Source organism: Dreissena polymorpha, chromosome 16, assembly GCF_020536995.1.
Source record: "Dreissena polymorpha isolate Duluth1 chromosome 16, UMN_Dpol_1.0, whole genome shotgun sequence".
In the NCBI taxonomy this organism is placed as follows: Eukaryota; Metazoa; Mollusca; class Bivalvia; order Myida; family Dreissenidae; genus Dreissena; species Dreissena polymorpha.
Window position 1 is genome coordinate 47,568,771 of NC_068370.1, and position 60,948 is coordinate 47,629,718.

The following is a 60,948-nucleotide window of genomic DNA, read 5'->3' on the forward strand; positions in this document are numbered from 1 at the left end:
TGTTTGATCTTTAAGAACTTTATCGTTATTCTGAAGAACTTTTTACATGGGATCCATGTATGGTCCTAATTAAGTTTTTGGAGACAGTTGTACCGCAGTTTGGTCTATTTTGTTTATTTTATTATTAAGTAAATATTTATTCTGCACAAATAAAATTTTAAAGGTTATACAATTTTCAAAACGTTGTCCGCGTGTTAACATTTACAAGTTTTATCAGTCCATCGGTTTTATGTTGCGTTCTTCAAAAGACTCTACTCAATCGAAATAAAATCTTTGAACGCGTAATAACATAACAGCGAGTCCGCAGACAAACTTAAACGTGAATTCTGTTACGTTCCTGTATTACTCAATTATCTGAAAGTTGTTTCCTCATTTTACGCTTGCTATTTTCATTTTTATAAGGTATCTTAATTTTTGTAAAGCATCTTGTATGTTATCCTGACAAATCGAATCTGTTTCACACATGCCAGCTGTTTCGGACGAAATCAAGTTTGAAAATATGAGAAAGAAACCGAGATTGCTTGCATGAAAAACGTGTTTCAAGTAACTAAAAAAAACGAGCGTTCAAAATGTCGCCATCTGGTGATATGCTCATGATTGATACCGCAATATAAGGCGTCAGCTGTTAATTGCCCGGTGCTAATATTGTCAACTCATTTAAACTTGTAAATAGTTTGAAAAATCTAGCAAAAAGCTATAAACGTCAGGAAAACATCCCTATAATTTTTAACAGGCACATATGCTAACCGTACAACACCAGTTTCCCATCTGACAAGCACGTGTTATCGATTAAGTGTCATCACCACTCATCAAGTGCGCATGTGCGGCTGTCAAAATGAAGCTTCCGTATTTGATTCACAAACAAATCGACCCATAATCCTCCAATGCAAATACGATTAGGAAAGCGTTGACATTGAACACAATTGATTTTAAGATAATAAGACAATACTCGATCCTGAGTGAGCGTTCTTTGTTTACAATACGGAACACCGTGGAAAAAAGATAAAGACAAAGACTTTCGTTACAAGCGATTTGATTAGTTAACTTTGGCGAGTTAAATGGCGAGTTATGGGTTCAAACTTTGATCACAGAAATCAAATCAACGTATATAGCTACGGATGTTTTTGTTTGGTTCCCGGAAAGCGAACGAAAATAAGACATAATTTATAAGGTCGATAAGTCGAAACTCGGGGTGCGAAGTTTCGACGAAAATATAATTGTTCAAACTTTTATATCATTCTTGCGATGTAAGAATCTGTCAGAGAGTCTATTTATGTTGTCGATTGCGATTCTAAAGATCGTACGGCATGTTATATTTTCAAATGTAACAACTTACTAATCATTCTACGAACTGTTCAGACTGATCATGACGATAAACTTCAAGAACGCGAGTCTTTTAACTACTACGACGGAGTACTATTTACATGGTCTCCGCTTGATCCTTTCAAATTTATCCGCTCGATACCGCACGTGATTATAAAACATCACAGGTTCTGTTAGATATAAGCGCACACGTTATTATATCAAAAGTTACCGCAAATGATTATATCAAATGTTTCACATGTTATCCAATGTCAATACACGCGGCTCTTTCAAATTCTACCAGCTTAATTACAAATTATTAAAAGTACCACACATGATCTCATAATTGTGCCTACATATCAAACCGAACGGAATTCTATCAAATATAACCAAATGATATCATATTATGCTGCACGTGACAAATGCTGAAGAACATGATTATCTAAACGTTACCAGTTTGACCATCCATAACCATATACATGTATACACAATTGCAAATAACCCTCAATAACCAAATAAAAACCACACATTTCCCACCGTCATGATACACAAGCGACGGCACATTTTCACCAATTACCTCACACACGTGACAACACATTTCCATTCATTACCATAAATACGTGACCACACATTTCCACCCATTACCATAAATACGTGACCACACATTTCCACCCATTACCATAAATACGTGACCACACATTTCCACCAATTACCTTACACACGTGACAACACATTTCCATTCATTACCATAAATACGTGACCACACATTTCCACCGATTACCATAAATACGTGACCACACATTTCCACCCATTACCTTACACACGTGACCCTACATTTCCACCCATTACCATACACACGTGACCACACATTTCCACCCATTACCATACACACGTGACCACACATTTCCACCCATAACCATAAATAAGTGACCACAAATTTCCACCCAGTACCATACACACGTGACCCTACATTTCCACCCATTACCATACACACGTGACCACACATTTCTACCCATTACCATACACACGTGACAACACATTTCCATTTATTACCATACACACGTGACCACACATTTCCACCCATTACCATAAATACGTGACCACACATTTCCATCCATTTCCATAAATACGTGACCACACATTTCCATCCATTTCCTTACACACGTGACCCTACATTTCCATCCATTACCATACACACGTGCCCACACATTTCCACCTATTACCATACACACGTGACCACACATTTCCACCCATTACCATACACACGTGACCGCACATTTTTCCCATTACCATACACACGTGACCACACATTTTTACCCATTACCATACACACATGATCACACATTTCCACCTATTATCTTACACATGACCACACATTTCCACCCATAACCTTACACATGTGACCACACATTTCCACCCATTGCCTTACACATTTCCACCTATAACCTTACACACGTGACCACACATTTCCACCCATTACCATACACACGTGACCACACATTTCCACCCATTACCTTACACATGACCACACATTTCCACCCATAACCTTACACATGTGACCACACATTTCCACCCATTGTCTTACACATTTCCACCCATAACCTTACACACGTGACCCTACATTTCCACCCATTACCATACACACGTGACCACACATTTCCACCCATTACCTTACACATGACCACACATTTCCAACCATAACCTTCCACACATGACCACACATTTCCACCCATTACCTTAAACACGTGCCCACACATTTCCACCTATTACCATACACACGTGACCACACATTTCCACCCATTACCATACACACGTGACCGCACATTTTTCCCATTACCATAAACACGTGACAACACATTTTTACCCATTACCATACACACATGATCACACATTTCCACCTATTATCTTACACATGACCACACATTTCCACCCATAACCTTACACATGTGACCACACATTTCCACCCATTGCCTTACACATTTCCACCCATAACCTTACACACGTGACCACACATTTCCACCCATTACCATACACACGTGACCACACATTTCCACCCATTACCTTACACATGACCACACATTTCCACCCATAACCTTACACATGTGACCACACATTTCCACCCATTGCCTTACACATTTCCACCCATAACCTTACACACGTGACCCTACATTTCCACCCATTACCATACACACGTGACCACACATTTCCACCCATTACCTTACACATGACTACACATTTCCAACCATAACCTTCCACACATGACCACACATTTCCACCCATTACCTTACACACGTGACCACACATTTCCACCAATTACCTTACACACATGACCACACATTTCCAACCATTACCATACACACGTGACCACATTATTTCCCCTATTACCTTACACACATTACCTAACATTTTCACCCAATACCTTACACATGACCAAACATTTCCATCCATAAACATACACACGTGACCACCCATTTCCACCCATTACCGTTCACACATGACCACACATTTCCATCCATTACCATACACTTGTGACCACACATTTCCACATATAACCTTACACACATGACCACACATTTATCCCATTACCTTACACATGGTACCTGCTTACCACACATTTCCACAAATAACAATATAAATATTACAACCCATAACCATATAGGTTACGGCACATAGTAGCACATATTCATATCCCTTTACCATAAATATCCACCCATTACCATACACAAGTAACAGCACATGACAACACATTACCATGTAAGTTTTATCAAACATTACAACCCGTTACAAAAAACCCCAACATACACAAGCTAAAAACCCATTACCATATACGTAATCTCATATTACAACCCATTAAAACATACACGTTACCACACATTTATAACCCATTACCATACACACATTTTACTGCATATTACAACCCATTACAATACACACATTACTGTATATTACAACCCATTACCATACACACGTTACTGCATATTACAACCCATTACTATACACACATTATAGCATATACAACCCATTACCATAAACAGATGTTACTGTATATTACAACCCATTACCATTACACACCTTATCACATATTACAACCCATTACCATACACACATTTTACTGCATATTACAACCCATTACCATACACACATTACTGTATATTACAACCCATCATCATACACACATTAAGGCATACTACATCCCATTACCATACACATGTAACACAAATTACAAACCATTACCATACACACATTATAGCATATACAACCCATTACCATACACACATGTTACTGTATATTACAATCCATTACCGCACACACATTCTCACATTTTATACCAAATACCGTAAACACATTTTACTGCATATTACAACCTATTACCATAGGCACATTAAAGCATATGCAACCCATTACCATAAACAGATGTTACTGAATCTTACAACCCATTACTATACACACATGTTACTGCATATAACAACCCATTACAATACACAAATGCTACTGCATATTACAACCCATTAACAAACACACATGTTACTGCATATTACAACGCATTACCATACACACATATTACTGTATATTACAAACCTTAACCATAAACACATTAACGCATACTACATCCCATTACCATAAACACATTAACGCATACTACATCCCATTACCATACACACATGTTACTGCATATTACAACCCATTACCATACAAACATTATCACATATTACCACCCATTACCATACACACATGTTACTGCATATTACAGCCCATTACCATACACACATGTTACTGCATATTACAGCCAATTACCATACACACATGCTACTGCATATTACAGCCCATTACCATACACACATGCTACTGCATATCACAACCCATAAGCAGACACACATGTTACAGCATATTACAACCCATTACCATACACACATATTACTGCATATTACAACCCATTACCATACACACATATTACTGTATATTACAACCCATTACCATACACACATTATCACATATTACAACCCATTATCATACACAGATATTACTGTATATTACAACCCATTACCATACACACATTAACGCATACTACAACCCATTACCATACACATATTATCACATATTACAACCCATTATCATACACACATATTACTGTATATTACAACCCATTACCATACACACATTAACCCATACTACAATCCATTACCATACACACATGTTACTGCATATTACAACCCATTACCATACAAACATGCTACTGCGTATTACAATTTACAACCCATTACCATACACACATATTACTGTATAATCAACCCATTACCATACACACATTATCACATATTGCAACCAATTATCATACACACATTATAGCATATAACAACCCATTCCATACACACATGTTACTACACATTACAACCCATTACCATACACACATTACTGCATATTACAACCCATTTCTTCACGCACATTATACCCATTACAACCCTTTACCATACCTATGTCAGCACACATTACCGACTATTACCATCAACATTACTGCACTTTACCATACACACATTACCTCAAATTACCGGTACTATCAATTTCCATATACAAGAAAACACGTATTACCACCTGTTACCATCTTAATAAGCGGACATCAATTCATGTACATATCACCAAATATCATCATACACATATTACCAAGGACTTGTAACTGCACACATGATATACACATTATCACTAATGATACCAGTAATATGTACACACATAAGCATTCCAAATGTATTCTTATTAATTATACCATACGAATATGACGAAACACCAAACACACGTTAATGAACATGATAATATAAATTTTACAATATATGATCATATGTACGATCATATATACATTACCATATGCATCTAAGTGCATATGATTAAATACATGTTACCGCTCATGATAATTATGATTATAGTATAATATCAAAACATAATGTTATCTGCAGTAGGAAATGAATGAAGAAGGTTTAACTTACTGTATCCCTCAACATCTTATGAAACTGAGCAATATGACAAATTGAAGCAAGATGTGCCAGAAATCTATAACAATACCTCTGAAGCATTCAATCTAAGAGCTATCATAGCTTACCAGTCAATAAACTCAACATGACAAAAATGGTCTCAGAAAATTTATTTTTAAAATGTTTCAAGAAATAAGTTGTTGACATAATTTTCCAAAAGCGTCTTCTAGCACTGAGATAATCCAGTTTGTGTTCACACTGTAACAAGGGTGCTAAGTGAGGGTGGTTTATCAAGAGGCCGGTTCCACCTTGGTCTCCTGTAACGTCTCTGCAACAAACAGCTTGCCAAAGCTCTGGGCTGCAAACTCCCCGATCTGCTGACAGTAGTTGTCGATCTGTCCTGTGACCAGCAGGCTGTCCAGCCTCGGAGGGACAGGGATGGGCTGCAAGTACCACAAGCATGGGGTAAGTTATGCAGTTACCCTTTATCACTCAGATGCAGGGTCAGTTATGTAGTAACACTTTACCACTCAGATACAGGGTCAGTTATGTAGTAACCTTTACCACTCAAATACAGGGTCAGTTATGTATTAACACTTTACCACTCAGATACAGGGTCAGTTATGTAGTAGCACTTTACCACTCAGATACAGGGTCAGTTATGTATTAACAATTTACCACTCAGATACAGGGTCAGTTATGTAGTAATCCTTTACCTCTCAGATACAGGGTCCGTTATGTAGTAACACTTTACCACTCAGATACAGGGTCAGTTATGTAGTAACACTTTACCACTCAGATACAGGGTCAGTTATGTATTAACAATTTACCACTCAGATACAGGGTCAGTTATGTAGTAACCCTTTACCACTCAGATACAGGGTCAGTTATGTAGTAACCCTTTACCACTCAGATACAGGGTCAGTTATGTATTAACCCTTTACCACTCAGATACAGGGTCAGTTATGTAGTAATCCTTTACCACTCAGATACAGGGTCAGTTATGTAGTAATCCTTTACCACGCAGATACAGGGTCAGTTATGTAGTAACACTTTACCACTCAGATACAGGGTCAGTTATGTAGTAACCCTTTAACACTCAGATACAGGGTCAGTAATGTAGTAATCCTTTACCACTCAGATACAGGGTCCGTTATGTAGTAATCCTTTACCACTCAGATACAGGGGCCGTTATGTAGTAACAATTTACCACTCAGATACAGGGTCAGTTATGTAGTAATCCTTTACCACTCAGATACAGGGTCAGTTATATAGTAACACTTTGCCACTCAGATACAGGGTCAGTTATGTAGTAATCCTTTACCACTCAGATACAGGGTCAGTTATGTAGTTACCCTTTACCACTCAGATGCAGGGTCAGTTATGTAGTAACACTTTACCACTCAGATACAGGGTCCGTTATGTATTAACAATTTACCACGCAGATACAGGGTCAGTTATGTATTATACAGGGTCAGTTATGTAGTAACACTTTACCACTCAGATACAGGGTCATTTATGTAGTAACACTTTACCACTCAGATACAGGGTCAGTTATGTAGTAACACTTTACCACTCAGATACAGGGATGGGTTGCAAGTAGCACAAGCATGTGTTCAGTTATGTAGTAACCCTTTACCACTCAGACACCCACTTTGACGAGTTTGTAGTCCCTTTTGAATCTCAAATTTAATTAAAGACCTTTCTTAAAATAATAAAAAAATTCAAGGCCTCATTTCGAACCCTAAGGTACTTATAAGCAGAAAACAGAATAAAACCTGAAAAGAGTGAGTTTCTTGCACGCTGTTCTGGTTTTATGCTGATTGCTTATGACCATGTGTCTAGTATATCTATACTTCATGTTAAAGACACATTTGAAGTGCCAATACAATTGTTTGACTAATGTGGAAGTAATAAGAAACACAAACTTTTTACATTTTATGCAGATTGACCAACTGACCTACATATGCCTGTCTTAAACTTTGTTCGTGGGGGCCATAAAAAGTCCATTGTGACAATGTAAGAGGAACTTTGTCCTTAAACCTTTCCATAACGTTTACGAAACATTAGTATTACTATCTTCTACATACATATGTGTCAACAGGGACTAGCAATAATGACTACATTCAATATGTCAAATTATAAAAGGTCAGCCACCATTTATAAGGGAAGGTACAAACAAAATTCTGATGTAAATTGAATTAATCAGAGAGTCTTTCATCAACATTAATTATGGATTGAAAACAAAAAGTATATTTAAACTATAAACAAATGCATATTTAGTTTTAACATTTCTCAAAGTACAAGCAAGGACACAAAGTATTAACCCTTTGCATGCTGGGAAATTTGTCGTCTGCTGAATTTCTAAAATAAGCATTTTGTTCGATTTTTTTCAAAGAATACTATCAGATTGCAAACAGTTTGGATCCTGATGAGACACCATGTTCTGTGGTGTCTCATCTGGATCCAAACTGTTTGCAAAAGCCTTCAAAATTCGGTTCCAGCACTGAAAGCATTAACACAAATCTGTAATTTCAATCAAACCTCACTAACCTTAAACAGCTTGTTGATGTCCTCTTCTGGCAGTGGCTTCTCCCCTCGTGCAACACGCTGGGTGTTTTCTTGTTGCTAAAAAACACACTTGTGAAGCCATAATAAGTGACGTTGATTATAATTCATCATCAAATAAAAACATACCATCATAATTTACGTGACAGTATGACTATGGCAGCCTAGTTATCAAGTCTTATCAGTGATACCAACATCCCTTTAGGCCAGCCAATGGTAACTCTTGTTACATTCTTTAAAGGGACTAAGAGTTTTATTGTACTCTTGCAAAATAAAACACATTGTTATTGTAAAAGTATTTACAAATAGAGCTATAATCTTTGTAATAAAATATAACAAGACTATTGCCGAGCAATAAAAGTCCCCTACCGGTGAAACCATTTTCAGCAATATTTATATTCTATTTGTTGCCATAGCAACCAGAATTCTTGCCGTAGGAACAACATAAAATGATGTGCATAATCTCCATATTGCCATCTGTCCATATTTCAAGTTTCATGAATAAATATGAAGAACTTCTAAAGTAATCGCAGGATCATTTTCAGCAATATTTCTAGTCTTATTTGTTGCCATAGCAACCAGAATTCTTGACGTAGGAACAAAGTGAAATGACATGCATAATCTCCATATATCCATCTGTCCATGTTTCAAGTGTCATGAAAAAATATAAAGAACTAAAGAAATTATCGCAGGATCCAGAAAAGTGTGACAGACTGACTGACAGACAGACAGAGCGCAAACCATAAGTCCCCTCTGGTTTCAACTGTAGGGGACTAATAAATACTACATGAATATCTTAATCGAAAGAAACAAGAGATGTGTTTGTCACAAACACAATGCCCTCTATTGGGCCGATTGAAATGTTCAGAAATTATCTCCCTTTTAAAGCTTATTACTTCCCTCTGATTTTTTTTTTATACCTTTGACATTGAACGATGACCTTGACCTTCACCACTCAAAATGTGCAGCTCCATGAGATACACATGCATGCCAAATATCAAGTTGCTATCTTCAATATTGCAAAAGTTATGGCCAATGTTAAAGTTTTTGGATGGACAGACGGATGGACAGACAGTTCAAATGCTATATGACACCCTAACGGGACATAAAAACATTATTGCCTTGCCCATGATTTGTAACGTGGGACCTTTTGGAGCATAATCTGACTCTCCATCTATAAGCCATTAAGGACTTTTACTGAGCATATTATCAACACTACATAAGTGATACTTTACAAACAATGCATACATTCTTTTTCATCTTGACAATACGTGATCAAGTCCCTATAAGTGAACAAATGGGCTGATGAATACAGCCCCAGGGGTGACAAACTATTGACATCTCAGGCATGTACTTTGAAGCATTTGTTGTCCCTTAGAAAACAAGAACACCTCATAACAGGTGCAACGCTTGGCTGCGGGTGCAGTTTTGAACAAGGGCTGTTTGTAAAACATGCATGCCCCCCATATGGGCTTTCCGTTCTAGTGGCAGCCATTGTGTGAATACGATTTTTATCACTGTGACCTTGACCTTTGACCTAGTGACCTGAAAATCAATAGGGGTCATCTGCGAGTCACGATCAATGTACCTATGAAGTGTCATGATCCTAGGAAAAAGTGTTCTTGAGTTATCATCCGAAAATCATTTTACTATTTCCGGTCACCTCGACCTTGAGCTTTGACCTTGTGACCTCAAAATCAATAGGGGTCATCTGCAAGTCATGATCTATCTACCTATGAAGTTTCATGATCCTAGGCGTATGCGTTCTTGAGTTATCATCCGAAAACCATTTTACTATTTCGGGTCACCGTGACATTGACCTTTGACCTAGTGACCTCAAAATCAATAGGGGTCATCTGCGAGTCATGATCAATCTACCCATGTAGTTTCATGATCCTAGGCCCAAGCATTCTTGAGTTATCATCCGGAAACCACTTTACTATTTCGGTTCACCATGACCTTGACCTTTGACCTAGTGACCTCAAAATCAATAGGGGTCATCTGCAAGTCATGATCAATCTACCCATGAAGTTTCATGATCCTAGGCGTATGCGTTCTTGAGTCATCATTCAAAAACCATTTTACTATTTCTGGTCACCGTGACCTAGTGACCTCAAAATCAATAGGGGTCATCTGCGAGTCATGATCAATGTACCTATGAAGTTTCATGATCCTAGGCCCAAGCATTCTTGAGTTATCGTCTGACAACCACCTGGTGGACGGACCGACCGACAGACCGACATGAGCAAAGCAATATACCCCCTCTTCTTCGAAGGGGGGCATAATAAATGAAAGCTTGTCAGATGATTTTTTTTTAGAGGTCACAGTGACCTTGACCTTTTACCTAGTGACCAAAAAATGGGAGTGGCATGTAGAACTAATCAAGGTGCTGCTACATTTGAAGTTTCAAAGTTGTACATGTAGGTTGAAGCACTTTGATTTTAGAACCAATGTTCCAAACCTTAACAAAATATTAAGGTTTTAGCACAACGCCGAAGGCGAGCTGGCTATAAAAATAACTTGGGTTTTCTCCAAAAACAGCCGAGGTAATAAAATGAAATTAAAGACTGTTCTTACTATATTCAAGCTTAGAAGGTTTCATTTCAAACCTTTAGATACTGATGAGCAGCAAACAGCATAAAACCTGAACAGACTGCGAGTAACTCACAGGCTATTCTGGTTTTATGCTGGTTGCCAGGTTTGCTATGGCCATTTTCACTTTGATTCCGAGTTGGAAAGACATAACGTCCCAGATCCCAGTGTTGCTTACCCTCTTTTGTATGTGCTGCTGTTTGAGCATGTTTTGTTTCTGGAGCTGGCGCTGGAAGTTGACAAACTTGTTGGCGTCCATGGCAACCTCATCCACACTCTCCATAAGCAGACGCAGGTTCTTCTCCAGCATCGAGCTAAAATTGGGGCGTGTCAGTCAGGGCAGAATACACCATACATTCATTATGTTTTATCTTTTTTGGTTATTTTGGGTGGATATTTTGATAGCAGGGAAATGAATCAAGAGCACTGCATAATGGGTGCCAACGCTCGGCTGCGGGTGCAGTTTTGAATAAATGATAGCTTGTCAGATTATTTTTTTCGAGGTCACAGTGACCTTGACCTCGTGACCTAAAAATGGATGTGGCATGTAGAACTCATCAAGGTGCATCTACATATGAAGTTTCAAAGTTGTAGGTGGAAGTACTTTGATTTTAGATATAATTTTAAGATTTTAGCACAACGCATACCGCAGACGACACGACATGAGGAGCTGGCTAAGAAAATACCTCGGGTTTTCTCCGAAAACAGCCGAGCTAAAAACTAAAGTATTGTTGCCTTATAATTGGCTTTATAATGAAGAGCGAGACATTATTTAATTTATTTTCAATATAAATAATCATGGGTAAGGACACCAGACATATTGAAGACAGAAAGTGATGTTTTTTTGTAAACTTCTCAACGTCTTTTAGATATACATGTAGATTGATTTTAAACACCTTCAATATTAATGGTGCTTTGCTCCGTGCAAAAAAATTAACAAAATGGCAAGAGTTCCATAAATGTTGAAGAATAAACAAGGGCCACATTGGCCCTGAATCGCTCACCTGCACAAATTTAATAGCCTTAGGCCCAATGGTAATTGACAAGAAACAAATTTTCTTGAACAAATTTTTAGGGGAGCCTTTAAGGATCATCCTTGTAAAAAAAATTGAAAATCCGACGAGCCCTTTCTGACGAGAAGATTTTTTAAGGTATTGACCATATATGGGCATGGCGGCCAGCTTGGTTATGTGACAAAATTTTTTTTTTTTAATATTTTTTTTTCGTGACGTAGGAATGCTCCACATGAAATTTGGTTGAAATTGGCTCAATGGTTTAGGAGAATATGATCTGCTCAGGTACGCTAAAAACTTAAACATTGAGATAAAAGGAATTTTTGCTTGTTTTGAAGAGATTCCTCCTTTTTCTCAAAATTGACAAGATATCATCGACTAAACAGGCAACCCATGTTTACATAAGGATAAATCCTTTTACCAATCAACATATTTTGGACTGAACAATTTCTCAATTTGCCACGATGATACAACCCTACCAGAGCAATTTCCTAAGCAATAATCACCTCCCATTTTAAAGGAAAAATAATTTCTCATCAACAAAACTACAGCATTAATTGATTTCTGGTAGTTAACCCTTTTCAAATTGAAAGAGGTTGCAGACGACAAATTAAGTTATTATGGAATAAGAATAAACAGATTTAATAGGGTAGGAAGCATTGTGATGAAAGGATAAAATGCTAATTTCAGCAATTTCTCCTTTTATTTCAATGATTTCCACAGTCACAAACATTTGCAGAAAGAATTAACTGTTCTGGGTTAAGGGTTTATGTGGTCTGCAGCAAAGCCATCAGAAGAGAATCGTGTCAGAGAAACCTGGCCTGTAGCCAGCAAATCCTTTACTCTAATAGCACTATTAATTGGAAAAAAGAGTACACTATAATTATTTCTAAATCTGCCATCTCAAGGAGATAATTCTGGACTTAATGGTCCGATGTTACTCATTTTCGACAGGGCTCGAGTTTTCATTGATATGAAGACACTGCGCAAGTTTGGAAAGAATTGGATGAAAAATTTGGACTTTATTGCATAAACACCATTTTCTCAATTCAAGGGGAGGTAATTCTGTACTTCATGGACCAATAATGCTCATTTTATGTAGGGTTCGTAACCTCATTGATATAAAGACACTGTGCAAATTTGGAAAGGATCGGACAAAAAATGTGGAAGATTTTTGAAAGTTTTCACAAAATAGGCAAAAACTAATAAACATGCAAAGTTCAACGAGCTCCTGCGGCCATGTTTTTTGACGAATCAAATTTCTTTGAACAACTTTTTTAGGGGAGCCTTCAAAGGTCATTCCTGTGAAATTTTTTGAAAATCTGATGAGCAGTTTCTGACAAGAAGATTTTTTAAGGTTTTTACCATATATGGTCATGGTGGCCATCTTGGTTATGTGATCAAATTTTTTTTAACAATTCTTTTGTCCCATGACCTAGGGATGCTCCACACGAAATTTAGTTGAAATTGGCTCAATGGTTTAGTAGAAGAAGATGTTTACAAATTGTTTACAGACAGACGGACGGACGGACGGACGCAGGACGGTGAGTGATCACAATAGCTCACCCCGAGCTATCGCTCAGGTGAGCTAAAAATCATCCATGTACTTTGCACTGCCTTTAAAGAGGTCTATCATTATATAAAGGACCATTTAGCATTCAATATGTTTCTAATCATTCCCTGCAGAAGCACGGCAGACTGAAGGATTGATGATATGTATCGTGTTCTGAGAAAACTGGGCTTAATGCATGTGCGGACTGCACAGGCTAATCTGGGACGACACTTTACGCACATGCATTAAGGCCAGTTTTCTCAGAACGCGACTCATATGATCAGTATTGGCCCTCAAGTGCTCACTTAGGGGACATATGAAGCCCCACTACTCACCTTGTACCGAGATCTAGGTAGTCAAAGGACTCCTGTTCCTCTACGGGCTCCTCTATCTCACACAGGAGGCTGTTCACGAGGTGAGAGTTTTTGATGTGAACGGGGATTTCCTTGAAGATGTTCTCAAAACTGATTCCTGCAGCCTAAACAGGAGATAAGAAATATGAATTAAAAGTTGTTTTTTTTTAAGGTTAGGGGCTCAAGACTTTAAATGTGGAAAAAATAGCGTGTGTAAACCATTTTTGAGAAGGATTTTACATAATGTTAATGAAAGGGGAAATGACTATATGCCTCCTGCATTAATAGTTACAAAGGGCATAAAATGCCCAGATAAAAGACAATGGAACTCTGAAGCTTGAAAACTAATGCGCAGGGTTCGACACTAAGGCACGTCCGACAGACATTGTCTAGTAAGATCGGTGGTCGGGCTAGTAAAACTGCGGGCTAGCTTGTCCCACTGGTCGTACATAAAAAATCTATACTGATTCATATAACTATAACTAACTTGCGTGAAAACCTTTATATTTAACGTGTAAAATTGCTCTCGTATCCGTTATTTACATTAAAACAAAACTAGTGTATTTAAATAAACGCGGAGCATCCACATGATTCATCGCTATTTATAGACGCAAAGGAGAGCTTCCTGCAGAAATTGCTTGTTTCCATTGGTAAAGTAGTCATGAATATATATGATTTTCTGAAGTGTCGTAAAATTGTAGAGCATGATTTTACGACTTCTATCGAAAATCGGTATTGTCAATGTAAACATTTGTTCGTAGCAGACAAGAGAATGTAATTTAAAGAATGGCTTTGTTCAAGTTTGGATTTTCGTCCGACAAATCAGTTAATAAAAAAGAATCCAAAGCTTAAACTGACACGAAACGTAAATATGAAGAAACACGAAAACGTCAATTTTATCCTAGATGGAAAATCGATTCAGTTCCCATGGATTGAATTTGACGGAGAAAAGCAAAAAAAAGTTTTATTTTATTGTTTTACTCTAGGCATCAAAAAAAATCTGGTGTTCACTGATTATTTACTGATAAATCCTGATTAAACAGTTACATGACACAATTGTGTTCATTTGCTATGTCATTTGTGGTCTAGTAGACATCAGGTTCGGGCTAGTACATTTTAAGAGGAGCTGGTCCGACGGTCTTGCTGTAAAAAAAGTTAATGTCGGACCCTGATGCGTATTATCAGTTATAAATATGTATTAAAACTATAAGAAAACTATTGATAAGAAATGATTGACTAAAAATAAAAATTAAACTAGGCATCTTAAGTACAAGTATATGGGAATATTCTGTGCATCAAATGTTCAATAGTGCTTACCTAAGAAAAAGGACTCGAGTTCAAATCTGGTAAAGGAAACCAAATCATACAATTCTTTGTTAACTTAAAAACACAAGGGAGTAGATAGCAAACTCATTGCCTACCTTGAGTCCTTCAGGTGAAAAATCTGGATCCCTGCCCCCGTAGTACTTCATCATATCAGGAGTGAGACGGTAAGCTTTCAGTGACAGGAACCCTTGTGTGGTCTTCAGTGGATCTAAATAACAGACACTTCAAATGTTGGTTAAGATAGAAAAAAGGGCTTCATAAACCTGATACTTAATTAATCACATAACATGATACAAAACATAGGAAATATATTGAGTGTGAATAAATGTTGACATAGTACAGTACAGTAACAGTACATTACAGTAACACAAAATGGCTGACAAATAAGTTGCATGATGCTGCAAGTATCTGTGTATAAAATGTAATAAACAACAACAAAATTTGGACCTCAAAAAGTGAATATTTTGTTATAATCGCTGAGGAATATATGTGGTTACATACTAGTTTTATTCAGGTTATAGAGGAGCTTTCTCTAAAATTCTACCCGTCGCCAAGCACACATTTAAAGGGCCAAAGGCATGAGGGCGAATGACCATGTACATCCCTGAGATACAGCATTATGAACTAAATCACAGACAAAAGGTCACCTACTTATTCATTCCTATCATACAATACTGACATAACAAAGAGAATACATTTGATAAAACCATATAAAAATAAAAGGCGCATCATGGAATTTACCATAGATGAGGACAACCGATTCATCTATAGAGTGCTGGTAGTTGAACTGTGAGTCTAAAAGACTTCTATTGATGGAGCCCCCAAAGTACGTGCTCTGATACCACCCTACATGCAGGTGGTCAATGTTCACCTTGCGAAGGTTACGCATCATCTCCATCTGGTACTGGACTGCAATGGGCAGGTACAAAAATGTAGAAACTTCCAAAAATTGCAGTGTTTTGTTTGGTGAGCAATTACTAGTGGTTACCACAACAAGTATATATCAGGAAATCAAATATGAATGAAAACTGGTTTAAACACAATTGGTTAATTCAGTAAGTTCAATTCCACAAAATGCATTCCATTTGTTTAAGAAGTTAAACATCAGGCTGCAAAAAAAGGCAAAATTTATTGTAATTTTTTTCTATATAAAAACCTACATAACATCAACTGGGGCGGGCTATAATAAAAAACTGTTTACATCAGTTATTTTCGCACACCCAGTAAACCAAATCGGAAGAAATAAAATGCCCAAGTATACATGTATGAGAATCCCAACATTACATCATTTCTCAGAGTAAATACATAAGAATCCTCACCTTCATCAAAATCCTCCTCCTCACTGTGTCGTGGAAAGGGGAAACAATTAGTGATCTCTAGCCTGTTGTCTACCTCCAGCCCCAGCAGTACACCCTGCACCAGCTCCTGTCCCGCTGTGCCCTCCTCCTGGCAGTGCTTGATGATCTTCAGGACCACCTGCACAACAAATAAATTAATAGGAGCCGTGATCTTGAAAAACAAGGCCAGGGCTTTCCTTTGACCCGAGCTCCCGGGTTTTGACGCTTGAAAATTACAGAAGACCCCTTTTTGAATCTTGAGAAAATTACGTCATGCGTCACATTTGACCCGGGGGAATATACCGACTTGCGTCAACGAGATCAAAAGTTGTTAAGACTAAGCGATAATTGGCTAGGGGTGGAGTATCTCATTTAGTACAGGCTAATCGTTAACGCCCGTTTCCAATCATCGAAGCACAAGTCCACCCAGTAGGCGGAGTTTGGTTAATTAAGAAATCTAGTATTGACCAATTAAAACACTGCTGGTTCGATGACGCGTGTATTAACTTTCCATTATTTATCATAGCGTTTGTAATCAGCTGTTTGCGGAAAAGACGTGTATTAAACCCACCTAGTTGCAATAATCCAACTCCCAGCTATTGACCCTCTGAGCTGTACGTATGTACTCATAAAAGCTCAGAGCATTTAAGAAGAACTATAAACCCACCAAAACAGAATGGACTCATCCGCGTCAGTTTTAATAATATTCAATATAAAATAATAACATCCATATCCACAGAACACCGTAAAGCATATTTCGAGATATTTCCAGAGTATGTCAGAATGTATTTCCAAAGCTGAATGCACCCATCACTGTTTTACTTCATGATTGCTCAGTTCAAAGACGCGCGAAAGTTATGCTGGCATATGTACTGTCTACAACGTCAAATTACACGCTTTGCATCAAAGTTGCTAAAAATAACTATTGAACCGATATAACTGACCTTGTGGCAAAGTGACAATTTTTGCATGAGCTAATTGATTACAAAATACATGTAGGCGTAATAATTGACCGTTTGAAAAGGCATAGAAAACGGCGTGTTTGTCGCACGTCTTCAGTGAAGATGGCACATGAAATAATTAAATGGCGTCGGAATTTTTGATGGGATTAAATACGGAGGCACCTTTATCGGCGAGTAGAAATAATTTCCTTTTATAGTTTACCGATTTATACAGGCTATTGTGTTTAGGTACCACCCGTATGTTGTTGTTTTTTTGGTGATAGCCAGCGGAAATGTTTTTTTTTCACATTTTGTATTTCATTCTTAATTTAATAGCCACGCGAAACGGTCAAACAAAGTTATTGGATAAAGTGTAATTGTGCGATAGTGTAATTGTGCTTGTGCATTCGGAAAATGTCGCAGAGAAACCTTTTCAAATTCGGAATCAATAGTAACTCTGAAAGTGTGTGTAAGACGCCAACGACAAAGCGTACTTTAGATCTACATGACAGTGCTTCTAACACCCCCAAACGTGCAAAAGAAGATGTGAGCGACACTAAGTCAGTTTGCTGGTTTTATGCTAGTTGTGTGTGTGTGTAGTCATAGTGTTGTTTTATTACATTTTCTTTACAAGGGCACCCAAATGAGATCACTCTTTAAATGCATGAATGATTTATTTATTTGCTCAAATGATTGTTGGTTTGTAGAACATATGACATATTGTTTTGCTGATACATGAAGTAAATGTTGTATTAGAATACATATTTTGTATGTAAACTTTGAGATGTTGTGTTGGACATATGACATATTGCTCTCTGAGATGTTGTGTAAGACTTGATATGACATATTACTCTTTGAGATGTCGTTTAGAACATATGACATATTACTCTGCTGTATACATGAAGTTAATGTTGTATTAGAATACATGTTTTGTATTTATTAATCATTGAAATATTGTGTTTAAATGCATAGTGTTGTAGTGACAGTACAATGTAAGAAATAAATGTTAACATACATGTATCTTTTAATTTGTTGCTTTTTATATATTATATCTCAGTAATTTGCTTAAATTGCAAAAAATCATTGACTCTCCTGCGTTATTATTAGGACTCTTAGAAGTTTGATTTTGACTCTTAAAAATATGGTCCCAAGAGTCCTTGACTCTTGAGATTTGAGGTCTAAGGAGTAAGGAAAGCCCTGAAGGCTTAATGCAAGTGCGAATGTTTTTTTCACCTATTTTTAAATGGGGCCAGGTCCCTTTGGATTGGGAACATTTGCCGCGTTTGACTAAAATTGGCTTTATAAGTTAATAGTGTTGTTTTTGTTTTGCTAAAACATGCTTCAAAACTGAGAATAGACATGTTTTCAGAATTATATTTACCAAGGTTGAACTTATATGGTTGGGAGATGATTTTGAATGAAGAACAAGATTTGTTTGTGAAACACTATGTCCCCCCCCCCATAAATTTGACCTTTGTGTGAACTTGACCTTTGACCTTGAAGGATGACCTTGACTTTTCACCACTCATAATGTGCAGCTCCATGAGATACACATACATGCCAAATATCAAGTTGCTATCTTAAATATTGCAAAATTTGACCTTTGACATTGACCTCGAAGGATGACCTTGACCTTTCACAACTCAAAATGTGCAGTATGATGAGATACCAGGGGTTTTATCTGATTTTGGGGAAAGGGCCTGGCCTTTTTTGAGGGGAAAAAAAATCATGCGAAATGCCGGATTTTGGGGAAAAAATCACGCAAAACGCCGGATTTGGGGGAAAAAAAGAAAAGTCTTAAACAATCATTTTAACATATTTTGTGGTTTTTAAAACAAATTCAAGGCATTAGATATTTTAATTTTGCAATGTTATATTTTCTACACTGGATCAGGTTAACTTATGTATTTTAAGTTAAACACAAATTTTTGTTAAGGTTTGAAGCAAACAAACCAACAGACAGGGCAAAAACAATATGTCCCCCAGTATTGACAATGACCCAATAGGCTACACTCATTGGATCATTGTGGACCTGAAATGGCTTGAAGTCACCCAGGGGTGTCTAGAAGCTGAATCATGTAACCCTGGGGTGACTTCAAGCATACGCTCATCCCCGGGTGACTAGAATAGGCTTCATGTCGCCCCGATTCAAAAAAATTGGGGAACAATTTTCAAGTATATTTTTTTGATAGGGGAAGCGACTGATATTCAGCAGTAAAAAAATACAGATCGAGGGCCCTAGCAGCACTTAATGATACAACTTTTTAAATCCATTCAAGCATGCACTTAGTAACAATTCGAATACTTTTATAAATAATCTTGTTATGAATGATCCTTTTTTTCAAAATTTCGCATTATTTTTGTTAAATGGTCATGGCAAGCAAAATAGGGAAATTTCATCCCTCTGATTTGATGTGTTGTGCCAGTGCCCGGCCTACAAAACGCGCACATACCTCGTGACTGGGAACCAGCGACAAATCGATATAGTGCATGCTGGGCAGCACGAGTTTGTACGGTCTCTTGTGCACGGGACGTTGAGGTGAGTAGATGTGTTTATGTGCCTATGTCCCTATGTGAGTATTGTGTGTGAAATAGTGAGCCTGCGTATAGTTTATATTGTATTATATGGTATTGTATTGTATATGTGTGTCGGTAACTGTGAGCCTGTAATTGTGAACCTGTGCGTGTAACCCTGAGTACGTTAGTAGTTCCAGGGGGTTAAGCCTGTGCATGTTAGCCAGTGTCTAGCTGTGAGCCTGTGTGTATTGTATTATATTGTATTTTATGTGCGTTCAACACGTATTTACCTGGAAGGCCATTCCCAGAAGATATAAGTGAGTCTGTGACTGTGTATGTAAGCCGGTGACTGTGTGTTTAAGTACGTGTTTGCCTGGAAGTGTATTCCCAGAAGTACATGTATAGTGCCATTTCGTGACGTGGACGAGCCGACAAGTGTACCCGACGAGCCGACGAGTGCACCCGACGAGCCGACGAGTGTACCCGACGAGCCGACGCGTGAAGCCGACAAGTTCCCTCGAAGACGACGAGGACGATTGGTGCCGTCCAGACGTGGATTCCAGTCGATGCCCATGTGAGTAGTCTAGTATATTATCTTTGCTAGCGGTTGTGATAATTGCATTAAAACCCACGAATAGCTAACCGGGTGAAAACACTACAATTGTAGTACGGATGGGGTTTGTGTAATTGTGTTTTAACGGTTAGGCTAGTTCTATATATAACTTTGTTGCAAATAAATCGGCATCGTGAAATTTAGTTTGGACCGTCGCATCAAATTTAATTTAAAGTTCTGTGTTCGTTTTAAAACGTTATTTCTATAATTTAACAGTTGCACGCATTTTTCGTCTATTTTTAGTCGTGTGTAAAAACAGACGGCATCATAGTTTTTTTTCATTGTTCACATTCGCCGGCCGTGTTATCAGTTGGCGAAATATTTGTTAAAAAACGTGATTGTCCAATGCTGTTTGTAACAGGTTCATTGCTTGTGTAATTAACGGACGGCCACGTGTTTTTTATTTGGCAATTTCCCGTGATTAGTTGGCGCGTATTCTGTGCGCAGCAGTTCATGAAAAACGTGTTTGGTTGACTGCTGTATAAAATTATAGCAGTGTAAATTGCTGATGTATTGATGATGAAATTGGTGCTTAACTACAAGTTAAAGCGGCGTGTTTTTTATTTGCAGTTTTTATTTTTCTTCTACATATATTCAGTTGGAATACAAACTCTGTGATTTTTTTGTACTTTTTTACAATTAAGTCAATTTCGCCAATGCTCCTTTAGAACCACATGCCACTAAGGATATAAGTTCAAACAATGCTCGCACATGTGCATTTGATATTGCTTCCCTTGATTCAACCTGTAATATGAAAATGCGTATACCATTGCATGTCTTGTCTGATGTTTATGACGGTTTGTTGTATAACACATTGGATGCCAGCAACACACATATGACTTGCTTGATATGGTTTTAACACCAATGCAAAGTAAATGAGATCATCGGAGAAAGCTAAATTCACCATCATTCTAGGTACTTTTGTCTCGGCATTGTCCAACCACAGCAGCCAATTAAAAAAAAAACAAACTAAAACCTTTTAGCAGATCCCAAAGTAGCGTAGTCATGTTTTATTTTTCACCTTTTTCTATGAATAGTTTTACTTAAAAACATATTCTTATTCATTCTTGGGTGGAAATCTTATCACTTTTTCCAACACCTTTCCACAGCTGTATCCAGCAAATACGATCTAAATCTCGATGTAACCATTGTCACTCAGTTTAATTTGGCATTAGGACATCATATTGTATTTGTTTTTCTGAAGACATTTTGCTGATGTTAAATACTTTTGTTCTGCGCACAAAAAGGCTTTTTGTACAATAAAGTTTGTGAATAGTTTATTTCAACTTGATACGGTTAATGTTGTATAAAAAAAGGCCATCAAGATAATAATGTAGACTTTTTTTTTATCAGTTATGTTTAGTAGATGTAAAAGTCAAGTGAAAACATAAGGATTTCAGGGGTCGAAATAATGTGAAAGATTTTTGCGAACCATTTCATTGTGCTATTATTTGTGTGCTTTTGTGGTATTTAATTGTGTATTGTGATGGTTGAGTAACTAGGTTTAAAAAACTTGGAATATCTTCAGCAAATGAATATTGATATTGCGGTCATGCGTTCAAATTGACAGAACTGTTAAAATAATTAAAAATATATTTTCTATCGGTATTTCATAAAAATAAGATTAAATGATTTACAGAATTTGGAGTTCATGTCCACAAGGCAGTGTAAAGTTTAAAATGGTGATAAGATACTAAGAGTGTGTGTGTTTGTGTGTGTGTGTGTGTGTATGTTTGAATGAGTGCTGGTCATTTACAGCGCTTTTGCTGCTCAAAACTTTCACGGCCAATTATTGTTGGATAAAGTTGAGATTTTATGGTTAACATTATAATAATTGAGTTATTTGTAAACAAATGTGTTTGCTTGAATAATTCGAAAATGTTGGATATTATTATAGCATTTCCTTTAAAATAAATTGTATTGGGGTATGAAGTTTACAGTCTGTTACCATAAATGGCTGTTAAAGTTTTGAGCAACCGGGCCTAGTTGTTCATCATTATGTTTACAATCTATGTTTTACCTATTTATGATTCCACAGTTATTTGAAGATTATTATTTTTTTAAAGAAAAGTATGGGGGGGGGGTTTATAGGTAAGTTAAAAAGTTGTTTTTCTAAATGATTTGAACAGAAGATAACCTTTTGTTAACAATACTTTTAAATCTACTTATAGAAATTAAGAAATTTTTGTTCCGTTGTGAATTGAAAATGACCCTTCTTTGTAATGTCCTTCTATTTTAATTGTTTTAATAACAGATAACAGTGAAACTGTTAAAAATGAAATTTTGCTTTAAATTTGTGTTCAGTTAAAACATATTTTTAGAAAATCTGTCATCATCCTTTGCTCATGTTGTTGAGTTAAGGATATTGTTGTCAACGTTTATTTGATTTTAAATGTTGTGCGGATACCGTGTTGACATTTCTACATAAGCCAAACATTCATTAAAAAATCATTTTACTGATCAGTCTATTTGGAGATTTATTGACGAATTTATACTAGATTTAGTGCTAATGTTTGATATTTGTGAATCCAAGTTACGTCATCCCATAAATCATCCACATGTATTTCCTGATCAAACTCTGTTGCATACACAGGCATGAATTGTTTCATGGATTGACAGATGTCAGACGTTGTCAAGAATTGTACATATTGTAAATTATTATATTTTTGTAACATAACATGCTAAGTGGCAAGAATTCTATTGGCGCTGGTGTTTACACTTCTGTGCATGTATCGTGTAAAGATTTGGGATCTTGGGTCTGATGTCTTATTAAGACTAGACTGCATAATTGTTTGGAAAGTAAGACAGAAACAGTTTAATATAGAGTTTTTATTGATTGTTTGTAGAAAAAACGGCGATGGCGATTTTATTGATTGGTAATTGTTGGGGGGTTTGGTTTTGATTGTGTAGGCTAATTGCCATTTTTAGTTAGGTGTTGGTTTTGGTTAAGTTGGTAGTAATTTAAGTGGGTAGACTCCGCGGGGCCCAGAAAAAGGTAAAGGCCGAGCTGGCCGCCCAGATGTCCAACTTGGAGGTGGAGATTACGGCTTGCTGGGTGGAGCTCCAGGTTAGGTGGCTGGAAGAAGCCGTCAGTGCGCTGCCGACAGTGCAAGATGTCGTCCGTGACATTGGGGTGTGCATGGACGAGAGCACTGTAGGAGGCAACGATGAGACTGGCCGCGTCGGTGATGTAGTTTCGTTGGTGCTGCCGACAGTACAAAGAGTCGTCCGTGACACTGGGGTGTTCACCGACGATAGTACTCAAGGAGACAACGATGAGATTGGCTGCGTCGATGATGCGGTTCCGTTGGCGCTACCAACAGTTCGCGAAGTTGTCGGTCACATTGGTGTGTGTACCGACATAAGCACTGAAGGAGGCAACGGTGAGACTGTCGGCGTCGGCGGCAGAGAAGACAAGTTCACCGAAGGCGTCGATGACGCGGTCCCGTTGGCGCTACCAACAGTTCGCGAAGTTGTCGGTCACATTGGTGTGTGTATCGACATAAGCACTGAAGGAGGCAACGGTGAGACTGTCGGCGTCGGCGGCAGAGAAGACAAGTTCACCGAAGGCGTCGATGACGCGGTCCCGTTGGCGCTACCAACAGTTCGCGAAGTTGTCGGTCACATTGGTGTGTGTACCGACATAAGCACTGAAGGAGACCATGGAGATCCTGTGTGCGATGGTGAATTTCGCGTGCAGCGCGTTGCGGTTCAGTCTGCGGAGGCGGCTAAAAACATGGCGACCGACAGGGCCGACCAGGTGGGGGCCAAAATAGCCCAACGAAAAGCTGCTGAAACTACTCCGGCCACCGGAAGGTCAGTCCCTGTCAGACGGGCGACAGAAGTTGCCGCGTGGGACCGCCGTGAGGGCGGCGCATGCGGATGCCGAGTTACCCCAGATGACAGCTGGGAAAGTGGTGTTCGAAGACTTGTTAGGCGTGGTTCCAAAGGGTGGAGACCCTCTAGTTCTCGCCGCTGGGAGCGGTCCCAGCGGTGGAAATTAGGTTGGCGGCCACCAGAGCGTCTAACTTCCAAAACCTGTACCGCCTAAAATTGTAAATGGCGAGGTTAATTGTTAGTAAAACTAGGAAAACAATGCAAAATACAAAAGACCCCCAATTAAAAAAAAATTACAGTAAAGTTGCAGTGACATTCTATTCGCGGTGTTGATAACGTATTACGGTGTACGCGGAGTATCTCTAGAAGTAACACTAAAAGCAGCAGCAGTAGTAGTAGTGGTAGTAGTAGTAGTAGTAGTAGTAGTAGTAGTAGTAGTAGTAGTAGTAGTGGTAGTAGTGGTAGTAGTAGTAGTAGTAGTAGTAGTAGCAGAAGTAGTAGTAGTAGTAGTAGTAGTAGTAGTAGTAAAAGCTGTTGTTATGAATATTACATAGAGTACGCGGTGTACATAAGTAATAGTTCTCGTAAACATTTTGATTAATTTGATTAGATTGTTTTGAATATATATGTCCTATTGTCTCAGTTTAAGCCCCGTCTTTTATTGCAATATTGTTGGAACTATAAAATTGAAATTAATCTGAGCAGTGCTCTGCGAAATGGGGGTTTAATGAATAGGCATAAAGTGTCGTCCCAAATTGTATTTCCTGGTATCCTGCTTTTCCCTAGCACTTCTCTTACAGAAAACAGATATAAATGCAAAACTATTTTAAAAAATGCTGAAAATCCAATCAATTGAACTAAGGTAATAGCAGCATATCCGGTCTTTAACATATACATCTTAAAGAACTACCAATAAAAATGTTTACTGTACAAAAAAATGCACAGACACAAACTACATGTATTTCAATATAAACGATTTTTGTCATTTTGGAGTCATAAGGTAGCTAGGGAAAAGCAACTTGTTTTGTCTCTGCTATTCACAAACAGTTTCCATGGACCTCGTGATTGCACAAGTAAATGGTTTACAATCGATGTGATGCAATTTACTGTTTGGGAAACGTTGCATGGTTTGTGAAATGTTGTGTGAATAGCAGACAGAACAAAATTAAAAATAAAAACATCTGTAAAGAAGAAATTTGTATTTGTGCCATCTGCTTAAAAAATAGATATCAGCATACAATCAAACTACACGGAAACAATTAAGATAATGTGGATTTTGCTAGAGGTTTTCTGATTCATTCTTTATCCATTTATTGTAATAGTATTAAAAGCTGTCCCAGCCGGTGTGTTTGGTTAATCTTTGGTGTTTTGTTGAGCGCAGTGTGTCAGTTTAGTTACCTCCCTTAATAGAGTTCAACATCTATAACGTTTAGCAGATAAATGCATCAGACGATTCAATAGTGTAAATAATAGTATAATAATAATAATAAATGAATAGTACGAGTAAATAGATAAATAATAATAATATGAATATAACTACCTAAGGATAAAAATTCCTAACCCAAGATTGTGGGCAGAGGATATGCAATTGTTAGATTTCCTTCCTAACCTAAGATTGTAAGAAAATGGCTGTCACTTAATGCTAACAGCAATATAGTAAGAGATTGCCGCAGAGATTAATACCCTGGAGGAGAGTATCTCGGAACTGCAATCGCAGTTGCACTTGATTTTTGTGATCCTTTTTACTACTCCGAGGATGTTTTCATGCAAACTTTATCTGACCTCCGGTGTTACCCCATTTTTGTTTAAATAGAAATTCTTAATATGAACAGTGTCCTGTGAAAAGAGGGTTTAATACATGGGAGTAACGCGTTGTCCCAGATTTGTTGTGCAATCCGTACTTTGTTTTTTATAATGTTGTATATAGAGTGCTTTGCTCACTCAGGGATGGGTTCTTTTATTTTCCATGAATCTATGGGAAAGTGCTTTCTTCCATTTCTTATTTTTTATCTAACTGTCGGACGACCACTGTCACACTCCATACTGTTTGTGGCCGGAAGTGGTATTTCCCGGAATTGTTCTTTTAAACAATATTTGCAGGTCTTTTGAATTTTTTATGTGACCATGCTTGACGGCAACTGTCATGATGCATCAATTTCATTTTTCGTTAATGGCCGGAGGTGTTTCCAGGTGCATGTACACTTTATTTTGTTTTTATTTTTGTAAAGTACATTATTTCTCAGTGTGATCTCCACATTCTAATACCTAAGTGACTGTACTTGTTAGACGAAAGCCAACAAGAATGTTTTTTCTTGATTAAGCAATTGTCGGACGATAGCCGACAATAATGTTTTTTTAATTAACTAATGTGATGGAAATTTTCTTATGCAAGAAACATATTGGTCACTAACCGCTAGAATGCAGCGGTCTGTATGTACCCCGCTTGGCAAAGGCACTCCTGTGCCTGCGGGAAGGGGGAAATCATAGTCCCATTTGAGTCTCTGTCTCTTCTGCCTTGGGTGCGACCGTAGGGCGGCGGCCCAAGAGGAGAAAGTGGGAGGAATGTAGTGGGTACAATAGTTTTATTTTAGTTGTCTTTTCCTCCATATAATGTCAATGATTATGTTGCAAAATGAACGTTCTCTATATAAAATTAAAAGCAATTATATGTATTATTTGGACAATAATAAGATTATTTTTATTCTTATATTTTTAACCTTTTTGTCACTTAGATATTATTTTAACGCATTTGTAGTACCTTCGAAAGTTACATTTCTTGTGATTTTTATTATAATATAACCAAGAGGATTTTTATTTATATTATGCAGTCACATGCAGAGGGCGTAGGCCTTCTCATTTGGGCTGCGAGGGGATGTATTTGTATGATATTTTATGATTTTATTTGATAAGTTATTTTATTTGTTAAAATTTGTGAAAATGGATTGTAAGGTGGGTGCTCCTGTCCATTCATTGTGTAGACAAGAAAAGGACAGGAGAAACCTGACCTTGTTTTTTAGAAAATTGAATCAAAAAGCTTTGATAAGGCACCTGAATTGATTATTATATTAATACACTCGAGTTTAGAGGCATATTGAGACACTTGAGTTAATGGGGTGTTATTTTTGTTGGTACGGGCCGGTTTGTTTAAATTATATATATATACAGGATGACCTGTCCCTGGATATTAAACATTTGTTTTTGTGTAGTGTTTTAATAATTATATTACAGGCCAATGGGTACTGACGTTTAATGGAGATGCATTAACTTTAGTTGTTGTATATTGCAGACGTTGCGCAGAAAGAGAGGTCGGACGAAAGCTGGTCGGCATGCAGACCTGACTTTGAGGTGTTAGGTCAAGGTGCTTACGCGAGGGGCACTATTACTTCATCGGTAGCTCCGGTACGATTCCTTCGCCGTGTGGCGTCGTCCCAAAAGGAGAAAAGTGGGAGGAGTGTTGTGCCAGTGCCCGGCCTACAAAACGCGCACATACCTCGTGACTGGGAACCAGCGACAAATCGATATAGTGCATGCTGGGCAGCACGAGTTTGTACGGTCTCTTGTGCACGGGACGTTGAGGTGAGTAGATGTGTTTATGTGCCTATGTCCCTATGTGAGTATTGTGTGTGAAATAGTGAGCCTGCGTATAGTTTATATTGTATTATATGGTATTGTATTGTATATGTGTGTCAGTAACTGTGAGCCTGTAATTGTGAACCTGTGCGTGTAACCCTGAGTACGTTAGTAGTTCCAGGGGGTTAAGCCTGTGCATGTTAGCCAGTGTCTAGCTGTGAGCCTGTGTGTATTGTATTATATTGTATTTTATGTGCGTTCAACACGTATTTACCTGGAAGGCCATTCCCAGAAGATATAAGTGAGTCTGTGACTGTGTATGTAAGCCGGTGACTGTGTGTTTAAGTACGTGTTTGCCTGGAAGTGTATTCCCAGAAGTACATGTATAGTGCCATTTCGTGACGTGGACGAGCCGACAAGTGTACCCGACGAGCCGACGAGTGCACCGGACAAGCCGACGAGTGTACCCGACGAGCCGACGCGTGAAGCCGACAAGTTCCCTCGAAGACGACGAGGACGATTGGTGCCGTCCAGACGTGGATTCCAGTCGATGCCCATGTGAGTAGTCTAGTATATTATCTTTGCTAGCGGTTGTGATAATTGCATTAAAACCCACGAATAGCTAACCGGGTGAAAACACTACAGATGTTAACTCCAAGAGTTTTTCTACAAATGCACGACCAAATTATTTTTAAAGCAGATGATTACACTCTTGATTTCGCATGTCAGAGGTGATAGTATTTCGGAAACATTATTTCGGATGAAAATATGGAACACTTTTACCATGGACCCGAACACAATCATCTCGTACTAAATAAAACACTGTTAACCATAAGCATGATAAAGTATGGCAATTAAGGGAGTCGAGAAAATATAACGTACAAGACCATCAATTTGAACATATTTTGGTTCCGACGTGCGGCTCTTGGACGCCATTTTGCCGGATGTAACACAAAGAGGGTTAAAAACCACTAATAATTGTAAATCAGTTTGAACATGAGCTGGCACTCGCTTACACTGCGGTTCATTACATTCATGTATGTTGAGGCACGAACAACAACTTTGCTAGGCGAATGAGAGCTTGCAACCTCCGCGCAGAGATTTGACTGGAACCAGCTTATTTGGATCAAATCCCTGCCTTCACAACCAACCACGTGATAATAACCTCGCCACGTGGTACAATAATTTACGGACTCGGATGAGACGGATATGAAACGGGACCGTATCGGCAAATAGCTTGTTGATACTTTGTCACGTGACCGGTAGCTATCGATTAGCGTACATTGAAGCGCCGAGGTTATAAATGTTGATGTACCCACTCATGTCTTTTTTTTAAATTATACTTTCATTTCTCGGCCGATTTTGACAAATTATATATAGTTAGAAAGCCTACGTTTCGTAGTTTTCAGATATATAAATAAATATTATGCTTTTCTTCTGATTTAGGCACCCCGGCGAGTTATAACTTTAACTGTTGCAAATATCACACCGTTAATTCGTACTTTATACGTACTTTATACCCGATTTATAGGGTTTATATTTGGAGTTCAGTTTTAAAAATTACATCTTGCAGAGGAGAATAGAATTATGTATACGATAGAAAAAAATGGTTTTAAAAATGAAATTAAATAAGGAATTAATTTGTACGAAAGTATCGCGCGGTCCTAACGCAGAGAACTGATGCTACGGTCTTGGCGATTATGCTTTTGTTTAGATACCGGCCATTTAATTTCCTTTGTCATGATTATTTTTTTAATGAAATATATTGAAATATTTTGTTTACGAAACATATCAATAAAGCTAATTATTAATGAAGCTTAATAAATTATTATTACGATTTCAGCTCTTGTTTATAACACAGACATGGTGTTAATTTTATGACGAAATAGCGTATATAGCTTTTAAATATTTTTCGGCCGGGATTTTCAAGAATCTTGAAACAATTTTAATTTATCGATAATTTAAGGTTAATAACTTTTCATATAATTATACATAATAACCTTTTTGAAAATAAACAACAAACGATGAATGTTTTGAAACCCATTTTATTTGAAGTATGCAAAGCCGAAAAATATCAAGAGGGTCCGCTATATACGCTTAATTGATATGTTTCTAGAACAAAATATTTCAATTTATTCCATAAAAAATATAATAATTATGTCAAAGGAAATTAAATGGCCGGTAGACGCGGTATCTAAACAAAAGCATAAGCGCCAAGACCGTAGCATCAGTTCGGTGCGTTAGGACAGCGCAATACTTTCTTCCATCTTCATTCCTTACTTACGTTCACTTTAAACCATTTTTTTCTATCGTATACATTCTACATAATAATTCTATTCTCCTTAGCAAGATTTACTTTTTAAAACTGAACTCCAAATATAAACGCTACAAATCGGTATAAAGTACGAACATGTCAACCTAGACTCTAAAACTCCAAACGTTCGGAGCGATATGACCGCGCGCTACATTCGTACAAATTCATTCCTTATTTACTTTCATTTTTAAACCCTTTTTGTTTCTATCGTATACAGAATTCTATTCTCATAAGCAAGATGTAGTTTTAAAAACTGAACTCTAAATAAAAACGCTACAAATCTGCATAAAGTACGACCATGTTTACCGTAAATATAGATTCTAAAACGGTATGATATTTGCTAAAGCTCAAGTTACTAGTATAACTCGCCGGGCTGCCCAAATTATAAGTAAAACTTCATATATATTTATATATCTGAAAACTACGCAACGTAGGCTTTCAAATGATATATAATTTGTCAAAATCAGCCGAAAAATAAAAGTTAAATTAGAAAAAAGACGTTCGTGGGTACATCAAAATGTATAACCTCGGCGTTTCGATGTACGCTAATCGATAGCTACTGGTCACTTGGCAAAGTATCGACAATGTTAAACGCGCGGGGGTAAAACATAAAATGTTTATTTCTCGTGTTTAACTCGCTATAAATCCATTAATGACAACGGAAATATACTAAAAGTTATATTTTTGAAAGAGGAATTAATAAGCAACAAGGTATCGTATAAACCAATAAAATCGGATGATTAGTTTTTGCATAAAATTGAATTTACTACAGTAATGGTCAAATACTCAATTCAACTTCTGTCAATATACGCTCCGTGAATAATTGTACCGTTTTTTTTTTACTTTTTTTTTTAATTAAGATAATTTATTTTTAGTATGAACCTTAATTTATATACTATTTCCGAAATATACAAGAACAATGAAACTACTTATCATAATATAAAACTTTAAAAAACTTACCAAATCGGGTAGGATTATCTTGTGATGGCAGAGGTTGTATGTGAGAGCAAGGAACGACAACGGTGCGTGAAGGTTGATTAGTCTGGATTACCTGACACTCAAAAATTATAGCACGACGGGAACCAGAATAGGAGGTTGATGAGCTAGCACAATCTCTTAGACTGCGGTTCATTACATTCATGTATGTTGAGACATGAACGACAGATCTGCTAGGAGAATGAAGCTAGCAGCGACTGGTTTAGATTATCAAAGGAGTTAAGAAATGTGTATCTAGACACTAGGGGACTTACAATAACAAATATGGACAATTCAAAACAGATATCAGACAAGAAAGCTGTCTTTTCTGCACAAAAATAAATTATTGACGTTGTATGAAACTGATAAACACTTTGCTATTTCCAATTAATACATGTAAAGTAAAAATATAAATGACCAGTTCCTTCTATTTGTAAACTCTCATTAAATCTTAAACCAAAGAAACATTATTGCATGTCATAAGAAGAAAACGGAATTTCATACATGGCGTTACAAAATATAAATAGTTTACTTGTGTAAACATATGTCTGACATGCAAGAAAAACTACTTATAGTGTATATCTTGTTTATTTAATTGTATGACGTTGACATTTGTCTTCTGCTGGTAAGTGTATTCCGTGGCTCGCATTTATAAATTAAAACATTTATTCATTAAGTTGCTTGATTGATGGTCAAGTACCAATTTTATCGCAAATTTACATAAACAAAATCTGCAGAATATGTTTTTTCAATTCTGGTAAAGGACAGAGCTATAGCGTTTATCAGCAGATATTTCATGACGAAGAGAGATAAGTATTTGATCTGTTTGATATTATCCTATTTTCATGTGAATTCGACTACTTACGAGTTAAACCGAGTATTATACTGAATGAAAACAATTCCAACACAAGTAAAACATTTGATTTTGTATATGTCTTTGAAACAAAATCAAGGAAAAATAATTTACATACTAAGATCTGCTCAATAATCGTTTCGATATGAAAAAAAACTGAAGTTGCAATATTTGATATAATTCATTAAATATATATTCTTTAAAAAAATATTTAAAAAAATGCTTATTGATGGTGCTTTACACCAAGAAAGAGGCTTGAGATACATAAAACCAACCCAAGTTTTATTCGTGTTTGTTGTGAAGTGTCTCAACTTTGGCCATTGTCACATGACATAAATAATATACCGATATTTGCTATAAATGTTTCCTCCTTGTGATCGCGGTAACACTTGGTTTATATTAGTGTAGCAAATCTTTGATATGATAAGACATTAATTAATCGTCCATTTGTATGTTCTTATTGAGGTGACTCCAAGCCGATTCATGTCACCATGGGGTGACTTCAAGTCGACCGGGAGACTAGAATCGGCTTGAAGTCACCTCAGTAATTTAGGGTTTACTAACGACTCGCCCCCTTAACGACTCGCCCCATAACGACTCGCCCCACATTTTATAACGACTCGCCCCACTTTTATAACAACTCGCCCCACATGTATAACGACTCGCCCCACATAGATAACGACTCGCCCCATCATTACTTATATGGTAGGATTTTTATTTAATTTCGATTTTATTGTGTTTTAAGTCGGTAAAAACTGGTGGGGTATAGAAAAAATATCTTAAGATTTGGCAAATTAGAAGTTTGATGAAATTTGTTAAGATGCTTTACTTTAACTTTCACCTTTTTCAGGAACTTTCAACAGAAACTGGAATACTGTATCGCATCCTGCATGATATGTTCAAGATTTCCTGGAATTTTATCAAATCTTGCAATTAATATTATGCGTTACCACAGTAACATAACTATGTTTTTGCGTATATAATATATAACGACTCGTTCCCATCATTTTTATTGTTACATTTTTAGCATCTATGTTAAATGTAAAAAGTACAGATGAATAGAAAGAGAAATATATAAGAAAAACTTTTTTTGTGTTGATGGTTTAATAGATAGTTATGTACTTATATACAACAACAACAACAACTTATAAAAATAGAAAGTTACGCAGTGTGTATAATAATATCAATACATTGAATTAATAAGAAAAGTTTACAAAAAGACAGTAATACATCAGTAATCAATATAATTATATCTTAATATTATCAACATTGAATTTATGAAAATGATTTTATTCAAACGTTTTATAAGATTATAATGGTAATTTTAAAATTATAAATAAAAAATTATCTTACAGATGAATTGTGACCGTAAAATTTCTGCAAAAAAATAATTTCTGCAAAAACCTTTTTTCATTTGTCTTACCTTTCAATACCCGTATATATGAAAATATCTTTACCACGAAGCAAGGTATTCACGCTTTCGCGATTATGACACGTGTATTGTTGATTGTCATCACCCGCCCGCGGTAATGTACCTGTCAATTATGTTGTTAATTCATCGGTCTCCTTTATAACGATAATCCCTAAATTCTTGAGTAATTTAACCTGGGAATCTTTAATTGTCGATATAATCTTAGTCTTTGCTTCTTTTTATAAATATAAAGGAAAGTATGACATGAGACAATGTGCCGATATCCAATAGTCTTGCTTTATGATAATATTGTCACTGAACAAAGATGTAAAAAAAAACATCATAAAATAAAAATTATTACTTTTCAGAATATGCCTCCAATAGACGTATATAAGCAGGTCAGGTATAAGGCAAAAAACCGCTGAACGATGGTTATCTAACAATGCCGAACCTTAAATTCATATTATGAATTGATTTCATTTATATTACCATATATAATATAACATTTTATCTTGATAGGGCGAGTCGTTATATATTTGGGGCGAGTCGTTATACATGTGGGGCGAGTCGTTATAAAAAGTGGGGCGAGTCGTTATGGGGCGAGTCGTTAAGGGGGCGAGTCGTTACATTACCGTAATTTAGTGCTGTGTAACCTTTTATCAAAGATGTCTGCGCCCATTGCGCAATAATCGTGAGTACACTATTTGGTGCCACGAAACATTTGAATTTTTAACCTTTGTGTTGTTTATTACATCTCATATCATTCGAATTGATATACTACTGTGTTTTCTTTTAAAATTGCACATTTGACACATTGTTTTAACTTGCTTTTATAAATCTATAGGCATTTATGATACAAATTCGCGATTTTTAAAGTTAATATAACAAGTAATGATTTCTCACATAGTTGCAATAATCCAACTCACAGCTATTGACTATCATAGTCGCTTAGTCCATATAAATGTACTCCCATGTGCACCCCTTCATAAACCGATCGCAGTTTTGCACTCGGATTTCATGCGCATCAATAAACAGACGTTGGGCGTAAAAAATTGATTGTTTGTTTCCGGTGGCCCGACCCTACCTAATTTTTTGCCGCCGGTCCTAATCTTTTTAGCCCAAGTTTCGCAACAAATCTGACCGCGTATTTTTCGGCAACACTCAATAAACTGTGTACGTTATCCGCATATCGATGGTCCCAATTCAAAATGCCGAACCTACATTTTTTGGCATTTCGCGATTTTGATACTGTGCAAAGTGGGAAATCAATGCGCATATACCCCCAAAATAACGAACTAGTTAACCAATCTCAACAGCTCAAAAAAGTCATGTGATGTAATGACGAACCGCAATTGAATGAAGTCAAAATGACAAAGCTGCAAAAAATTGTAACTTCGGCATTTTGCGCGCTAATTATATTATTTAAGTATCAATATAGCCATGTATGTTTAAGGTAAATTGACGAAGCTATGGATCCCAGGATTGAGCCCCTGTTTGAGCACTTGCCTTGTTAGCGACTGGGTTCAGGATTCCATCCCTGGTCTGAGAACTAGCAACGTAAGCGTCGGATCCCGGTTTCGAGTCCCGAAGCACTCGCTTCATAAGAGAATGGTCCATGGATTTTGGATTCGAACCCGGGACCCTTCTTGTAAAGGGCGATTGCTCTGACCGGGGCTCGATCCCGGGAACCATCGTTTACGTGGGGAGAGCTAGATGCCTAAGTTTTCGGCGGTCCCTGGGTTTGAATCACGGTGGAGCATTAGCCCTGAACGCTTTGGGTCTCTAGATCGAGCCTCGGTGCACCAACAGTGACAGGTCCCGGCTTCGAGCCCCAGTCTGAGTACTAGCCCTGAAAGCTATGGATCCCGGGTTCAAGCCTGTGTCTTACCACTTGCCCAGTAAGGGAAGGATCCCGTTTGCGAACCTCAGTCTGAGCACTCGCACCGAAAGCTATTGGTTCACACAGGGACTCGAACCAAACAGCCGTCGCTAACATACCATACTGAGCACTCGCCTTCTAAGCGACCGGTTGCCGAAATGAGCACTAGCTCCGTAAGCAACATTTCCTGGTTTCGAGTCCCGGAATAAGAGCTCGCCTTGCAAGCGATGGGTGTTCGGGTTCGAGCGCCGGTCTGAGCACTAGCCCTGTAACTATAAATCCCGCATTTTTCGGGTCCGGCGCTTAGACTATGACTTGGATCAGGGTCCGTTCGCTTAAATGGTAAGTACTTAGCCGGGATTTTAGCCCGGGGCCCATAGCATACAGGATGAGTGCTCGGGCAGGGCCTCCAAACCGGGACCCGTTACGTAGAGTGCGAATGCTCAGACTGGGGTCCCAGTCGCTTACAGGGAAAGTCCTTGGACTGGGGCTAAAACCCAAAGACCCATCGTTCAAAAAGGGAGCTATCAGGCCTGGATTCGAAACCGGAATCCGTCGCTTATGTGGCTAGTTTTCACACCGGCGTTCGAACCCTGAGCCCAGTCGCTAACTTGGCGATTGCTCAGATAGGGTCTTAAATCTGGGATCCATGGCTTACATGGCATGTGCTCAGACAGGGTTCGAATCGGGGATCTATAGCTTACAGGGATAGTGCTCAGACCGGCGCTCGAACCCGAGCACCTAGTAGTATAAGGGGTACTAATTGTGATAAAACGGTAAAGATGAAACGCCGATCTGATTGGTTAAACTTAAAGTAGTGGCCTCAACTTAGTAGGTCCCACAAGTTATTTAGTTGAGGCAACAACTAATAAGTTGTGGGAACAAGTTATGAAGTTGTCTCCACAAGTTTCTAAGTTGAGGCCTCAACTTGCAAAGTTGTTCCCGCAAGTTATTAAGTTGAAGGAATAACTTAGTAAGTTAAATGAACAAATTACAAAGTTGAGGCTTCAACTTAATAAGTTTTGGGAACAAGTAAGGAAGTTGTGGCCACAAGTTACTAAGCTGAGGTCTCAACTTAATAAGTTGTGGGGACAACGTACTTAGTTGTTTCCACAAGTTATTTTAAACGTTGTTTCCACAAGTTATTAAGTTGAAGCCACAACTTATGACGTTGTTCCCTCAACTTTATAAGTTGTTCCCACAAGTTACTAAGCTGAGGCCACAATATAAATAAAGAATTGCGGTTGTCACCTCTGTGCCACCGTGTAAAACAGAAAAACACGCATTGCTTTGCTATATCTAATGGAAAACAGTGGAATAATTTATTCTATTGAAACGATATCTATTACAATTAGCTGTCCAATTTGCCGAAACATCACATAAATGCAAGTCTAAATGACGAAGATACATTTTACAGCAGATTTATTAACTTAACGTCAAATTAATTCCATACGAACATGCTCTATCACGAGACACTTTTAAAAATGTTAAAAATAATATTTATTTGATTTTGTGCAAGAAATGTTTAACAAAAATACGTCTATTGAAAACTTGTGTTTTTGTAAGTTCGGCATTTTGAATTGGGACCATCGATATTATTTTTATTGTTATTGAAGCGCACGTGGTAGCTTGCCAATCAGCATTGAGTTTGCTCAAGCAATGGGTCATTCATGCTCAGACACTGTACACTTAGAATACACAGTTGATCTTGTCGTCTACCAACAATATAGCGACCAATGGCAAACATCGTATTTAAAGATTAACAAATCAAAAGAAGCATAACAATAAATAAATTATTTCTAAGCTGATCACTTAACACCTTTCTCCCGACTATCGATCTGAATTAACGGATGATAATTAAATAATTAGTTCTATTTCGACAATGTTACACCTTTCTGCAGATTATTGTGTGAAATTAAAAGGTGATAATTAAGTTGTTTTTTACCCCCCAAAAATGCTATTGTAAAGCAATACTTCAACCAAATTGTATATTTGCTAGGTTTCGCAATGTCTGCAGTCAAAGATATGCACATTTTATTTAATGTGCTAAACGCGTAAAATTTTTTGGACTGTCGTTTTTGGATTCTTTTTTTTTCGTCGATTATAATTTATTTACGAAGTTCTTAATAGAAGACAGGGTTCGCCAAAACTTGAAAAATCTGTCAGTCATTCGGACTGACAGACTTGAAATTTTTGTCAGTCCGAATTAGTTTCTGTCAGTCCCACTGTCCGACTTAAAGGGGCCTTTTCACAGATTTTGGCATTTTTTAACTTATTCATTAAATGCTTTATATCGATAAATGTAAACATTGGATCGTAAAAGCTCCAGTAAAAAATCAAGAATAAAATTTGAAAAAGGAAAAGAATATTGCCCGGACCAGGTTTCGAACCAGTGACCCCTGGAGTCCTGCCAGAGTTCTGAAGTAAAAACGCTTTAGCCTACTGAGCTATTCCGCCGAGTACATATACATGAAGTATTTTATACCTTTATAAGCAATCTTCGTAGTTACACAAAATTTAACGACAAAAACAGAACTCTCCAAATTATTCAATCGTTTCGCGTTGCAACGCTTTATAATTTTTAGGTTTTAAAATCGTCAAAAGATGCATATAATGGCTATATGAGACCATGGTAAATGTTCAGTATTACTGTTTCCTCACAAATATCATAACTAAAACGAAAATTTGCGAATCCGAAACAACTTTTTTCAATTTTGTCAATTTACCAAAGCGTGAAAAGATCCCTTTAACTATAACAGCAAAACACAACAAAAGTGAGTACCTTTTAGATGTTTATTGGTTTTGATCACATTAAAATACAATAAAAAACATGTCCAAAGTCGATATAATTAAACTATTTTTATATTAATAATAAACCACATATAAACCAAAGGTTTAGACTTCTTTTTGTCAAACTGTTTTTTAGCCTGCACAGCTCTAAAAATCCGTGTTCTTGAGAAGTTAGGGTGACATCCAATCAAGTTTGACTTAATTGCACACACCCATTCACACTACTTTGGATGACTTCAATTTATGTCTATTAGCCAATTTCACAAGTTCTAAAACAACACCTATTGTTAAAATATTTCTCTTAGCCGAGGTTGATTTCCAGGTTCAATTAAATGAATGTCTTTCACACCTATTTCTTGATAGAAAGGCCCATTACCACCATCCATTCTTGTTGTCTGAAATAACACAAAACATATTGCTACAAACTATCAACAACAAATCAAACATAAATATCCCATGTCCGAATTTTAAAATATCCGAAATATAGTACATCGGGTGAAAAATCTAATTTTGATTTCAGAAATTGTTAGTGTGTAAATTAAAATATATCCTTCCCATAACAATATAATAATGAAACTATTTAACAGAAATGCTCACAAATGCCTGTTGAAACAAGTTTTCATGCGGTTTTTGTTGTGGAATAATTAAATGGAACAAACAAAATGGCGGACGCACTCGGTTGCTTTTTTTGAACAAAGACCGTTGATTTTGAACTCGCATGTGATAGTCAATTCTAATCCAACTTTAAACATCAAAACATCAAAATGAAGGTAAGAAAAAAAGGATTTTGACAGAAGTTGAACAAAAAGCATTTACCTTCTATTTATCAAATAGCATATTTTACACTTTGAGTGACCTTTTTGAAACCATTTTTCATCCGATTGTGTCGGTCAGATTATCTTAAATCACTTGTCGGTCCTGAGAAATATTTGCCAGTCAGGACCGGCGGACCGACGGTTTTGGCGAACCCTGCAGAAGAAATAGAATGACGAATACACGTCATGCGGTGATACGGACGGTGTGGTTTATAATACTTTTAATTGCATTCGCCTGAAAATACAATTGGAAATACTATAAAAAAGAACAATTAGTAAGGGCTCTGGATGGGGTGGGGGATCTATCCTTTATTCCTGTTGGGTTCCTGCTGCTGCGGTTCCAAGCCCCCCGGCCTAATTTTCAGGATTTCAAATTTGGAACAATCGACACCCCTATTAAATGTGCATCTATAAAATAACTTGTGTTTGTACCTTGACAAGTACCATACTAATTATTTCTATATTGAAAACTGTATGTTACATTATGATATGTGATATGCCCTTGTTGTCATTAAAAGAAAAAAAAACAAATTGATAGTACATGTATATATAATTATTTAAAAACCAGTTTGCTCAAAGAAATTTTGGGATAGCGCTAGCCCTGGTAGATAGACCCCACGACACCAGTACATAATATAATCTGAAAATGTGGTCCTTTGGAAGCATAAACTGCATCCAAGAAATATAAGAAATATAATAGCACACCCAGTTTGATTGGGTTTGTTCATGGTGATAATGTAACATGCAACACCACTCGCGTCCCCCTAGCACGGCTTTTGGGAATTTGAGCTATTTAATATATTATAAATTATAAATAATATAGTATACACTCCATGATCCCAAAGGAACAGAAAGTATAACAACACTGAACCCCTATAGACACTGAGGGTCAATCTTACTGCGTCTTTAGTTATGCCTTTTATTGGTCATAAAATGGACTATTAAAGCCGTTGCCTGAAGTCAACATTAAACTCGGAATAAGGAAAGCAACAAATGCAAAATTAATGAACAGCAAGTTTTTATTTCATAAAAGCATTTAAATAAAGCCATATAGCATTACATACATCATCAAATTTATTGTACATACAATACAGTTGTACACAAAAAAAGCAGAAGAAGATGCACCATGTACGACATTTTCTAAAAAAAAATATAAAAGAAATTATTATTTGCCTACTTACCTACCCTAATTTTTTAAGCCATGTCAGACAGGACAAATTGGTTACAAATTAAGGCAAGCGATGAATACACTTCAAAAACAAATTAAATGTATCTGAATGACAGTCTACGGACGTTATCCTTTGCATGCAACGTAAATACACTACGATATTTCAACACACTATTCTTGCTGACATTTTCATTTTGAAATTTCGAGCTGTGTAAATATTCAATGACTGTACCTCAAATATCACAATGAGCAAAATATTGGTTTACTGCGACCTCACCAAAAGTGACACTTTTTGTCTGTTACATTAAAACAGTGTGGATATGGTTGATAGAGCGTACCAAAACTAACAAAGTGAATAAAAAGCAATTATTTCTTGCTTTAATAGTACCATTTGCACCAGTGACAGGTAAACGTTTATAAGTTTTTGCAGCATCTGCAGTGTTCTTTTAGCCTTTGCAGTGGTGATATAATTTTGCACCTTTGGACAATAGATGTTCACATTGCAACTCTCAGCAAACCTTTGGGTTATAAAGCTAAGAGTTGAATTATTGCAACTAGCTACTAGTCGCTGGGAGTTAAAACTGGTAACAAGATATTTCATGGAAACATGCCTTCTAGGCGTCACTTTAATAGGTTTTATTAGCAACATAAACTATTTTCTGGTATAAATAAACACAAGCAGATCATATATGTATCACTTATGCGCAAATTAAAACAACTTACTTGATATGGTGTGCTCGCATAATAATTATATTTATATAAGTTTTTTCTATGGAAAAATCCGTACGGTCCGATTTAAAAAATACGCTTTTGATTATACCTGGAACCCTTCGCGAGATAGATTTAGTGTCTAATCAATCAATCGTAATACACCAAGTTTCTCTGGAACCTCTGAAATATTGAATCATCTTCTGCTTTCGGTTTGATAACAGTTTTTAGCTCATCTATTTTTTGAAAAAAAAATTATGAGCTTTTGTCATCACCTTGGCGTCTGCGTCGGTGTCCGGATAAGTTTTGCGTTAAGGTCCAATTTTCTCAGAAAGTATCAATGCTATTGCATTCAAACTTGGTACACTTACTTACTATCATGAGGGGACTGGGCAGGCAAAGTTAGATAACTCTGGCGTGCATTTTGACAGAATTATGTGCCCTTTTTATACTGAGAAAATTAAAAATTTTGGTTAAGTTTTGTGTTTAGGTCCATTTTATTCCTTAAGTATCAAAGCTATTGCTTTCATACTTGCAACACTTACCAACTATCATAAGGGGACTGTGCAGGCAAAGTAATGTAACTCTGACTGGCATTTTGACAGAATTATGTGCCCTTTTTATACTTAGAAAATTGAAAATTTGGTTAAGTTTTGTGTTTAGGTCCACTTTATTCCTACAGTATCAAAGCTATTGCTTTCATACTTGCAACACTTATTAACTATGATAAGGGGACTGCGCAAGTTATGTAACTCTGACTGGCATTTGGACGGAATTATGAGCCCTTTATACTTAGAAAATTGAAAATTTTGTTAAGTTTTGTGTTTTGGTCCACTTTACCCCTAAACTATCATAGATATTGCTTTCATACTTGGAACACTCGCAAACTATCATAAGGGTACAGTAAAAGGACAAGTTGCATAACTGTGGTTGTCATTTTTACGGAATTATGGCCCTTTTGTGACTAAGTAACTTTGAATATATGGTTAAATTTTGTGTTTCAATCCACTTTACTTCTAAAGTATCAAGGCTATTGCTTTCAAACTTCAAATACTTTCATGCTATCATGAGGTTACTGTACCTGGCAAGTTGAATTTTACCTTGACCTTTGAATGACCTTGAAATTATTAAATTTTGCTAAAATGCCATAACTTCTTCATTTATGATTAGATTTGATTGATACTTTGACAAAACTACTCTTACCTGACATACCACAATAGACTCCACCCAAACCATCCCCCGTGCCCCCCCCCCCCCCCCAAATCCTCCACCCCCCCCCTATCTTTTTTTATATTTTTTTTTAAGTTCATCGCACAAATGACCACCACATCCTCACACTATACCCCCCCCGCCCCACCCCCCTCCAATTTTTTTTTGAACCATTTAAAAAACACAAATATTTATTTTTATTATTTTATGTTTGAAATACCGTCCAACCATCGCACCCAAGAATCCCCCCCCCCCCCCATTAATTTTTTCGCATTTTTGGAAGATAATGTAATAAATGTCGACGCCCCCACACTATACACCCCTCTTCACTCCACCCCTTCCTCCTTTGTGATTGAAAATGAGAGTCCTTTCACCTTTAAAAAGAAAATAGATGAGCGGTCTGCACCTGCAAGGCGGTGCTCTTGTTTTGAAAAGTTTTTGTTTTGATTATTTCTCCACAATTGACTCACAAATTGATGTTGATGGCAACATTAATTGTGTTTGTTAGAATGTATCAGGTTGATTTAAATTGCTTATATGGACATACGTGAGACATACATTTTTTACATTAAAAATTCGGTTAACTAAAAACTATGAGGTGTAAATATGTACTCATAAAAGCTCAGAGCATTCAAGAAGAACTAACTACTAACACACATCGGTCAGTATACACCAACCTTATGGCTGTAATTATTTTTTCCTATACTGGCAATGTTCTGCAATGAAATAATGTGGGAAGTTTAACAAACTTTTAATATATACATGTATGTAGAACCAATTATTCACTATATAGCTTCACATTATTTTAGGTCTTCTTAAATGCTTATGAGTTTTTATGATTGAGTGCATAAATACAGCTACCCAGAGGGTCAGAAGGTGGGAATCGGATTATTGCAACCACACATGATGTTTGACCACTATTTTACTAAATCATTAAAATGCAAGACAAAAGTGAACATTAAATCATCCTTTAATTCTCATTCCTTTAGCATGAAATCCACAAAATTATTAAAACCATTTACTGTTCAGATTTTGGGCACAATCTGTCCAAAATAGCTCAAGCTCCACTGATTACCGTACATTCGCGGCCATAAGTCTACCTCGGCCATAAGTCGAGGGGTATAATGTGGCTAGAAAAACTTGGTTTTTTGCCTTGACTCTGCCATAAGTCGGGGGGTAAATTTCCTCAATATCTCGGACATGATTAAGTGAAGTTTTAGTCATGGTTCTGAGGGCTTTTGTACCGGCAGTTGACATTTTTTGGGATATTAATAATAAGAATATATTTTAAACGATACATTCAACGTTTCAATTACTAATTATCACGAAAAATATATATTTTATTGTTCAAAATCATAATAACATATCATTCATTATTTCGAACTTAATATATATTTCACAAATTAAAATTATTATCCCATTTAATGTAATAACTTTCAGCGTTTATATTATGAGCAGATGTTTTTGTATTCAAATGTTAGTGCTATTGATGTGAAAATTCTGTAAAATCTTGAACGCAGAAATTCATTATATGGTCAAAATAATTGTAACTTGCTCTCAAATAATCAACAACGCTTTTGCCATTATGCGTGAAACACGTGAATTTACCAACACTCGCATCGCTCGCTATATTCGTAAATCACGAGATACCCGAGGAAAATTTTCTGCATTCTGGAAAAACGTCTTATCTAATAATACTTAGCAGATAATCGAAAGTAATTGTGTATTTAATATGTCCAATTACACTTTTTAATAATCCAGGTGAGTGCGTAATATTATTATAATCAAACAATGAATGAAATCTTCACTCAGATAAGATCTATTTATTTACGAAACGATTATGCATTAATTGTGGGACAGTTTTGTGAATAAATCAACGAAACCACACCTTCATCCAATCAAAAAATATACCATGTGAAGTTGAACAATAGCGATTGGTTAAAGGCGTATCCAACGATCGAGTAATTTTTTTGATTGGTCAGAAGTAGTTTGTAGCAGAACCGTTGTGCATATCATTAACGGATAACTATTTTAGGCGTAACGCAATAAAGACAAATGATTGAAAGGATGCCAACACTACACTTTACACTTTGATTTTAGTCAAAGGCCGAGAAGCGATAATTGGTGGCATAAAGACACCTGCACCTGTTGACAGTTTGTATTTACACGGATTAACTTTAAATGGGTACAAGTGTCAGCAGTCGATTTTCTATTGTTCTTAGCAGACAACGGACGATGTATCGATAGACAAATTGCTATGTATAATTTTCGCCACTTTACTGTATGTCACAAATGTTTAATATTTTCGTAGTTAGTTTTACATGTTTTTATTTGGACTTATTACGAAGATTAATGAATTCAAAAACCAATGTAAACATGAGTATTTTGTTATCGGCGGACATTTAAGTAAAAGACGAGTCGGCCTTACCGTAAACAGTCATCATTCCTCCGCTTCGGAGATTTATTACTTTAAAAAAAAAAACGGCACAGAAATATGTTTTTTTATTTTTATTTAGTACCTCATCCATAAGTCGAGTTGACTTTTAAAGTCAATTTTAGGAGCGTTTTTAGGTCGACTTATGGCCGCAAATTTACGGTACATCTGGTTATGTGGACGCAACCTTCAAGCTGCAAGCTTTGTGCTTGTTTGGAGACAAATAATTTGATTTAAACATGTTTAGCAATCTGAAAAATTAGATGCTCAACTAATCTGACAATTTAACATCACCTGGCATGTTTATCTGTAGTACAAAATGTATTGGTCCTCTTAATGAATACATAAATACATGTATTTTGGAAGTGAAAAATTAAAAAAACATGCATGTGTTATATAAGTCAATATATAGTTAAATGTGTTTCTTGGACATAGCAACGAAAACTGCATTTGAATCGGCAATGTTTTGACCAAACACTGGCTAGACTGAGCTCCCTGAAGAAATCTGTAAGATGTACAATGTTTCTCATAATATCAGCCCTTCTGATTGGTTGCTAAGATTTGTTACTATGTGCATGTGCTTGTTTTATAAATAGTATCTTAATGGAAAAACAAAACTCTTGCTCATAATCTTCTTAAAATATTTTTACTTTTGTTGCAAAAATAAGTGTCATATAGAACATTAGATAAGACTATTAATAAACCATCAACAAACTAACATAATTATGTGTTACGTAATTTTTAAAATCATTATCATCAACCTGGAATTAACATGACCTACTTTCCATGAACACAGGAAACATGAGAATAATTGTCGTTATTGTCAAGCATAACTATCAAATAAGTAAAACTTTTAAAAATTGAAAAACACATTAACTTTACAGAACTTCTTGATAGTTTTTTGTTTAAGTCTTGATACTATGAGGAGGGCCGATACTATGAGAATAAGGGATAAGTGTTATGTTTCCCTTTATATCAAATGTTCACACTATCAAATCAGTCTGGTAGTGTTTATAAGACCACTTTTAATAACCCATTAGAAATCGCATTTGTTGCTTTTTTTTATTTGAAGTTTGAATTTATTTGCAGTTTACTTCATTTCATTGACTATTCACATAATTTCTTTTTTTAGCTCACCTGAGTAATCAGGTGAGCTTTTCTGACCGGTCTTTTGTCCGTCGTCCATCCGTCCGTCCAATAACATTTGCTCATAAACACTCTAAAGGCCACATTTCTTGTCCCATCTTCATGAAACTTGGTCAGAAGCTTTGCCCCCAATAAAATCTCGACCAAGTTCGAAACTGGGTTGTGCCGGGTCAAAAACTAGGTCACTAAGTCAAAAAAGAGAAAAACCTTGTAAACACTGTAGAAGTCACATTTTATGTTCAATCTTCATGTAACTTTGTCAAGATGTTTGTCTTAATGATATCTTGATTGAGTTCAAAGTGGTTCTGGTCGGTTGAAAAACATGGCCGCCAGTGGGCGGTGCAGTTTTCCTTATTTGGCTATAGAGAAACCTTGTAAACACTCTAAAAGTCACAATTTTTGCCCAATCATCATGAAAGGTAGTCAAAACATTGATTTAATTGATATCTCGGACCAGTACGAAAATGGTCCAGATCGGTGAAAAAACATGGCCACCAGTGGGCGGGGCATTTTTCTCTAAATGTATGTAGTGGCAGTTTTCCCTATTTGGCTATAGAGAGACCTTGTAAACACTCTAGAAGTCACAATTTTAGTCCAATCATCATGAAAGTTGATCAAAACATTGTTTTTATTGATATCTCAGACGAGTTTGAAAATGGTCCAGATCGGTGAAAAAACATGGCCGCCAGTGGGCGGGGCATTTTTCTTTATATGTATATAGTGACAGTTTTCCTTATTTGGCTTTAGAGAAACCTTGTAAACACTCTAGAAGTCACAATTTTTTCCCAATCATCATGAAAGTTGGTCAAAACATTGGTTTTATTGATATCTTGGAGGAGTTTAACAATGGTTTGGATCGGTGAAAAAATATGGCCGCCAGTGGGCAGGGCATTTTTCTCTATAAGTATTTAGTGAAAACATTCACACTCTAAAAGTCACATTTTTGGCCCAATTTTCATGAAATTTGGTCAGAACATTTGTTTCTTTGATACAAGAGTTGAGTTCAAAAATGGTTTCGGTCAAACCTTGTGATCAAACACTATGGAATCCACATTTTTATGCCCCCCTTCGAAGAAGAGGTGGTATATTGTTTTGCTCATGTCGGTTCGTCTGTCTGTCCACCAGATGGTTTCCGAATGATAAGTCAAGAACGCTAAGGCCTAGGATCATGAAACTTCATAGGTACATTGATCATGACTCGCAGATGACCCCTATTGATTTTGAGGTCACTAGGTCAAAGGTCAAGGTCACGTTGACCCGAAATAGTAAAATGGTTTCTGGATGATAACTCAAGAACGCTTATGCCTAGGATCATGAAACTTCATAGGTACATTGATCGTGACTCACAGATGATCCCTATTGATTTTGAGGTCACTGGGTCAAAGGTCAAGGTCACGGTGACCCGAAACAGTAAAATGGTTTCCGGCTGATGACTCAAGAAGGCCTATGCCTAGGATCATGAAACTTCATAGGTACATTGATCATTACTTGCAGATGACCCGTATTGACTTTCAGGTCACAAAGTCACGGTTACTTGACACAGTAAAATATTTTTTTGATGATAACTCAAGAAAGCTTACACCTAGGATCATGAATCAATATAATGGTCAAGTTGATAGAATTTTCTTATTAAATCAATCAAAAATGGAATTTTTCAATGAACACACTCTTCTCAGGTGATCAAAATAGGGCCATCTTGGCCCTCTTGTTTATTTGAACATATATGATGTTTACAATTGACTACTGTTATGTGACTCATTTATGGAAATGATTGTGAAACAAAATGTGCAAAAGATTTTGCTACTCAATCCCATAACTATTATGATTTTTATGCCCCCCTTCGAAGAAGAGGGGGTATATTGCTTTGCTCATGTCGGTCGGTCGGTCTGTCGGTCGGTCCGTCCACCAGGTGGTTGTCAGACGATAACTCAAGAACGCTTGGGCCTAGGATCATGAAACTTCATAGGTACATTGATCATGACTTGCAGATGACCCCTATTGATTTTGAGGTCACTAGGTCAAAGGTCAAGGTCATGGTGACCAGAAATAGTAAAATGGTTTTTGAATGATAACTCAAGAACGCATACGCCTAGGATCATGAAACTTCATGGGTAAATTGATCATGACTTGCAGATGACCCCTATTGATTTTGAGGTCACTAGGTCAAAGGTCAAGGTCACGGTGACCCGAAATAGTAAAATGGTTTCCGGATGATAACTCAAGAATGCATACGCCTAGGATCATGAAACTTCATGGGTAGATTGATCATGACTCGCAGATGACCCCTATTGATTTTGAGGTCACTAGGTCAAAGGTCACGGTCACGGTGACCCGAAATAGTAAAATGGTTTTCGGATGATAACTCAAGAACGCATACGCCTAGGATCATGAAACATCATAGGTAGATTGATCATGACTTGCAGATTACCCCTATTGATTTTGAGGTCACAAGGTCAAAGGTCAAGGTCACGGTGACCCGAAATTGTAAAATGATTTTCGGATGATAACTCAAGAACGCTTTTGCCAAGGATCATGACACTTCATAGGTACATTGATCGTGACCCGCAGATGACCCCTATTGATTTTCAGGTCACTAGGTCAAAGGTCAAGGTCACAGTGACAAAAATCGTATTCACACAATGGCTGCCACTACAACGGACAGTCCATATGGGGGGCATGCATGTTTTACAAACAGCCCTTGTTTTTCAGGGATCAGCTAACCAAAGATGAAGGAGAAGAAGAGCAGGAAGAAAAGCCTTCTTTTTTACAAAAACTTTTTCGGGTACAGTCCCCCATACAGTGTTCTCATCGATGGAACATTTTGCAAAGCTGCTCTGCAGTTCAAGATTAATATCATGGAACAGATGCCCAAATACTTGGACGCTGAAGTAAAATATTTCACAACCAGTTGTGTCCTGGCTGAATGTGAAGCTCTTGGTAAAATTTTTATAATTGTAATTAAAGGGATCTTTTCACGGTTTGGTAAATTAACAAAATTGAAAAAAGTTGTTTTCGCAAATATTCGTTTTAGTTATGATATTTGTGAGGAAACAGTACTACTGAACATTTACCATAGTCCAATATAGCCATTATATGTATCTTTTGACGATTTGAAAACCTAAAAATTATAAAGCGTTGCAACGTGAAACGTTTGAATAATTTGGAGAGTTCTGTTGTTGTCGTTTAAATTTACAAAACTACGAAGATTGCTTATATAAGGTATACAATACTTAAACTGTGTATACGCGGCAGAATAGCCGAGAGGGCTAATGCCTTTTTACTTCAGACTAATTCCAGGACTTCGGGGGTCACTGGTTCGAGCCCTGGTACTGGCTACTTTTTTTTCCTTTTTTAATTTTTATTCTAGATTTTTTACTGGAGCTTTTGAGATCCAATGTTTACATTTTTCAATATAAAGCATTTAATGACAAATTTCAAAATATGCCAACAGCTGTGAAAAGGCCCCTTTAAGGTTTACTAGTAATTATTTGCATTGTTCTGGAGAAACTGTTCTTAATAATGCACGAGCAAAAAGTGTCGTCCCACAATGACACAAACTTCTCAGGGCCGACACTTTCTGCCTAAACTGGATTTTGATTAAGAAGAGACTTCCCAGACTGCGCAGGCTTATACAAGATGACACTTAACTCTTACAGTGCTGGAACCAAATTTTGAAGGCCTTTGCAAACAGTTTGGATCCTGATGAGACGCCACATTTTGTTCGTTTGCTATTTTGATAGTATTCTTTGAAAAAAAATCGAAGAAAATGCTAATTTTAGAAAATCAGCAGACGACATTTTAGCAGACGACATATTTCCCAGCATGCAAAGGGTTAATGCACAAACATAAAGCCCTGTTTTCCCAGGGTGTGGCTTAAATTTAATAATGATTGAGACCCTAAAACATGTTCACAACACTCCTCATTTTATGCATTAATAAGATTCATTATTTATGAGAAGTCCACTCATGTAAAAGACATCCTTTACTAAGGAAACAATTATTTATTTGGCTGCAGGGCTGAACATTAAATGGGTCTTTTCACAGATTTTGTCATGTAATGAAGTTTGTCATTAAATGCTTTATAAAGATAAATATAAACATGGGATCTAAAATGCTCCAGTTAAAAAAAAAGAATAAAATAAAAGAAAGAAAAAAAGTAACCTTCAACTGGGCTCGAACCATTGACCCCTGGAGCCCTTGACTATCCCTTAGACCACTCGGCCATCCTTGCTCATGCAATCAGGCACGTATTTTGTAATCCTTGTAGTATCACAAAATATAAAGACAGCAACAGAACTCTACAAATTATTCAATTGTTTCGCGTTGCAACCTTTATAATTTTCAGATTTTTAAGTTGTCAAAAGATGCATATAACAGATATTTTATAGCAAGGTAAATGTTCAGTATTACTGTTTCTTCACAAATATCATAACTACAACAAAAATTACCAAATCTGAAACAATTTTTTTTTATTTTGTCTATTTGTTAAACCGTTATTAGGCCCCTTTAAGTATTAAAGCCATTTGTTAACTTAAATTTCCCTTCTCCTGTCCTGGCCAGTACATTTGAATATAATTCACAAGTCTAAACTGAAAATTCAATTTAATCAATGTAATCTTCCGAAGTTCACCAGAAAGCATAATTACCTAACTTATCTTGTGAATCAAAGGATTCTGAAGATGTCCTGGAAACAATAAATATCATGAAAGTGGAAATTTTCCACGGTTCAAGATAACTTAAGCAGACTGTGCATACTGAACCAAGGAGACATTTAAAAAAGATACATTTAGTACGGTTTTTCTACAAATTGTCTCCTGTGTACTAGTATTTTACTTTATTTGTATCATTTTTCAGGGACTCTGTTGTATGGGCCACTCAAAGTCTTACGTCAATTCACAGTTCACCCTTGTCAACACTCATCACCGCAGCCAGTGACAAAGTGCCTCAGAGCAGTGATGAAAAAAAACAAACACAAGTTCTTTATTGCCACACAGGTACTTGTGGGTCGTTGTGGATAAAAGCAGACACACATATTTATTGTCCCCTACCGGTTTCACCGGAGGGGACTTATGGTTTGCGCTCCGTCTGTCAGTCTGTCCGTCACACTTTTTTGGATTACTTTAAAAGTTCTTCATATTTTTAGCTCACCTGATTGCTCAGGTGAGCTTTTGTGACCGGTCATTGTCTGTCGTATGTCCGTCCGTCCGTTAACATTTGTTCGTAAACACTCTAGAGGCCACATTTATTGTCCGATCTTCATGAAACTTGGTCAGAAGCTTTGTCCCAATGAAATCATGGTCGCGTTCGAAACTGGGTCGTGCTGGGTCAAAAACTAGGTCACTAGGTCAAAAAAAATAAAATACTTGTAAACAATGTAGAAGTCACATTTGATGCCCAATCTTCATGTAACTTTGTCAAAATGTTTGTCTTAATGATATGTTGGTTGAGTTCAAAAGTGGTTCCGGTCCGTTGAAAAACATGGCCGCCAGTGGGCGGGGCAGTTTTCCTTATTTGGCTATAGAGAAACCTTGGTAACACTCTGGAAGTCACAATTTTTGCCAATTCATCATGAAAGTTGGTCAAAACATTGGTTTTTTTGATTTCTCGGACGTGTTCGAAAATGGTCCAGATCGGTGAAAAAACATGGCCGCCAGTGGGCTGGGCATTTTTCTCTATATGTATATAGTGAAAACATGTCAACACTCTAGAAGTCACATTTTTGGCCCAATTTTCATGAAATTTTGTCAGAACTTTTGTTTCCTAGGTATGTAAGTTAAGTTTGAAAATGGTTCAGGTCTGTTGAAAAACATGGTTGCCAGGGGGACATGGCAGTTTTCCTTATATTTATATAGTAAAAAGGCTTGCAAACAATCAGGAATTAAGGTCATGTAACATGTGAAACAACTCTTCTAAATATTGCATTTAAGAATACAGTAGTTACTCCCCTTTGATTATTAATGTTTTCATAATAATACAATGTAGTTGTGTTTCATTTATGTGTTAATTGTTATTCGAGGTTGGATGTTTTTATGCTCCCTTTCGAAGAAAAGGGGGCATATAGTGATCGGATTGTCTGTCCGTCCGTCCGTCTGTCTGTCTGTCTGTCCGTCTTTCCGTCACACTTTGCATTTAGGTTTCCAAAAATGCTCATACCTTCTATGTCCCTTGAGATATAACCTTCATATTTGGTATGCATGTGTATATGGACAAGGCCTTTCCATACGCACGAATTTTTTTACCCCTGTGACCTTGACCTTGAAATAGGGTCCGCGTTTAGGTTTCAAAATCTGCGTTTAGGTTTCGAAAAATGCTCATAACTTCTATGTCCCTTGAGATATAACCTTCATATTTGGTATGAATGTGTACATGTATATGGACAAGGCCTTTCCATAAGCACACATTTTTTTTCCCTGTGACCTTGACCTTGAACTTAGGGTCTGCGTTTAGGTTTTGAAATCTGTGTTTAGGTTTTGAAAAATGCTCATAACTTCTATGTCCCTTGAGATATAACCTTCATATTTGGTATGCATGTGTATATGGACAAGGCCTTTCCTTACGCACACAATTTTTTACCCCTGTGACATTGACCTTGAACTTAGGGTCCGCGTTTAGGTTTTGAAATCTGCGTTTAGGTTTCAAAAAATGCTCATAACTTCTATGTCTGTTCAGATATAACCTTCATATTTGGTATGCATGTGTATATGGAGAATGCCTTTCCATACGCACACAATTTTTTACCCCTGTGACCTTTACCTTGAAGCTAGGGTCCGTGTTTAGGTTTCGAAATCTGCGTTGAGGTTTCGAAAAATGCTCATAACTTCTATGTCCCTTGAGATATAACCTTCATATTTGGTATTCATGTGTATATGGACAAGGCCTTTCCATACGCACACAAATTTTGACCCCTGTGACCTTGACCTTGAACTTAGGGTCTGTGTTTAGGTTTCCAAATCTGCGTTAAGGTTTTGAAAAATGCTATGACTTCTATCAAAGCGTTTATAGGGGGCATATGTCATCCTATGGTGACAGCTCTTGATTTTAGCTCACCTGATTGCTCAGGTGATCTTTTGTGACTGGTCTCTGTCCGTCGTCCGTCCGTCCACTTTTGTTCGTAAACACTCTAGAGGCCACATTTATTGTCTGATCTTCATGAAACTTGGTCAGAAGATTTGTCCCAATGAAATCGATCGAGTTTGAAACTGGGTCATGTTGGGTCAAAAACTAGATCACTAGGTCAAAAAAAAAGACAAAGCTTGTAAACACTGTAGAAGTCACATTTAATGCCCAATCTTCATGTAACTTTGTCTATATGTCTGTGTTAATGATATGTTGGTTGAGTTCAAAAGTGGTTCCGGTCCATTGAAAAACATGGGCGCCAGTGGGCGGGGCAGTTTTCCTTGTATGGCTATAGAGAAACCTTGTAAACACTCTAGAAGTCACAATTTTTGCCCAGTCATCATGAAAGTTAATAAAAACATTGGTTTTATTGATATGTCGGACGAGTTCGAAAATGGTCCGGATCAGTGAAAAAACATGGCCGCCAGTGGGCGGGGCATTTTTCTCTATATGTATATAGTGAAAACATGTGAACACTCTAGAAGTCACATTTTTTGCCCAATTTTCATTAAATTTCGTCAGAACATTTGTTTCCTTGACACATGAGTTGAGTTGGAAAATGGTTCCGGTCAGTTGAATAACATGGCTGCCGGGGGGGCAGTTTTCTTATATTTATATAGTAAAAAAAAGCTTGTGAACACTCTAGAAGTTACATTTTTTGCCCAATCATCATGAAACTTGGTGAATAGATTTGTTATATGTATATCTCAGATGAGATTGCAAATGGTCCCGATGGGTCAATAAACATGGCTGCCAGGGGGAAGGGGCAGTTTTCCTTATGTGACTATATAGAGAGAAACCTTGTGACCGATCACTATAGAAGTCACATTTTTTGCCTAATCATCGTGAAACTTAGTCAATACATTGGTTTTATTGATTTCTTGGACAAGTTGGAAAATGGCTCAGATCGGTGAAACACACTTTTTAGCTCACCTGATTGCTCAGGTGAGGTTTTAGGATTGGTCTTTGTCCGCTGTCCGTCCATCCACATTTGGTTTGTAAACACTCTAGCATTCACATTTCTCAAGCATTCTTTATCAAAGTTGCTGAAAGATCTCAGTCAAGTTTGATGATGAGCAAAATCACAAAATTAATGCCATAATTATTGCCCTTAGATTGTCAAAATTTTCATTATATTATACAAAATCCTTGTAAGCAAAGTTTGATGTTTGGGGGATCAACTCAAAATATAGTTCATCATATCAGATCTTACAAAAACAAAAACACTCCCTACGCCAGAGTTTTGGTTCAATAATGATGAAACTTGACCAGGATGTTTGTCTGGTCAATATCTAGGTCATGTTTGACATTAGGTAAAGATTGAATGAACGGACTCCTCTCAGGTGAGCGAACTAGGGCCATCTTGGCCCTCTTGTTAGGGATTTAATTCTAGGAAATAAAAAGCTTTTTAATTATTAACTGGACATTTGGACCAGCAACAAAGCTTTTTCAGTTGGATCTGTCTTAAAAACGTTGATCAGGGTCCGACGGTCCGGCACTTTTGGGAATGCAGGGGTTTATATCTGATTTTGGGGAAAGGACCTGGCCTTTTTTGAGGGGAAAAAATCGCGCGAAATGCCGGATTTGGGGGGGGGGAAATCATGCAAAACGTTCGAAAATAAGGAAAGTCTTAAATAATTAATTTAACATATTTTGCTGTTTTTAGCTGACCTGTCACATGGTGAGCTTATGTGACCGTGTGATGTCCGGCGTCTGTTGTGTGTGCGTGTGTGCATGCGTGTGTGCGTGCGTCCGTCAACAATTTGTTTGTGAAGACAGTAGAGGTCACAGTTTTCATCCAATCTTTATGAAATTTGGTCAGAATGTTTATCTTGATGTAATCTGGGTTGGGATTGTATTTGGGTCATCTGGGGTAAAAAACTAGGTCACTAGGTCAAAAACTAGGTCACATAAGAGGTCAAATAATAGAAAAACCTTGTGTAGACAATAGAGGTCGCAGTTTTCATCCAATCTTTATGAAATTTGGTCAGAATGTTTATCTTTATAAAATCTGGGTTGGGATATTATTTGGGTCATCTGGGGTCAAAAACTAGGTCACTAGGTCAAATAATTGAAAAATCAACAATTTGTTTGTGTAGACAGTAGAGGTCACAGTTTTAATCCAATGTTAATGAAATTTAGTCAGAATGTTTATCTTGATGAAACCAGGCATGGGATTGTATTTGGGTCATCTGGGGTCAAAAACTAGGTCACTAGGTCAAATAATAGAAAAACCTTGTGTAGACAATAGAGGTCGCAGTTTTCATCCAATCTTTATGAAATTTGGTCAGAATGTTTATCTTGATGAAATCTGGCTTGGGAATGTATTTGGGTCATCTGGGGTCAAAAACTAGGTCACTAGGTCAAAAACTAGGTCAAATAATAGAAAAACCTTGTGTAGACAATAGAGGTCGCAGTTTTCATCCAATCTTTATGAAATTTGGTCAGAATGTTTATCTTGATGAAATTTGGGTTGGGATTGTATTTGGATCATCTGAGGTCAAAAACTAGGTCACTAGGTCAAATAATAGAAAAACCGTCAACAATTTGTTTGTGTAGACAGTAGAGGTCACAGTTTTCATCCAATCTTTATGAAATTTGGTCAGAATGTTTATCTTGATGAAATCTGGGTTGAGATTGTACTTGGGTCATATGGGGTCAAAAACTAGGTCACTAGGTCAAAAACTAGGTCACTAGGTGAAATAATAGAAAAACCTTGTATAGCCAATAGAGGTCGCAGTTTTCATCCAATCTTTATGAAATTTGGTCAGAATGTTTATCTTGATGAAATCTGGGTTAGGATTGTATTTGGGTCATCTTAAGTCAAAAACTAGGTCACTAGTTCAAATAATAGAAACACCTTGTGTAGACAATAGAGGTCACAGTTTTCATCCAATCTTCATAAAATTTGGTCAGAATGTTTGTCTTGATAAAATCTGGGTTGGGATTGTATTTGGGTCACCTGGGGTCAAAACTAGGTCAATAGGTCAAATATAAGAAAAAACCTTGTGTAGACAATGGAGGTCACAGTTTTCATCCAATCTTTATAAAATTTGGTCAGAATGTTTATCCTGATGAAAACTGGGTTGGGATTGTATTTGGTTAGTCAGGTGAGCGATTCAGGGCCATCATGGCCCTCTTGTTTTATGAAACTTGAAACATGGAAAGATGGCAATATGGACATTATGCACATCATTTCTTTATGTTCCTACGTCAAAAATTCTGGTTGCTTTCGCAACAAATAAAAAAAAAATCTGACAATGGTTGAATTTCTGACAATGATGGAGCCGGTAGGGGACATATATTGCTTGGCAATAGTCTTGTTTTTTGTAGATGGCTATAAAAGAACCATCATGATTTATCTTTTGAGATTACATTTGTTCTTTTTCATGTAATTATTAAGACCAAAGACCATTTAAGTTCCTATTTCTATGGTTTCTGGTAGCAATGTTTTGTTACTTTTAGAGTATTGGCAAATGTCTTACTTAAATTATTATACAATTATAGATTATACAATGATTATACAAGTGGAGACATTAACAAAAAACAACCAGTACACAATCTAGTAAATCTGTTGTCTATTATAGATTTCGGTAAAAAGTACACTTAATATCCATTAGCTTATAAGAATTCTTCTGTACATTATGTATATGTATATTAACTTCCTTAATATCTGGTATTAAAACTCACCACCAATGTAACCTTTGTTTATAGCTCTTGAGCAATATAAGCATATTGCCAAGACTATTTCTTACTTAATGCGTTGACTGCATTTTTTTTTTTGGACATAAAATCTAATTATGAATGTTTTGTTGTATATAACTTTTAAGCAATTTAAGCATATGGCTACAATATGACTTCACAATACTATATGGGCTTCGCTCTGGGATAAGGGGATTTATTGCATGTGCATAAAGAGTTCAGTTGTCCCAAATTAGCCTGTGCAGTTTACACAGGCTTATCAGGGACGACACTGTTAGTCCAAACTGGATATTATTTATAAGGAGAGACCATGTTAAGGCAAAAAAACATTGAAGTGAAGTGTCAACCCTGATTAGCCTGTGTGGACTGCACAGGCTAATCAGGGATGACTCTGTATGCACATGCATTTAACCTGTTATCCACGTGTGAGGCTCATATGTACAAACATATTTCTCTGACACAGAAAACACACTTCCACTATGTTATTTCAGGACCAGGAGTTCACAGAAAAGATCCGCAGTCTGTCAGGTGTTCCATTGCTGATCATTGCCTACAACACGATTATCCTCGAGGCCCCTGCTGACATGTCCAAGAGTGTGGCTCACCAGAAACTGGAGACAAAACTGGCCCCATCAGAGTTCCAAATGAGCAGGATCCAGGAGCTGAAACGTGAGGCTTTTGGGGAAACTGAAGAGGTTGTGAAAAGGAGGAGAAAGAAAATAAAGGGACCCAATCCTCTTTCTTGCAAAAAGAAAAAAAAGAGGACTGCTGAAGAAATTAATGAGTTGAAGAAGAAAAAGAAGAAGAAAAAGAAGAAGAAAAAGGCCGCTGCTACTGTGACATTAGAGGAATTAACTCAACTTAGCTAGATAAATCTATATATGTTTACTCTAGTGAATTCAACATTTTCATCGTCATCTTCATCATGCATATTTAGAATGCAATCATCTTGGTGTTAACATTATAATCACATCATAATTGCCATCATTATCAGTAGGTTTTATTATGCCAAATATTATAAATTAAATATTTTTTCACATTCCTAAAAACAAAATATAAATTGAAGGAATAAGTTTAAAAGAACTTGCTTATTTAGGGTCAAGAATTAAAAACTCTTGTTTCATCAATTATTTTCAGATAATAATTTCAAAAGCCAATGACACTTTTCAGCTTTTTACTACTCTGAGGTTGTAATCGTAAAATTACAATGTTGGTTAGTTGAATGAATGAATTCAACTACGAGAGTCCCTTTTTTCATTCAAATTCAAAATAACTAGCTGTTAAAAGAGTGAACATCTTTAGCATTGCCATCAGAGAATCTGACTCTCACTGAAAGGAGCGGGGTACAAAACCCACACACTCATTATCATAAAAGAAATTAACTACCATAAGATCAATTGCCAAAGGATTTCCTCATAATACCCATTTATATATTTTGATCGCACCAATGTAGCAGCATTAAATAAATAAATTGTGTTTTTTCCTGTCTTGTTTTGAGTTTATAAAGCTGTACGGGTTAATTTGGAAATAAAAAACATCTTTTAAACATCTTATAAATTACCACACCCCACATTATACCCCCTACCCCCCTACCCCCCCCCCCCCCCCCTACCCCCCCTACCCCCCCCCCCCCCCCCCCCCCAAACCTCCCTCTCACTCCCCCCTTGATCATGACTGGCAGTTGACCCCTATTGATTTTCAGGTCACTAGGTCAAAGGTCAAGGTCACAGTGACTCGAAATAGAACAATTGTTTCCGGATGATAACTTACATAAGGTCAAAGGTCAAGGTCACAGTGACAAAAAACCTATTCACACAATGGCTGCCACTACAACTGACAGCCCATATGGTGGTCATGCATGTTTTACAAACAGCCCTTGTTACTCTTAAAACAAAATCACAAACACAGAAAATGCTGTAACAAAAATGTAAATCAAAGTAAAAAATTGATTCTGGTAATTCAGATTTATTTAATTGAATGTTATTTTTTTTTAGTTTTAAATGCCACCTACCAGTATTTATAATGTTATTTCATAATATTTTTACTATATTGGCGGTACAATTATGTTGTATGTTATATGAAATTGTCAACATGAAAAGTTTAAGTTAAGGGATGCCTCCTCATGTTATGTGTGTTTCACATGTACTTTTGTGACATTCTATCATGTTTGTATTCTGTTGATTGCTTATGGAAATAAAATTCTATTTTATTTCGTGTACGTTGTGAAGTAAATATTGTAATCATAAAAATTGTTTTAAAACAACAAAGAAACAGTCACACAGATTTAAATGAAGCTTAAAAAGAGAGTACTAGAAGAAATTAGGACTGCAAGATACCATGAGAGTGAAGTTGTATTAAACTTTGGAAAACATTGGGCCGTGCTCTGTGAAAAGGGGATTTACTGCATGTGCTTAAAGTGGCATCCCAGATTATCCTGTTCAGTCTGCACAGGCTAATCAGGGGGGACACTTTCCGCTTTTATGATATTTTCTGTTTAAAGAAAGTCTCTTCTTAGAAAAAATTCAATTAGCCTGTGCAGACCACACTTTACGCACATGCATTTAAAACTCCTTATCACAGAGCACGGCCAATTTTAATTTTAATGTGACATTTATGATACTATCATATTATTATTCTCTTTAAACATGATAAATAGCTACGTACATTTTCATGCTATTAAATTTTAATGCATTACACAATCACATAAGTTTGGTATTTACATTTCTGATTGCAATGGGCATTTTATTGTATATTGTTTTAGCAGGTGTACATTTATTATGCCCCCCTTTGAAGAAGAGGGGGTATATTGCTTTGCTCATGTCGGTCTGTCGGTCGGTCTGTCTGTCGGTCGGTCCGTCCACCAGGTGGTTGTCAGACGATAACTCAAGAACGCTTGGGCCTAGGATCATGAAACTTCATAGGTACATCGACCATGACTCGCAGATGACCCCTATTGATTTTGAGGTCACTAGGTCAAAGGTCAAGGTCACGGTGACCCGAAATAGTAAAATGGTTTTTGAATGATAACTCAAGAATGCATACGCCTAGGATCATGAAACTTCATGGGTAGATTGATCATGACTCGCAGATGACCCCTATTGATTTAGAGGTCACTAGGTCAAAGGTCAAGGTCACGGTGACCCGAAATAGTAAAATGGTTTCTGGATGATAACTCAAGAATGCATACGCCTAGGATCATGAAACTTCATGGGTAGATTGATCATAACTCGCAAATGACCCCGATAGATTTTGAGGTCACTAGGTCAAAGGTCAAGGTCACGGTGACCCGAAATAGTAAAATGGTTTTCGGATGATAACTCAAGAACGCATATGCCTAGGATCATGAAACTTCACAGGTAGATTGATCATGACTCGCAGATGACCCCTATTGATTTTGAGGTCACAAGGTCAAAGGTTAAGGTCACGGTGACCCAAAATAGTAAAATGATTTTTGGATGATACCTCAAGAACGCTTTTGCCTAGGATCATGACACTTCATAGGTACATTGATCGTGACACGCAGATGACCCCTATTGATTTTCAGGTCACTAGGTCAAAGGTCAAGGTCACAGTGACAAAAAACGTATTCACACAATGGCTGCCACTACAACGGACAGCCCCTATGGGGGGCATGCATGTTTTACAAACAGCCCTTGTTGGCATTGTGTTGCATCTCTTTTATAATCTGGCACCTTTGATTGTTAAAAATAAAAAATAAAAATTATTATTGGTATTATAGAAGAAAGGCTTTAAGGAAGTTTTCCTCAGCTATGACCAATACATAAATGTGCCAGTGATCTAATTGCTTAGCTCAAATATAACTAGTCTAAATATAAACTATGGACAACACCAAACAGAAATTGATGATAATTATATGATATTGATGGAGTATCACAATATTGAGAAACTATTTTGAACTCCTACCAAAGGTGGAGGGATTTAGAAT

The 60,948-nt window shown here is 36.9% G+C and overlaps 2 protein-coding genes and 1 long non-coding RNA gene across 4 annotated transcripts; 2 read left to right on the forward strand and 1 right to left on the reverse strand.

The window, feature by feature from the left end:
- Window positions 1–6,416: 6,416 nt before the first annotated feature.
- Window positions 6,417–29,499, reverse strand: LOC127861467 (eukaryotic translation initiation factor 3 subunit H-like). The gene is made up of 8 exons (XM_052399965.1): window positions 29,365–29,499; window positions 16,987–17,143; window positions 16,409–16,576; window positions 15,763–15,875; window positions 14,324–14,466; window positions 11,602–11,737; window positions 8,817–8,891; window positions 6,417–6,706 (listed from the first exon to the last, which is right to left on the reverse strand). Exons 1-8 carry the CDS (start codon window positions 29,416–29,418, stop codon window positions 6,554–6,556), a joined length of 999 nt encoding a protein of 332 aa, XP_052255925.1. The 5' UTR covers window positions 29,419–29,499; the 3' UTR covers window positions 6,417–6,553.
- A 5,170-nt stretch (window positions 29,500–34,669) lies between these two features.
- LOC127861468 (rRNA-processing protein UTP23 homolog) lies at window positions 34,670–58,586 on the forward strand. 2 transcript variants are annotated; one of them, XM_052399967.1, is made up of 4 exons: window positions 34,670–34,726; window positions 48,894–49,121; window positions 51,039–51,178; window positions 57,494–58,586. In XM_052399967.1, the coding sequence occupies exons 2-4, from the start codon at window positions 48,911–48,913 to the stop codon at window positions 57,869–57,871; spliced, it is 729 nt and encodes a 242-aa protein (XP_052255927.1). In that variant the 5' UTR covers window positions 34,670–34,726; window positions 48,894–48,910; the 3' UTR covers window positions 57,872–58,586. The 2 variants fall into 2 exon arrangements, with proteins under 2 accessions (XP_052255927.1, XP_052255926.1); XM_052399966.1 differs by lacking the exon at window positions 34,670–34,726 and adding an exon at window positions 39,379–39,474.
- LOC127861470 (uncharacterized) lies at window positions 47,857–60,726 on the forward strand. The gene is made up of 2 exons (XR_008040236.1): window positions 47,857–48,093; window positions 59,867–60,726. It is a non-coding gene; the product is annotated as an uncharacterized LOC127861470 (long non-coding RNA).
- Window positions 60,727–60,948: the final 222 nt, after the last annotated feature.

Bases quoted from the DNA above. Each gene is read 5' to 3' on its own strand.
- LOC127861467 (XM_052399965.1), bottom strand. From the start codon at position 29,418: ATGGCGTCCAAGAGCCGCACGTCGGAACCAAAATATGTTCAAATTGAT. The intron at 17,144-29,364 runs GTACGTTATATT...TTTGTTGTGCAG, and splicing joins ATGTTCAAATTGATGGTCTT to GTGGTCCTGAAGATCATCAA. The intron at 11,738-14,323 runs GTGAGTAGTGGG...CCCCAATTTTAG, and splicing joins TACCTAGATCTCGGTACAAG to CTCGATGCTGGAGAAGAACC.
- LOC127861468 (XM_052399967.1), top strand. From the start codon at position 48,911: ATGAAGGAGAAGAAGAGCAGGAAGAAAAGCCTTCTTTTTTACAAAAAC. The intron at 49,122-51,038 runs GTAAAATTTTTA...ATCATTTTTCAG, and splicing joins GGCTGAATGTGAAGCTCTTG to GGACTCTGTTGTATGGGCCA. The intron at 51,179-57,493 runs GTACTTGTGGGT...ATGTTATTTCAG, and splicing joins AGTTCTTTATTGCCACACAG to GACCAGGAGTTCACAGAAAA.